The 72,089-nt window shown below is 44.3% G+C and overlaps 2 protein-coding genes across 2 annotated transcripts in view; both read right to left on the bottom strand.

The window, feature by feature from the left end:
* Positions 1–2,003, bottom strand: part of SPRTN (SprT-like N-terminal domain) — a 20,445-nt gene extending 18,442 nt beyond the window's left edge. The window contains exon 1 of the mRNA XM_040351014.1: positions 1,654–2,003. Within this exon, the coding sequence (XP_040206948.1) occupies positions 1,654–1,907 (254 nt within the window). The 5' untranslated portion in view covers positions 1,908–2,003. The remainder of the gene's footprint in view (positions 1–1,653) is intronic.
* A 9,569-nt stretch (positions 2,004–11,572) lies between these two features.
* FH (fumarate hydratase) lies at positions 11,573–70,979 on the bottom strand. The gene is made up of 10 exons (XM_040351013.1): positions 70,820–70,979; positions 45,660–45,794; positions 36,333–36,443; positions 34,142–34,318; positions 29,709–29,891; positions 23,306–23,471; positions 18,172–18,375; positions 16,762–16,889; positions 13,715–13,868; positions 11,573–11,802 (listed from the first exon to the last, which is right to left on the bottom strand). Exons 1-10 carry the CDS (start codon positions 70,925–70,927, stop codon positions 11,660–11,662), a joined length of 1,509 nt encoding a protein of 502 aa, XP_040206947.1. The 5' UTR covers positions 70,928–70,979; the 3' UTR covers positions 11,573–11,659.
* Between the last annotated feature and the right edge of the window lie 1,110 nt (positions 70,980–72,089).

Genomic DNA, 72,089 nt, shown 5'->3' with positions numbered 1-72,089 from the left:
GTGGGGGGCTGGTATCTGGGGGCCACCCTTATTAAAGGGGGGCTCCCAGATTCCTATAAGCCCACTGTCCGCAGACCCAAACAACCAACGGCCAGGGTTGTCAGGAAGAGGTTCTTGTCCTTATCAACACGGGGACAAGGTGCTTTGGGGTGGGGGGCGCAGGGCCACAGGAACTGCATCCTGATTAGCCAAGAGGAGAATCAGGAAGACCATAACGAATATTAATTCACCATTGTCACACAATTGGCAGGGCTTGGGGCGCAGTGCTCTGCACCTCGAGCCCGCCCTTTTTTTTAAGCCAATTAGAGCCTCTTGCTTTTATCGCGTGCTTTAAAAAAAAAAAACACATTAAAATCCATGTGTCTGGCACCCTGCACATGGATTAGGGGTCAGGTGCATTGATTGGGAGGGGGGCGCCCCTTATGAACGAGCCCCCTTTTCTGTCGAGAAGTGCCTCCCATCAAATAGTGCCCACGCACAGGACGGAGCCGCACTCCAGCAGAGTTGCCGATCAGCTGGAGTGACATGACCAGGGCGCAAGCGCACATCGTAGGAGGAATCTTTTGATGGGAGATACCATTTCACAGGCACAATTTAAACCTATACAAACAGTGGGGGGGAGAGACCATAATTCTCACATTGTGCCTCGCTTTTGCGTTAGGCTTTACAGTGTTTCCCCCCTGTTTGTATAGGTTTAAATTGTGGCTATGAAATGGTATCTCCCATCGAGATACCTCCTACAGTGTGCGCATGCGCCACGGTTAGGTCAGCCCAGCTCTTCCTTGTGGTAGCTGGCGCCATCTGGTGGTGAGCCGTTGGTATTACAAGTTATTACCACCAGATGTGTAAGCTGGCGCCATCTGGTGGTAGCCATTGGTATTACAAGTTAAACAGCAATTCCAATGTAATTTTTCACTATTTTCACCGCCATCTTCTTCCCTCTAAATAAAACCCCCAAACATTATATATATTTTTTATCCTAACACCCTAGAAAATAAAATGGCGATCGTTGCAATACTTTCTGTCACACCGTATTTGCTCAGCGTTTTTTTGGGAAAAAATTACACTTTTTATAATGAAAAAAACACAACAGTAAAGTTATCCCCATTTTTTTAAATATTATGAAAGATAATGTTACGCCGAGTAAATTCATACCCAACATGTCACGCTTCAAAATTGCGTCCGCTCGTGGAATGCCGACAAACTTTTACCCTTTAAAATCTTCATAGGCGACGTCTAAAAAATTCTACAGGTTGCATGTTTTGAGTTACAGAGGAGGTCTAGGGCTAGAATTATTGCTCTCGCTTTACCAATCGCGGCGATACCTCACGTGTGTGGTTTGAACACCGTTTACATATGCGGGCGCTGCTCACGTATGTGTTCACTTCTGCGCGCGAGCTTGGCGGGACGGGTGCGTTTTCTGGCTCCTAATTTTTTTAGCTGGCTCCTAGATTCCAAGCAAATTTGTCAAACCCTGACGTATGCCGGGCACTATTCGATGGGGGGGCTCTTCTTGACAGAACACCCCCACTGGTAGGAAGTGTGGAGGTAATCAGTGATGACAATGATGATGGAACATTTCAGGTGATCAGATCATGGCTGTACTCACACATTCACCTATTGATGACCCCCCCACCCAGTGCCCCCACTCACAACGTCATCCTGGGGCTCCACCTGACCTCCACCCCGACCAGCTTCCCCCAGAAGAATGTCTGATTGAACTGGAGAAACAAGCCATGGATGTCCGGACTGGGGTCCAGCAGCTCCCAGGACGGGTCCACTACGGAGAGATCTTTGGGCTGTTCTACAGCAGCGACAGTTTCCTGAGAGGGGCGCCATGTCTGTTCCTTCGCCTCCCGATCGTACTGCTCCTGTAAGCGGACAGCCAGCAGCAGGTCATCGTCCATAGCTAAGCGCCCACTTCCCCCATTCACTAACGGGTACCGGAAGTGAGATCGGCAAAGGACCAGGAACTGGGCGGAGCTCACAGGAAGTAAACAGAAGCATCAGCTGTCTCCCTTACTCGTCCTCGCCGCTTAGTGGGCATACTGCGCATGTGTAGTGCGACTGCGCAATCCCGATTATCAGCCTGGTATGCTGACACGCTCTGTTACCCCAGAAGAAAAGATCTGTTCCAGCTCAACATCAATCATTGCATATATGAAATAAGATTATAATACCTTAACCACTTGACCCTTGGAAGATTTACTCCATTCATTACCAGGCCAATTTTTGCAATACAGCATCACGTTACTTTAACTGACAATTGCGCAGTCATGAAACGCTGTACCCGAATAAAATTGACGTCCTTTTTCCCCCACAAATAGATCTTTCGTTTAGTGATATTTGATCAGCTCTGCAGTTTTCGAAAAAAAAAATATATATATTTTCTAGTTTCTGCTATAAAACACGTCCAATAAAAAAATTGAATTTCTTCATAAATTTAGACCAATATGTATTCTGCTACATATTTTTGGTAGTTACTTTTTTTTTTTATCAAGTATTCTTTTTTTTTTATCATTTTGTACATTTAAAAACCACCATCAAACAACCATTTCCCACCCGCTGCCGCATAAAATATTCCTGTTGTTTATTTTCTATAAGCACTGAGCAGTATATAATTTCACTCATATTCCCCTCAGACAACCTTTACTCCAAGTCACATATTTTCTCAGTGTACAATTTTCATAGATAGCAAATCATTTTCCCATTTACTCATACCCCCTCCAGAAATAATTTTCCCATTTATTCATACCCCCTTCATAAATCAGTTTCCCATGTACTCATACCCCCCCCCCCCCAGAAATCATTTTCCCATTTACTCATACCCCCTCCAGAAATAATTTTCCCATTTATTCATACCCCCTTCATAAATCAGTTTCCCATGTACTCATACCCCCCCCCCCCAGAAATCATTTTCCCATTTACTCATACCCCCTCCAGAAATAATTTTCCCGTTTACTCATACACCCTTCAGAAATCATTTCCCATTTACTCATACCCCCTTCAGACATCATTTTCTCATTTACTCATACCCCCTTCAGAAATCATTTCCCATTTACTCATACCCCCTTCAGACATCATTTTCTCATTTACTCATACCCCCTTCAGAAATAATTCTCCCATTTACTCATACCCCCTTCAGAAATAATTTTCTCATTTACTCATACCCCCTTCAGAAATAATTCTCCCATTTACTCATACCCCCTTCAGAAATAATTTTCTCATTTACTCATACCCCCTTCAGAAATAATTCTCCCATTTACTCATACCCCCTTCAGAAATAATTTTCTCATTTACTCATACCCCCTTCAGAAATAATTCTCCCATTTACTCATACCCCCTTCAGAAATAATTCTCCCATTTACTCATACCCCCTTCAGACATAATTCTCCCATTTACTCATACCCCCTTCAGAAATAATTTTCTCATTTACTCACACCCCCTCCAGAAATAATTTTCCCATTTACTCATACCCCCTTCAGACATAATTCTCCCATTTACTCATACCCCCTTCAGAAATAATTCTCCCATTTACTCATACCCCCTTCAGAAATAATTCTCCCATTTACTCATACCCCCTTCAGAAATAATTCTCCCATTTACTCATACCCCCTTCAGAAATAATTCTCCCATTTACTCATACCCCCTTCAGACATAATTCTCCCATTTACTCATACCCCCTTCAGACATAATTCTCCCATTTACTCATACCCCCTTCAGACATAATTCTCCCATTTACTCATACCCCCTTCAGACATCATTTTCTCATTTACTCACACCCCCTCCAGAAATAATTTTCCCATGTACTCATACCCCCTTCAGAAATCATTTTCCCATTTACTCACACCCCCTCCAGAAATAATTTTCCCATTTACTCACACCCCCTCCAGAAATCATTTTCCCATTTACTCATACCCCCTTCAGACATCATTTTCCCATTTACTCACACCCCCTTCAGAAATAATTTTCCCATTTACTCATACCCCCTTCAGACATAATTTTCCCATTTATTCGTACCTCCTTCAGACATCATTTTCCCATTTAAGGCCCATACACACGATTGGATTATCCGACGGGAATTGTGTGATTGAGGCTGTTGTCCGAAAATCCGACTGTTTGTATGCTCCATCGGACAATTGTTGTCGGATTTTCCACCAACAAATGTTGGATAGCATGCTTTAAAATTGTCCGCCAACAAATGTGTGCTGTCGGATTATCCGAGTGTGTGTACACATGTCCTTTGGACAAAACTCCAAAGTACAAACACACATGCTCAGAAGCAATGCTCACCATAACACATTAGCAGAAGTTGCCCAAAGGGTGGCGCCAAGGAGCTGAAAAAACACGTTGTTTTGTGTTTGTTGGCAGACAATTTTTTGTCGTTTGTATGCAAGACAAATTTCTGGCCAACGCTCTTCGGACAAAAGTCCTACGCTTTGTCCGTGGAAGATCTGTACTCCATGGGCTGGATTCACATAGATCGGCGCATTTTTACGGCAGCGTAGCATATCGTGGGGCCGGCGTAAGCGCGCCTAATTCAAATGAGGATGAGGGGGGCGTGTTTTTTGTAAATGATTGGTGACCCGACGTGATTGACGTTTTTCACGAACGGCGCATGCGCCGTCCGTGTACATATCCCAGTGTGCATTGCTCCAAAGTACGCCGCAAGGATGTATTGGTTTCGACGTGAACGTAAATTACGTCCAGCCCCATTTACGGACGACTTACGCAAACGATGTAAAATTTTCAAATTTCGACGCGGGAACGACGGCCATACTTAACATTGGCTACGCCACCTAGGGGGCAGCTTTATCTTTACGCCGGCGTACCTCTTACGGAAACGGCGTATCTTTACTGCGACGGGCAAGCATACGTTCGTGAATCGGCGTATCAAGTCATTTACATATTCTACGCCAAAATCAACGGAAGCGCCACCTAGCGGGCAGCAGAAAAATTGCACCCTAAGATACGACGACGCAGGCCGTCGTATCTTAGCTAGGTTTAAGTGTATCTCAGTTTGAGCATATACTTAAACTTACGACAGCTTAGAATTCGAGTTACGTCGGCGTATCTACTGATACGCCGGCGTAACTCTTTGTGAATCCAGCCCCATGTCTTTTTAGGTGGCAAGGCATTGGTTTATTAATTGGTCATGAATGAGCCAATGCTTCTCAGCAATCATGACCATCATAAATCATGTAAAACACATTCCACTCACAAACTGAGTGACATTACTACCAGTAAGGATAACCCAGGGTGGGCAGGCAGTTCCAGAGGATGGGAGAGGCTCGGGAGAAGTCTTGGAGGCGAACATAATAGAAGAAGGTGACAAAGGAAATTAGAGAGCAGGAGGTCTTGGGATGAACAAAGAGAATGGTTTGGTTGGTATTTTGAGACAAGGTGATGAAGCTGGGGGCAAATTTGTAGATTGCTTTGTAAGTTGTTAGTATTTAGAATTTTATTCATGAGTGATGGGAACCCAGTGGAGGGATTGGCAGAGAGGGTCAGCAGACATGAGTCTGGCAGCAGCATTTATGATGGACTGAAGTAGGAATAGCTTATGTAAAAGGTAAGCCAATGAGGAGGGAGATGCAGTAGCCAAGTGAGCTACCAGGTAGTGAATCAGGAGCTTTGTGTTGTTATTATTTAGGAAGGGACGTATTTTGGAGATGTTGCGGAGGTTGAGGCAGCAAGATTTGGACGTGTAGACAGAAAAAAATCTCTCCTGCGCTTGTGCGGAGGGCCTTAATAGAGATGGTAGTATTTTCGTGGTGGTGTTAGTGTATAGTTGATCATGTAGACCCCACTGCCTTGGCTGACTGGGAGTTGTGCAAAGTACTGTACAGGAAAGAGAAAGGGAAGGCGTGGCCTGATGCATGAATCATTTTAAAACTTTTTTTTGGAACAAAATGGTATATACAGAAAATACTACGTATTCATAGGTGGATGAATTACAATAATGATAACACTTAATTGAACAGTAATAAATTAAAATAATGCCCATACAAGGAATAAAAGGTGAATGATCTTCTAACGCATTTCAAGGATGTTCTTCTTCCTCAGAGCCTTAAGAAACCAGGTCTGGTCTGCATTTTAAAATATAGAGGACTGGATGAGTGGTATATAACTGGGTGAGTAGTATGACCTCATGGGAGGATCCTCCTTCATTGTAGGCATATTCCCGTGGGAGGGGAAAGGGATCAAGTCATCTGTTGGTCTTGGAACCCTACTTAATGGTTAGTGCTTGTGTTGCAGCCTCTCTCCCATGTAATGATCCGTGGCTGGATGTCCAAGTGAGGACAGTCTATATCCTGACGATGAACCTTCAGTGGAGCTGGGCAGGTTACCCTGCAATATTGCAGCCGTGCGGCACTCTGCGGCGTTACCGCTCGCAATGTGGGTGCTCAGAGGGGTGGGGCTGCTCACTGCGACCATATGGCGTGCAGACTCGTGGAAGTTCTTTGGACAGCAATTGGATGTGGGGCCAAAAGGAGAACTCATAGTCCAGGATTACCCCCCAGCACCCTGGCATGCAGGGGTGGGTTGGTAGTTGCGCCATTGATATTGACGGATGGATTGCGGATGGATTTGGATGGATTGCGATACATTGTCAGCACTCTCTCAGAAAGAGGGAAAGTCATGCGGTCACATGACCATTGGATTAAAAAAAAAAAAAAATAAAAGGATATAATTTTTTTGTTAGGGATTTTAATCAGGCCTTCGGCATGACTTAATTTCCCATATACTTTAAACATTAAATAAGTGCTTCTCATGCAGTGGCAGGAATAACACCTTTTATACAATACTGCTACATGCGGAGAGGAGAAGCACGCCTGAATTCTGTAAAATATTTTTATGGATGAAATTTAAACCAAATATTCTTCTGCAGCAGAACAGAATAAAATAAATACAATTCAATAAAGTAGAACTAAATGCAAAATTCTTCAAATTGGATGGAGTACAGAAGGGTTATAACCCCTGTCAAAGTATTAGTATTATTTTTTGCGATCTGTTTCCCATTGGGGAGATTTTCCTTCACTTCCTGTCCCATAGCCACAAAAGGAAGCAAAAGGAAATCCCTCCAAAGTAAAGGAATCCCTGCCACATGTCCCCGTTGGAAGATGTCCCATCTATTCCTGTTCTGGTGACTACATACATTTGGGTATTTTCGTTTACTTTCACTCTGTAATAATGGTAAACCGGACAAATAGGGAGGGTGAATCTCCCAAACGGGGACATAGACCGCAATAAAAACCTGACAAGCGTACCGATCCTTTTCTGCTCTATCCAAAATGTTAAAAAAAAATTGTAATCCGTAATAGTGAAATGTGCTTCTATCACTTCATTCTTCTGAGAGTGACATCTGCGCAGGTCAGTGAGGTTTTCTACATACCAAATAAATGTTGAAGTTTAGGAAAAAAAAAAAAAAATGTCACTTTCACCAGCATGCCATAATCATGTTACTATTAACAAAGTATAAACTACTCCTAATGCTTGCCTGACGAAGGGGCCCTGTGCGGCTCCGAAACGTTGCTGTATGTTTATCATGTGACCATGAAAATAAAGCTTTGGACCTTTGAGGGATCGTTGGTGTGCAGATCTCATTTCGATCGTACACGATTTCCAACCTATGGTCATTACAGCACACAGCAATACCAAACAGCCATTTTCTTGAATGTGTGCATGGGGAATATTACATTTGGACTAAATTATCAGCAATCACAAGAACTTTCAGCCAAGTTTCTCATAGTAAACATAACACTGATTGCATTGAAGCCCTCTGGAGCTTGCTAGATATACATATCACTGCAGCAGGAGGAGAACTGGAATTCTCAGGCTACTCTCCAAGCATGATGTATTTTGTCCTTAGATGACCTGGCTCCTCTCTACAATATACCAGCAGAACTCGCATCTTTGTGCTATAATCCCTAATACAGAATCTGCACTTTCACGTCTGCTGCATTCATACATGTGGAACTCTAATGCCGCGTACACACGGTCGTTTTTCGGCATTAAAAAAAAAAAAGTTTTTAAAAACGTCATTTAAAATGATGGTGTGTGTGGGCTTCACATCGTTTTTTCGGCTTCTGAAATTTCGTTTTTCGGGTTATAAAAAATGATCGTGTGTGGGGGCTAAAACAACGTTTTAAACCCACGCATGCCCAGAAGCGAGTTATGAGACGGGAGCGCTCGTTCTGGTAAAACTACCATTCATAATGGAGTAAGCACATTCATCACGCTGTAACAGACAGAAAAGCGCAAATCGTCTTTTGCTAACACGGAATCAGCTAAAGCAGGCCAAAGGCGAATGGAACTTCCCCTTCATAGTGCCGTTGTACGTCACCGCGCTTTGTTCATCATTTTTCAAAAACGATGGTGTGTGGGCAACATCGTTTTTAAAGATGAAGTTGGAAAAACATCGTTTTTTGGACATGCTGAAAAACAAAGTTTTTTTTTTTTTATGCCGAAAAACGACCGTGTGTTACAATAACAATGTTTTGCAGGTGCCATTGCATAAAAAATAAATGCATATTTTTGCTTTCTGCTGAACTGGTGCATTTATTATTTTATTGCAAGCTGCTAGTGGATTTCAGGGCTACTTGAAACTTGTTGAAAGTTGGCCCCAAACTTGTTGTTTGGGGCCCAACAGTGTTCCTTATATCAAACTTCTACGTACACTACATTTTGAATGTTAGGCATCTACTCAAGATGTTCCAGGTAGTGAAAAGTTATTCTCACTGTAAGCCCTCATTTACATTGACTGCGGCTTTGAAATCGTGCAACTTCATCTGAAATCAAACAATTTCGCATGCTTTCAACAAGTTTCAAGTAGTGCTGAAATCCACTAGCAGCTTGCAATAAAATAATAAATGCACAAGTTCAGCAGAAAGCAAAAATGTGCATTTTTTTTTTTTATGCAATGGCACCTGCAAAACAGTGTACCTTCAATCAGTGGATGTCTTAACTTTTTATACAGTATAGGTTGCCCTGGAAATTTTTTGGAGCTTTTGATATACTTGATAATAATGAAATAAATGTGTTGTTACTAAAGCTTTAGCCGTTTAACCTAGCAGTAAGGAAAAACAGAGGAACTGAGCGAGGAGAGAAATGGAAAAAGGAGGAAAGGGAATTTTTTGGTTAGTTACCTGAAAATAAAATAAAATTTGATTAAAATAAATAAAATTGTAGAGAAATAACTATCAAAGTTGGTGGTGAAAGTCTGAAACTCTTCTTGGCTTCAGAGGCCCTATATGGGATGGGGAACCTTGGCACCCCAGATGTTTTGGAACTACATTTCCAATGATATCTCATGCACGTTTAAGTGTAGTTGAGCATCATGGGAAATGTAGTTCCAAAACATCTGGAGTGTCAAGGTTCGCCATCACTGCCCTATATCATCCAAGGCTGAAATCAGCACTGGTAGGAGCAACAGGCTGATAGTGTACAATGCTCTGATGCTAGAGCAGTGTTTCTCAACTCCATTCCTCGAGGCGCCCCAACAGGTCATGTTTTCAGGATTTCCCTGAGATGAAATGGCTGTGGTAATTACTAAGGCAGTGAAACTGATCAAATCACCTGTGCAAAAAAATGGAAAGCCTGAAAACATGACCTGTTGGGGCGCCTCGAGGACTGGAGTTGAGAAACCCTGTGCTAGAGTATCAGCCGGTTGTTCCTACCAGTGCTGATTTCGGCCTTGGATGATATAGGGCAGTGATGGCAAACCTTGGCACTCCAGATGTTTTGGAACTACATTTCCCATGATGCTCGACTACACTGCAGCGTGCATGAGATATCATGGGAAATGTAGTTCCAAAACATCTGGAGTGCCAAGGTTCGCTATCACTGCCCTATATCATCCAAGGCTGGAATCAGCACTGATAGGAGCAACAGGCTGATATTCTAGCATCAGAGCGTTGTACACTGTTAGTAAAAGCCAAAATAGGCTCCCTTAACTTGGGAGCAATAGCTGTAGACTGCAATTTTTCAGGGTTAAGTTTAATGTATGAGAACAAAAGTGATCCCGAATTAGACAGTCCCTGCGGCCGCTGGCTCAGAGGTTGCTAAGGTTTGGGTAAGTCAGATAAATAATCTGCTAGAGGAGGATGTGTGAGTATGCTTGCGACCTCTGCAATCAGTCACCAAATAACTGGGTAATTTCAGTCAAAGTTATTCTTGCATGAGTCCTTCTTGGCTCCGTCTGGTGTAGCTGGGTGCTCTGCCCTAGATGTAGCCAATAAGGACTCAGAGGATAGAACAGGCAAACAGAAGAGGACAATGCGACTTCAGGATGCAGAAATCAGCACTATTAGTAGGCATGCTGCAAGCAGCCTCTAAATTGCAATTGGAAAGGGATTTGGGGGCACCCAGTATAGCAAGATTGTCTCACCCCCCCTTGTCTAGAATCAGACATGTTGCAGTCACAATGCAGTTAGGCAATGTAAAGGCTCAGGGTAAGAAGCAAGACCTCAAGTACTAACAAAACCTTGTAACAAAAAAAAAAAAAAAAAGGGATCAATAACGGAAGAGTCAGATGTCTGGAGGTGACCCAAGTCATTGCAGAAAGACTATAAAGAAAACTTGAAAATTAATGCGATTCTTTGCAACTGAAAGGGGGATATGCTTCCTCGAAAACTGTATAGTGGGAAAGGGCAGAACGCTTGCGACCATCCTCTGTGGGACAGAGAGCTGATGTCATCCACAGAGAGTGAACTTCTTTTTCGGGTGAAGGATATCCCATGCATACCATTAGCTTGTTACAGTTGTACTGTCTATCAGTTGTCTTTGTAATGTACACTCCATGTTATTCTTTTTAACCATGTGTTCGTAATAAATACATTTTCTACTTTAATACTATTGTCACATATATTGAGTACCGGTAAAGTCCAATCCCAAGGGGAACCCCATGTTTTACCCTTTTACAGAAAAGCCAGGGTAAACAGGAAATAATGGCACCCAGTGACCAAAAAAAAATAAAAAATATGGAGGGAGCTCCCAGTTCTCTGCCCGATTGGTCTGCTCACTGAGTTTTCAAGAATTATGGCAAGGACAGAGGTAATGACAGTGGCTCTGCACCTGGAAAGTACTCTGCAGCTAACTGAACCAGATCCGAGTCTTCCAGGCTAGCCCCCCAACATCTAGGGCAGTAGTGTCCTGATGCGGTTCAGTTCAAAAGGCAGAATGAGTATTAACATGCAGGATAGCTTCAAATCAGAGAGGAAACCTTCAGCAGAGTTGTAGAGAAGAGTCTTGGTTAAATAAAAAAAAAGTGAAAAAAAAAAAAATATATAGCTAGAAATGCGTTTCGTCAGAGATTAGGCTTTTACAACATCAGAGCTGAAGAAAAGCTGTCCATATTTCCAGGAGACTAGAAAAAAAACAGAGGCATGCCGGTAGCAGAAGGGGTAGGCTGGCCTATAGTTTTTTTGTTTTTTTTTAATTCGCAAGTTACCAATCCTCCCATAGATGGCAGTATAATCTGAAGGTTTAAGACATTCAACAAAGCTGCAATCGTAAATCACTGTTTTTAGAAAGTTTCTGCCCTAGTTCATATGAAAGACAACTCTATATGTTCCATTTTAACCATCACTTTAAACACATTTTTATTTTAATGACAGTGACAAAAATATTTGGAGCTCTGAAATGTACAGTTCATGAATTATTTTGGACCAAGCATGTCTTCAGGCTTGACCCACTGATCAAACTGTTCTGCAGTCAGGATTCCAAGTTTTATCGCAGTTTCCTTTAATGTGGAACCGTCCTTGTGTGCCGTTTTAGCAATTTTAGCAGCTTTATCATATCCTACAATAATAATAATACAAATAAATAAAGTGCAATATTAGTATGAGAATATACCTGAACTATAAAAAACACAAGATGGCAAAAATACTATTATACTGTGAAACCGATAAGATTTATACAAAGATTAAAAAGATGCAGAATAGTGAAAGCAAAGCTGTGATTTATCCATGCAGGGTAAGTTTACAAGTTCACTTTAACACTCGCTTCCCAGCAACACACGCTCAACTTTTCTGCCCGCTCCTGCCTCTCCATTCAGCTACCAGTGTTAGGTTCAAGAACATGACTGGAGGTGTGAAGACACCAAAAAAGGGTTATTAGACATCTGTAATAAAAAGAAGTAAAGCCAAAGCTTGTTGTTTGGTCATACTTCGTGTGTGTCACAGGCCTGCACTTACCTTTTCCCTTCTGTGACCCAGAATCAGCTGACTGCTGATGGGATTCACCCAGATTCCTGATCAGCAGCCGACTCAGCCTCTCAGTGCGCCACCGATAAGGTGAGCCTGCCTCCTCCATAGCCCGGCGCTCCAGTGAGCAATGTAGGGGGAAGAGCAGAGCGGACCCGAGGACTTAGCTCAGCATCGGCTGGGGACAGCTGCAGCATCGGGTCAAAGCTGCAGCTACCATGTTTCCCCTAAAATAAGACCTACCCTGAAAATAAGACCTAATGTGATATTCAGGGAAACTGCTAGAATCCTCTCTATTACAATATTATGTGTGTTTCTGCAATCTAATCTGTAGTCAAATGACTTTGGTACAGCGCCGAGCAGCGCTCAGCTAATCTCCTCCTCTTCTCTTGCCTGTCAGCGAGGGATCTTAGCAAGATCCTCCTTACTTTTATCTCGGGATCTGGGTAAGCCTATAAGTTAGAGATGGGAGTTTACGCTGACTTTAGGGGACTGCAGCCTGCCCTTTAAAAAATGCTTATAGATTTCTCAGTGACAGTAGACGGGTAAATGGGATTATTGTAGGAAGGCAACAACAATTATATGTAATACAAGTTTTGCCCGGAGTTCAGCTTTAAGGGATTTAAAGCAGAGTTCCAACCACAATTAGCATTTTTTTAAATGTATGTCCTTTCATCATGCGTTTTTATAATATAAATCCGGTCACTTACTATTTTACAATCCGCCGCCGATCCGCATAGCTATTCAAAAAAGATAGTTTTATAAAACTTTGTCCACACCGTTGTCATTTTGCTTGTGGGCATTGTGAAGCCTACAAGCACTTACTTCCTGGAAGTCTTGGATGGGGAGTGATAATTGGACAGCGCACTGCTTCCTGGGAAATGATGACACACATTTCCCAGGAGCATTAGAGGGAGATGATGTCAGAATCCTAGGTGATTTCAAAGGCAGATTTCGTGGGACCGCATAGCAACAGGCATTTCCATATGAGTAAAAACATTTTTTTTTTTTACCTTTTTAGGTCTACTGAGCACAATAATGAAAAAAAAATTTGGGGATGGAAACTCCACTTTAAGCACAGAATTGATTTTTTGTTTTCATTAGCATAAACTTGCATAATTAGGGAAGTCAATAATCCAACGGAAGGACTTTTAAAGGCTCATTTACACAAGCAGCGGCCCTCTGAAGAGGATATTTTAACTCCTAAAAGCCCATGGCGGTGGCACGGTCCCTTTGGATTGAATGGGTTGTGACAAGGAGATATCAAATTTTGCCCTGCTACGCTGAAAAGAATCTTAGTCAAATCATGTGTATACCTTTGGATGGCTGCTTTTGCAGTTTGGGGTGAAATATAAACTCGGCTCAACTGCCAGTTTTTAAAGCCCCCCCCCCCCATGTACAAGAGTAAACTAGGCCTTCTAAATCGACAGCATTAGGCCAGAATATTTCACTAGAGGTTGAGTTAGATGGGATATATTCCAAACCTACTTTCTATGTATATGTCTTACCTATATGGGGATTGAGAGCAGTGACAAGCATCAATGATTCACTCATCAGTTTGTTGATTCTCTCTGTATTTGCTTCAATCCCAACAACACAATTATCAGTGAAGGAAACAGATGCATCACCTAGAAGCCGGACTGAATTTAGAACATTTTTTATCTGAAAAGAAAAAAATATATACAAAAAAAATATATAAGTAAAAGGAGTTGAAATTCTGAATCTCCCCCCCCCCCCCCCCATTTCTCTTATTATTCTACAGTTCCATTATAACATTAAGTCGTACAAACAAGTAACTAAATGAACAGTAAGGCCCATTTCACATGTCCGTTCCGCCTGTCCGTTCATTACAAGTCCGTTAATGGACTTGTAATGAATCCCTATGGGAACGTGTCCGTTAGCGGATGGAGCATCCGCTAGCGTCCGCATCCGTCGGGATCCGGTTTTCGGACGGAAGAAAACCCTATTTTTCTTCCGTCCGGCGGAACGGAACTGATGCGGAACGGAACTGATGCAGACGGACAGACGGTCCGTCTGCATCCGGTTCCCCATAGGGAAGAGCGGAGCTGAGACAGGGCGGTCCCTGCACTGTGTGTGGGGACTGCCCTATCCGTCGACAGCTCAGCGGGGATGCCCGCTGAGCCGACGGAGCGGACAAAAGAAACTGACAGGACGTGTGAAAGAGCCCTAAAAAAAAAAAAAAAAAAACACAACACACAATAGGGCTGGATTCACACCTAAGCAGTTTTAGTGCTTTTTGCATTTTGCAGATTTGCACTACAGAACGTGTTCCATAGGAAACCATGGTAAATGGACTGTAGTGCAAATCTGCAAAATGCACTAAAACTGCATAGGTGTGAATCCAGCCTAAAAGTCAACTTGTCTCATCGAATTCATCATATAAATGGAGTTCCTTGCCAAGACATGTTCCAGGTCCCAATATACTTCACAATGGGAGAGTCCAAAGTAGAAGTGATTGTATATTTAGAATGAGTTATGGAAGTATCTGACCAGGAGGGCTATTTATGGAACATCTACAACCCCATGATAAATCAGAGATTGGGGAGTAATTAGGTGTTTAAAGAACTACGTAACTAAAAGCGGAGGTCCACACAAAAATAGAACCTCTGCTTTTCGGAACCCTCCTCCCTCGGGTGTCACATTTGGCACCTTTCAGGGGGGAGGGGGTGCAGATACCTGTCTAATAATACAGGTATTTGCACCCACTTCCGGGCATAGACCCCCGCAGAATTTGGCGGGGGTCTATGCCCGGGTCGGCTCGGCTTGGCTCTATTCAGCGCCTGCGCACCGGCGCCGAATAGAGCCGAGCCGACCGAGCTTCTTTCGGGAAGTCGTGACGCGCTGTATGCGCCGTCGTTTAGCATGTCAATCAATTGGCATGTCAATAGGAACGCCCACTCCCGCGGGATTCCCTGCCGCAGTGAATTCTAACGATAAACGCTATCTACGGCAAAAAAAAAAAAAAAAAAAAAGGTCAGTGTAATTTTATTTGCAGAACTGGGCTGGATGTAGTGTTAGAAATTTTTTATAGGGTGAACCCCCCCTTTAAGGACCGCTCATGTATATATACATCATTTTTTTAAAGATGGACATCTCGGTAACGGCAGCAGCCACTGCCACAACCGAGATATCCATCTTTTCAGTGAGCGGTCCTTTAAACGATAACAGTGGTCTCCGCGGCGCATTCGCCACAAGATCACTGTTACCGGGAGCGGGAGAGGGCCCCCCTCCCGCGCCCTCCGCCGCTTACTGGAGCCGTCGGCAGCAGCGGAGGCGATCGGGGCCTGTCTCCTGCTCGGCTGGTATAGGAATGAGGGAAAGATGGCCCCCACAGCAAAGCAGGGCTGAAGGGCCGTCAAAACGTCACTTCCGCCCATGCATTTTCTTGTTGTCTTTTATTCAAATGACAATTTTTTTTTTTTTTTTGCATTTTAGTCTAAATATGAGATCTGAGGTCTTTTTGACCCCAGATCTCATATTTAAGAGGACATGTCATGCTTTTTTGTATTACAAGGGATGTTTATATTCCTTGTAATAGGAATAAAAGTGACCCATTTTTTTTCGTGTAAAGATTAATAAAATAAGAATACAAACATTTTTTTTTTTTTTTTTTAAAGCGACCCGTCCCTACGAGCTCGCGCGCAGAAGCAAACGCATACGTGAGTAGCGCCCGCATATGAAAACGGTGTTCAAACCACACAAGTGAGGTATCACCGCGATCGTTAGAGCGAGAGCAATAATTCTAGCCCTAGACCTCCTCTGTAACTCAAAAGATGCAACCTATAGAATTTTTTAAACGTCGCCTATGGAGATTTTTAAGGGTAAAAGTTTGACGCCATTCCACGAGCAGGCGCAATTTTGAAGCGTGACTTGTTGGGTATCAATTTACTCGGCGTAACATTATCTTTCACAATATAAAAAAAATTGGGTAAACTTTACTGTGGTCTTATTTTTTAATTAAAAAAAGTGCATTTTTTCCAAAAAAAGTGCATTTTTTCCAAAAAAAGTGCGATTGCAAGACTGCTGCACAAATACGGTGTGACAAAAAGTATTGCAATGACCGCCATTTTATTCTCTAGGGTGTTAGAAAAATATTATATATACTGTTTGGGGGTTTTACGTAATTTTCTAGCAAAAAAACAAAAAACGGTTTTAATCTTAAGTCTGAAAAACAGGCAAGGTCCTTAAGTGGTTAAAGCTGGGTTCACACCTATGCAAATTGGATAAAAGTTTCTCCGCATTCCAATTAGCATCGGTTCACATATCCCTGTTGTGGCTGCTGAGTGGTTGCACAGGAACGCTGTGCATTTTTGGCTTAGTTTCAGGATCAAATTCAGCCCTGAAAACGGAGAACAGGGATGCACCGGACCCCTGCTGTGAGCCGCAAAGGCGGTATATGCAGACACCTGGATAGGTCTATTTTGTGTGGTATTCACCAGTTTATATGTTTTTTGGACTACAGGTTCACTTTAGTTTATGTTTGAGTGCAGCCTAAAAATTGCAAGCTAAGGATTATAAGATTTGTATTACTTACAATCAGAGGCTTGAACACGTTCAGTTCAAAATGTCCATTACTGGCCCCTATTGATATAGCAACATGATTGCCCATTACCTGGGCTGCTACCATAGTAACAGCTTCACACTGAGTGGGATTTACTTTGCCTGTGTAGAAATAGTAGAAAAAAAAGTTTTAGTAAAAAGCTTTAAAAAAATAAGTGCAAAAATTATAAATAGTTCTTGGTAGTAATCATAGGACTTCAAAAAGTACAATGCAATCAGATGATAAAAATAGATACAGACAGAGAATGCTCTCCATTAAAGAATCTACATATGTCAATTCAGAACTGTGAGATTAATCACAACATAAATACATTTAAGAACAAAGATGTTGTGTTAATAATTAGGGTGTCAGGGTTGCACAGAGACCGGTGCACGGGTATCGGTACTCGTGAAAATACACCAATACCCAAAAACCTTCTGGCTCGGTTCTTTCTGCTGTCAGAAGGATTTCCCCGCCAACAGCTGAAATGTAAAGAAAAGAATGCCGGCAATTATTGGTTGTTAAGGAGCAGGGCCGCCGCGTCTTTAACAACCATTGACATTTCAGCTGTCCGTGGTTTCGCCTTTCCACCGCCTCCTGCCAGCTGTCACCCTCCTCGGAGACTCAAGTTTACCAAGAAGCGCTGGAAGCCACTAGCACTCCCAGACCTCTGGCCACTGACACACCAGCGGCTACCACCCAAGAGTACAGCAGATAAATGTATTATTTATGCTGGAATTGTTTTGAACCTCGTCAGTGTATTTTTTACCTTTTATACATTAAATTGCGGTCATACTGCACTTAGACGGCGCTACCCTCTCTGTCCTTTGTGTTCTCAGTGTGCCTTCTACCCCCCCCCCCCCCACTACTCTTCCTAGGCGATGGGAATCAGTAATTGGTATCAGCGAGTACTTTATAAAAAAAAAAAAAAAAAAAAACGGTACTCGTGCTCAGTGTTAAAAAAAAAAAAAAATGGCATTGATGCATCCCTAGAAACTGCCATTGCAGGCATATCTTTAAAAAAAAGTGCATGCTCCAAGAATGTCCTCATTATCCTTTTATAACTTGGTGAGCCACGGATCTGGAGCAAAAGGTGCTCATCAGATATAAGACACATGACCTGCACACACCTATGTCAGTCATCCTTGTCCTTGGGCTTCTGGCTTGAGTATAACAGGACCAGACGTCAGCAATGGCATGTCCAAGTGGAAATCAGCTGCTCTTCCTCTGCTATTTACTAAGCAATGGCATTTGATTTTGGAATACAGTACAATAAACTGTTCCTTAAAAAGGTGTTGCAAAAGTTTATGATGGGGAGTGAACATTTCTGCAGATGTTTACGCTATAAAAGAATTTTAAAACACCACTAGTCCAACACTTTAGGGAAGAAGCAAGATCTTTTACCTGGCATAATGCTGCTTCCAGGTTCATTTTCTGGCAAGATTAATTCTCCCAGACCCGATCTTGGTCCAGACCCAAGAAAACGAATATCGTTGGCTATTTTCATTAGGCTACAGGCAACAGTGTTTAGGGATCCACTCAATTCAACTAACGCGTCATGTGCAGCAAGAGCTTCAAACTTGTTAGGAGCGGTGATAAATGGTAATCCTATTAAAAAGGAAGTTAAATACATAATTACATGTTAAAAAATAAAACACATTTACAGAGAAAGTACACACAGAAACAAGGCCACAAAACCGACAGCATTTTGAACTGAAAAATTGTTCTATATCCACTTATCGACCCACCACAGTACACATACTGTGACAGGGGGCTTCTACAGGCAAAATAATGTACCTGTACATTGCTGCCTGTGTCTGGATATTGGGCATACGCCACACACACACACACACACCTACTCTCCTGTGATTTGACACAGCGGGCGTTTGTCAACAGATCCCGGCCAGGACCCACTATTCAGCTGTGTCGAATCACAACCCAGAGCCCTGCGTTGACAATCAACACAGGGCTCTATGCAGAGGGAAGGATCGTTTAGTTTCTTCTCCCCGAATTTCTTTTCATTACACATTGTTAGGCACATGCTTAACCCCTTGATTGCCCCTAAATATTAACCTCTTCCCAGCCAGTGTGTCATTAGTACAGTGACAGTGTATATTATTATCACTGATCATTGTACTAGTGTCACTGGAGATGTCAGTTAGCAATTTACCACAAATTTTCAGATAGCCGCTGCACTATAACAGTTCCATTAAGTCGCTGATCGCCGCTAATTAATAGTATATAAAAAGAATAAATAAAAATTCATAGAGATAGAGATATATATATATATATATATATAGATATATATATATATATATATATATATATATATATATATATATATATATATATATATATATATATATATATATATATATCTCACACACCCCCCATAGTTTGTAGACGCTATAACTTTCACACAAACCAATAAACACTTATTGAGATTGAGATATTACCAAAAGACACATAGCAGAATATATTTTGGCCTAAATTTATGAAGTAATTCGATTTTTTTTTTATTAAAGTGGAGGTTCACCCAAAAAAATCAATTTAACAATAGATTGAGGCTAATTACGGGAAGCAGAATCGGGTGTTTTGTTTAAAATCAATGCAGTACTTACCGTTTTAGAGATAGATCTTCTCCGTGGCTTCCGGGTATGGGCTGCGGGACTGGGCGTTCCTATTTGATTGATAGCCTTCCGACCGTCACATACAGCGCATCACCAGTTTCCGAAAGTAGCCGAACGTCGGTGCGCATGCGCCGTATAGAGTCGCACCGACGTTCGGCAACTCGTGACGCGCTGTATGCGACCGTCGGAAGGCTGTCAATCAAATAGGCGGAGAAGATCTATCTGTCTCTTAAACGGTAAGTACTGCATTGATTTTAAACAAAACACCCGATTCTGCTTCCCGTAATTAGGCCCAATCTACTGTTAAAAAAAAAAAAAAAATTGAAATAGGTTTTATAGCAGAAAGTAAAAATGTTTTTTTTTTTTTCCACCCCAAAATTATCAGTATTGTTTCGTGCATACAAAAAAACAAAAAAAAAAGCAGTGGTGATCAAATACCAATAAAAGCAAGCTCTATTTGTGTGAATTTTTTTGGGGGGGTACAGCGTTGCATGACTGAGCAATTGCCAGTTAAAGAAACTCCGTGCTAAATTGCAAAGAAAATCCTGGTCATGAGGGGAGGACCCAGTACTCTTAGGCACCAACACAAAATATTTGATTTCTGATTTGTTCCAAGCATTCATTGCTTGGATATCAAATATGTTCAACTAAGTAACTCATTAAATAACCTGGTAGCTCCCTGTAGTGTCCAAAGTACATTCATAAGGCAATCATCAAAAGTTCACCACCGTTTAGTGCCCTTGGACAAAACCAACCAAACCCACAGCTCAAATTTAATTCTTGTACTGATGCATAAAGCTATCCTGATATATCTACATCTGCGCTTCAATGATAGAGACTTAAATTTGACTTTTTAGAACACAACTGATTCCATTTGTTCCTTATAGTTAAATAGTGCAGCGCTAAAAATAAAAACAAAAAATCGAACAGCATTAAAAACAATTATTATGAACAATAATTGCAAAAAAACACATGCAAAACACATACTATAAAGCAAATAATCCTTAATTAAAATTGCATAAAGAACAGTCCTTATGGGGAAAAAAAGTCCTTATGTGAAGACAATAACCCAGAAAGGATGGCAAGAATGGCTTAATTTCTTCACATAAGGACTTTTTTTCAATAAGGACTGTTCTCCGATTTGTCAGGGGTCACTGAATCCTGGGCTGTTCCTGAAACCCGCACCGCTCTCCCAGCCTTTTTGAGGCTGCCCAGCTGAGCGCCCACTCGGCCTCTTCGCAGCCAACCATTCAGTTCACGGCATGGCTGGGGGGCAGAGACTAGAGATCAGCTGACTGGTAAGGAATGTGAAGTGGGAGGGGCTTGAAGAGACCCTTTCTCCTGATTTTGGCATAGGTGTCACTGCTACAAGACACTGTGAAGCCGGAGACACCGTGAGTAAAAGTCCCCACTACAGTTCTCAGATCAGCAGATGACCTTGATCAAGAGCACCTAAGTTGGCTGATCCAAACTCCCCCCAGCATTGATACTCATCCCATCCCCCCCCCCCTTACCAAGGAGTAAGAGAAGGAATAAAAATAGAGAATATATGGAAGGTAGAGGAAAAGAGTGAGGAACAAAGAAAAAAGGGAGAGAAAGAATAAGGGAAAGAACAAGAAAAACGGTTAGAGAGAGGGATGGGGATAAAAAATAAAAATTAAGATAGCGAGAGATAAAACAGAAAGAAAGAAGAACAAAAGAGACATCCTTAATGGTACCATAAAGGGTTTTAATACTGTACGAGCGGAAGGGAATCAGGGAGTGCTAAATGTCTGAGTTAGGGGCTCAAACTACTTGTCTTGCCTTGGGTGCCGACAACCCACGCTACGGAAAATAATTTTTTTGTTAGGGGGTCCCCACAACTTGGGAAATTTCATCAAGGGGTCACAACACTAGAAAGGTTGAGAACCACTGTGTTAGATTTTTAGTTGTTAATTTTAGCCCTGCACTAACTATAAGAATACATCTTGAGGATTTGATATATTGACCTTAAGTGCATAGCTGCTTACAAGTGAGATATCGTATTGCGCTGGTTGATTTCAATCTATTTGATTACATAACCAGAAGATATTTCTACATAAATGTCATATGTTGTGGATGAACAGATGGCTTTCTTATAATCTAAAAAAAATATCCAACATATGGAGATGGCCCCGTTGATATTGATATACAGGGAGTGCAGAATTATTAGGCAAGTTGTATTTTTGAGGATTAATTTTATTATTGAACAACAACCATGTTCTCAATGAACCCAAAAAACTCATTAATATCAAAGCTGAATATTTTTGGAAGTAGTTTTTAGTTTGTTTTTAGTTTTAGCTATTTTAGGGGGATATCTGTGTGTGCAGGTGACTATTACTGTGCATAATTATTAGGCAACTTAACAAAAAAAATATATATACCCATTTCAATTATTTATTTTTACCAGTGAAACCAATATAACATCTCAACATTCACAAATATACATTTCTGACATTCAAAAACAAAACAAACACAAATCAGTGACCAATATAGCCACCTTTCTTTGCAAGGACACTCAAAAGCCTGCCATCCATGGATTCTGTCAGTGTTTTGATCTGTTCACCATCAACATTGCGTGCAGCAGCAACCACAGCCTCCCAGACACTGTTCAGAGAGGTGTACTGTTTTGCCTCCTTGTAAATCTCACATTTGATGATGGACCACAGGTTCTCAATGGGGTTCAGATCAGGTGAACAAGGAGGCCATGTCATTAGTTTTTCTTCTTTTATACCCTTTCTTGCCAGCCACGCTGTGGAGTACTTGGACGCGTGTTATGGAGCATTGTCCTGCATGAAAATCATGTTTTTCTTGAAGGATGCAGACTTCTTCCTGTACCACTGCTTGAAGAAGGTGTCTTCCAGAAACTGGCAGTAGGACTGGGAGTTGAACTTGACTCCATCCTCAACCCGAAAAGGCCCCACAAGCTCATCTTTGATGATACCAGCCCAAACCAGTACTCCACCTCCACCTTGCTGGCGTCTGAGTCGGACTGGAGCTCTCTGCCCTTTACCAATCCAGCCACTGGCCCATCCATCTGACCCATCAAGACTCACTCTCATTTCAGCAGTCCATAAAACCTTAGAAAAATCAGTCTTGAGATATTTCTTGGCCCAGTCTTGACGTTTCAGCTTGTGTGTCTTGTTCAGTGGTGGTCGTCTTTCAGCCTTTCTTACCTTGGCCATGTCTCTGAGTATTGCACACCTTGTGCTTTTGGGCACTCCAGTGATGTTGCAGCTCTGAAATATGGCCAAACTGGTGGCAAGTGGCATCTTGGCAGCTGCACGCTTGACTTTTCTCAGTTCATGGGCAGTTATTTTGCGCCTTGGTTTTTCCACACGCTTCTTGCGACCCTGTTGACTATTTTGAATGAAACGCTTGATTGTTCGATGATCACGCTTCAGAAGCTTTGCAATTTTAAGAGTGCTGCATCCCTCTGCAAGATATCTCACTATTTTTGACTTTTCTGAGCCTGTCAAGTCCTTCTTTTGACCCATTTTGCCAAAGGAAAGGAAGTTGCCTAATAATTATGCACACCTGATATAGGGTGTTGATGTCATTAGACCACACCCCTTCTCATTACAGAGATGCACATCACCTAATATGCTTAATTGGTAGTAGGCTTTCGAGCCTATACAGCTTGGAGTAAGACAACATGCATAAAGAGGATGATGTGGTCAAAATACTCATTTGCCTAATAATTCTGCACTCCCTGTAGGACATAACTGTGCAGCCAACCGTGACACAAAAGGATGTAAATAAATCTATAGCTCAGGAAAGGACGCAGTTCAAATTGCAAGTATACACAAGACTTAGGAAGGCAAAACACAATAGAATAAGTCACTTTTTAGATAAATGCTCCTTCCTGGAAAACATCTATGACACCTTACCTGTAAGCTCAGACACTTTGGCAGCAACCTTCTCTGCAAATCCAATTCTGGTGTTTAAGCCAGTTCCAACTGCTGTGCCACCAGCAGCTAATTCGTAAACCCTTGTTAAAGCACTCTCAATTCTAATAATGCCATACTTAACCTGCTGTACATAAGCACTAAACTCCTGGAAAACAAAAAGTTGAAACATATTCGGTTTAGAAGTACATATAGTATACAGTGTGGAAAGTAATTGGTTTCTAGAGCTTTTAGGCATGGAACATTCTCTAATCACAGCAATCACAGATACTTAAAACAAAGTGGAGCAGGGTAGAATGGCTTTAAGTACTAAAGGGCCTTTGTGCTGCCATTCCAATCATCAAATTAGCTTCAACCTTTTCTGTTAGGTCAGGATAGAACAAAGCGAGACAGTGATTGTTGGTAAGTAGGGAAACAGACTTCAGTATAACGCCTTATATACAAGGGGGCAGATCCACCTACATCTGCGGCGGCCGCAGCGTATGCAAGATACGCTGCGTATGTAAGATACGCAGCGTATGTTTTATACCGTCAATTTCCATTGGACGGTATAAAAGGTGACTCTCCTTTAGACCAGCTACAGTTAGGTAGATGTCACACTGATCGGGTCAGTATTTGGCGCATTATAAATCCATTAAATCAATCAATCATGGAGGCCCCCCCGAGACATCCATCCTGTCCACATTTTCTCACTATATTTATGCCTCGTTAAGATGGGCACTTGCACAAATGCTGCAGGGCTTGACAAATTTGCTTGGAATCTAGGAGCCAGCTAAAAAAGTTAGGAGCCAGGAACGCTCCCCGTCCCGCCGAGCTCGCGTGCAGAAGCGAACGCATATGTGAGTAGTGCCCACATATGATAACGGTGTTCAAACCACACATGTGAGGTATCACCGCGATCGTTAGAGCGAGAGCAATAATTCTAGTTCTCTAGACCTCCTCTAACTCAAAACATGCAACCTGTAGAATTTTTTAAACGTCGCCTATGGAGATTTTACAGGGTAAAAGTTTGTCGCCATTCCACGAGCGGACGCAATTTTGAAGCGTGACATGCTGGGTATCAATTTACTCGGTGTAACATTATCTTTCACAATATAAAAAAAAATTGGGCTAACTTTACTGTTGTCTTATTTTTTCATTAAAAAAAGTGTATTTTTACCCAAGAAAGTGCGCTTGTAAGACCGCTGTGCAAATAAAGTGTGACAGAAAGTATTGCAATGACTGCCATTTTATTCTCTATGGTGTTAGAATAAAAAATATATATATATATAATGTTTGGGGGTTCTAAGTAAAAAAGGGAAGGCGGTGGGTGGGCAGTGAAAAAAACAGGCATAGGAAGCACCATTAGCATTGCTGGTTGTCTTGTCATACCAACGGCCACCACAAGAGGGTGCCAGAGAAGCATAGGACCGGCAATCGTGCCGGGAGGGGGGGGGGTTTGCAGGTGCACACGGAGAGACGGGATACCCCAGCTGGTCGCAATTGCGACCTGGATCCCGGGTTTGTCGAACCCTGAATACTTTGCCAAATGATGTTTGCTTTGGTACCTGCATCCACCCCCACAGCGTGCAGGCAACTTATAGAAGTAGATGCAGACAAAGCAGCTGCATGCACATCAAAATCTGACAGCCATGCAGGAGCTGGTGCATGGCCCTGCACACACTCTGTCTGCATTTGGGTCTGTGCATCGTCTCCGGTATGTAGGGTTTTTTTTTTCCCTCAGAAACTCGGTGCAGGAACTCAACCCGCCCCCCCAAAGCCCCATTACACACACACCCTCCAAACCTTATCACATAGTAAAATTTGACCACACTATTAACCCATTAACAGTTAGAGGATCTTAAGGGGCATTACATACAGATTGCAGTGTTGGGAGTACACACAGAGTGCAGGGTTCAGGGGTGAGCCAGGGCCATCTTTAAGGCAAAGCAAAAGGGGAAGTTGCCCTGGGCCATCATGAGATGGACTTGTGTTTACAAGTGATAGTGGTGGGCAGGGAGCAGAGTGCTTGAGCCAGAGGTGGTGGAACCAAGTTCCAGCTGAAAAAAAGCCCTGCCTGTATGACTGTCATATGTTGACGTGTGGCTGTGACCATGCAGTCGCTTTGTCTGAATCTACTTCCATGTGCACAGCTGGGGGCTGTTGCACACGCTAAAAAGGAATTCATTGGACGCTTCCTAAGTGGAGACAGCATAGTTTCTGAGCTTTCCCTACTCCTCAGGAACCTTTCCCTGTTGATATGCCAGATGAAGAACCTGTCCCTACACTAGCCACTCGCACAAAGCACGCCAAATCTGGGAGCCAGAGGGCCAGATTCTCAGAAGAGTTACGACGGTGTATCTCAGGAAACACCGTTGTATCTCTGTTTCTGAGCCCGGTTATCTATGCGAGCGATTCCTAGGATCATTTTCGCATAGATACGTCCAAGATCTGACAGGTGTAAGTCACTTACACCGTCGGATCTTAGATGTAATGCAACGCCGGCCGCTAGGTGGCGTTTACATTCAGGTCTCATTTGACTATGCAAATGAGCCCGATACGCCGATTCCCGAACGAATTTGCGTCGCTTACGTCGTTTGCGTAAGGTTACCCCTGTTATATGAGGGGTAACCTTACGCAAGTCCGCCGTATGCCACGTTAAGTATGGCGTCGGGTGCCCGTCTTTTTCCGTCGGTTACGTCGTTTTCCTAAGTCGTTCTTGAATACGACTTTACGTCAATGACGCACACGTCGGCGTCATTGACGTTTTCCGTCGTGAGCTGGAGCATGCGCACTGGGCTATTTTTCAGCCTGGCGCATGCGCAGTTCAATCGGCGCGGGGGCGCGCTTAATTTAAATTTAAATTACGCGGCCATACGCTGGGCTATTTACACTACGCCGCCGCAAATTACGGAGCAAGTGTTTGGGGAATACGGCACTTGCTCCTGTAAGTTGCGGTGGCGTAGTGTAAATGGCTTACACTACGCCAACGCAGATTCTTAGAGAATCTGGCCCAGAGTCTTTAATAGACACTGTCCTGCCTCACTTCCTAGCCTCCTTCGCATACAACCAGCCTGGCAAGTGGAGAAACAAGAGTGGAGATCCAGGAGTTTTTTCCTATACGCATTATACCCCTGGAGGGGTGATTGGATCTGGTGAGTGGGGACCCATGTGTGGGAGCACCGCTAATACTTCAAGAGCACCTGTATTCACCTCAAGATCACTTGCTGTGTTTCACTATTAATTTGCATTGTGAGACTTTTTCACTGGCTTTTGGATATCGACGAAAGGAATCCCAAAAGTGTCATTTATGGGACTTTATATACACTTGTGATTGGACTTTCACTTATTATTTTTTACTTTGTTCACACATTTTCAGTTTTTTATAGCTATTTTTTGATAGATCTTTGCTTTATATACTTACTTGATACATGTGCACATATATATGACCATAACTTATATATTGTTTTTAACCACTTGAGGCGCTAGTCAGCAGTTTTGGCTGTTGTATTTATTTTATTTTATTTTCATTCTATTTACTCACCATATCCTCCTAACAAGGTATGACTAGAGATCTCACTCTTTATGAATAATACTGAATATACATTCAGGCACCCCAGTATTATAGTTATACAGGTGCACATTTGGTCCCTGGTATCAATTCACACGGATGGTGAGGGATATCACTTAATTAAGCTTAGGACACATCACGGTTAACCCTTTGCAGGTCCCTGTAGCTATTGTGTCCCAGTTAGGCAGCGCCACTACCCCCACTTACCCTTTTTTTCCCCTTCTATCACAGGTTCCCCTTTGGGGAATTTAATAGGGGGGGGCAGCAGCCTTTTTCATACAAACATCTTAAGCGCAGAACACATACATTTTTTATATATAAATAAAAAAATAAGACAACAGTAAAGTTATCCCAATTTTTTTTATATTGTGAAAGATAATGTTACGCCGAGTAAATTGATACCCAACATGTCACGCTTCAAAATTGCATCCGCTCGTGGAATGGCGACAAACTTTTACCCTTTAAGATCTCCATAGGCGACATTTAAAAAAATTCTACAGGTTGCATGTTTTAAATTACAGAGGAGGTCTAGAGGGCTAGAATTATTGCTCTTGCTCTACCGATCGCAGCGATACCTCACATGTGTGGTTTGAATATCGTTTACATATGCGGGAGCTACTCGCGTATGTGTTCGCTTCTGCGCGTGAGCTCGGCGGGACGGGGCGTGTTTTCTCCCTCCTAACTTTTTTAGCTGGCTCCTAGATTCTAAGCGAATTTGTCACACCCTGACTTACCTCATCTTTCGATTTTGCTTTTAAATGTCCTCATTTCTTCTGAGAAACCCTCACTTCCTGTTCTTCTGTCTGTAACTCCACACAGTAATGCAAGGCTTTCTCCCTGGTGTGGAATGTCGTGCTTGCCCCCTCCCTTGGACTACGGGAGAGTCAGAAAGCCCACTTAACACACAGCTCCTTTCTCTATCTGCAATGTAGAGCGCGTCCTGACTCTCTTGCTCGCCCCCTCCCCCCTCAAGGGAGGGGGTGAGCACGACACTCCACACCAGGGAGAAAGCCTTGCATTACTGTGTGTAGTTACAGACAGAAGAACAGGAAGTGAGGATTTCTCAGAAGAAATAAGGACATTTAAAAGCTAAATGGAAGGATGAGGTAAGTGAAGGAGGACTGCACTAAGGTAAAGGAAGCTATTTAGGAAAAAAAAAAAGGTTTATTTACAATTTGTCCCACTGTTTCTTGCCATATGGCGCTGCTGCCAAAAAAAAAAAAACAGTGTTAAAAAAGCGATGTTGGCCCCATTTTTAACCACTCTCCCATCCTGGGTGGATGTCAAATGACGTCCTGGGTTTCCCAGCCATTTGGGGGTGGGGGGGGGGCTGGCGCGTGACCCGATGCGTGTGCCCGGCGGCCGCGCTGTCCGCAATCACGGCAGGACTGTGGATCTGTGTAAACACACAGATCCACGGTCCCGTCAGGTGAGACTGATGTGTGTTCCCAGTACAGAGGAACACACATCAGTCTCCTCCTCTTGTGAGTCCCCTCCCCCTACAGTTAGAATCACACACTGGGGAACATATTAACCCCTTCAGTGCCCCCTAGTGCATATTAACCCCTTCCCTGCCAGTCACATGTATACAGTAATCAATGCATTTTTATAGCACCGATTACTGTATAAATGGAAATGGTCCGAAAAATGTGTCAAAAGTGTCCAATATGTCACAATGCAATAAAACTATCCCCTCTTTTGTAGAAGCTTTAAAACTTTTGCGCAAACCAATCAATATACCCTTATTGTGACTTTTTACAAAAAAAAAAAAAAAAAAAGTAGAATACGTATCGGCCTAAACTGAGGAAAAAATTATTTTATTTTATAGATTTTTTGGGGGTATTTATTATAGCAAAAAGTAAAAAAATATTGATTTTTTTTCTCAAAATTGTCGCTCTATTTTTGTTTATAGCGCAAAAAATAAAAACCGCAGAGGTGATCAAATACCACCAAAAGAAAGCTCTATTTGTGAAAAAAAAAAAAAAAGAAGAAGAGGTCATCAAGTTTTGTTTGGGAGCCACGTCGCACGACCGATCAATTTTCAGTTTAAGCGACGCAGTGCCGAATCGCAAAAAAGGAGCCAGGTTCTGAACTTTCATAATGGTCTTAACCAGTTAAATAGCGCTTCTGGGCATTTTCTGCATTTTTTTGGATTTTTTTTTTTTTACTGAAAAACACAAACACACACACTACCTATAATGTAAAAACACCTAAAAACACCAAACGTTTTGGGCCATTATTAGTTTTTACAGCTCAACAGCCTCTGCTCCTGGACGCACAGGCTGTCGTTTTTTTTCTACTGTCCCTAAACGCTTATGCCTCCCAACGCCACTGAAATTTGATGTGTGCATGGACACATAGGCTAACGTGGAGGGGCATTCAGAGGCAGTTAACGTCAAACGCCCCCAACAGCAGCTGTAAAAACGTCCTGTGTGCATGAGCCCTGACTGTTGATTCCAGTGACTACTGTTGCTGGTACAGATAGCAGCACAATGGCCAAGTGGTTAGCAATTCCGAATAGCAGCACTAGGGTCATTCGTGAGCATAGCCACTCAAAGACCGGAATTTTGTTATTGGCAAGATTAGCAGGTTAATATATATATATATATATATATATATATATATATATATATATATATATATATATATATATATATATATATATATATATATATATATATATATATATATATATATATATATATATATAAAAGACAAAAAAATAAAAAATAAAACAAATGCAGCCAATAATACATCTAAGGATTAATAAGATGCAATTTTTTACAAGCTTGGTTTTGGGTTTAGAAACATTTAAAGTATTTGTTATTACTGTACCTGTCCCAGAGTAAGTGGCACTGCATCTTGTGTATGGGTACGGCCAATTTTAATAATTTTCGCAAATTCCTTTGATTTAGCTTCCAAAGCATCGTGGAGCTTTTTCAACCCCGGTATAAGAATGTCATGGACTTCTTTTGCAGCAGCAATATGCATTGCTGTAGGAAAGGTGTCATTTGAACTCTAGCAAGGAAAGTAAAATAGCAGTGGTGGCAATTATTTACATTACTCCGAAAATGATTTTCAATACAACATAAAAGACAAAAACTATACAGCATTAAGAGCATATTCTGATAAGCACCATGTCGGAATGATATGCTGTACAAGGTATTTGTAGTCCGAATTTTATTTTATCAGATCATGTGTCACTGCTGTGCAATATCAAACAGCACAATCTGTATAACATCACTAAGCCGATTCTTGCTTGCTTCTGTACTGTAGATCAGTACAGTTATTCAAAAATGTATAAACCATTGCCTGTCTATAACTGTCATCTCCACAATGGGAGCACACTCATTGTAATGGACAGACAAGTGGCCGGTGGGCCTGGAGGCAGCCCAATCCTTCTGAATTGCACAGAGGGCACATTGGACAACCAGCCCATAGCACTATGGCAGCAAACGTGTCCAGTGTGTGGCAGGGGCCATCTCTTTGTTACTGGTGCAATAAAGAGTCTTCCTGCGCACAATTTTTTTTGAGTTATTACCTTTCCTTCCATTTCAACAGTCTTATTACACTGAGGAAATAAATAAAGAACTATGATTAGATTTTAGGTCACATCGGGGAGCTTAGATTTATTTTTATTCACAGAAGAATGTGTTTTTTTTTTCTTCCTATAAGCAATGGGCCAGATTCAGGAATAATTCCGGCAGCGTAACGTATCCCCTTTACGTTACGCCGCCGCAAGTTTTCGGCGTTTTGATTCACAAAGCACTTGCCTGTAAACTTGCGGCGGCGTAGCGTAAAGCTGTCCGGCGCAAGCCCGCCTAATTCAAATGGGGCGTGTACCATTTAAATTAGGCGCTTTCCCGCGCCAAACGTTCTGCGCATGCTCCGTTAGGAAATTTCCCGCCCTGCTTTGCGCGAAATTATGGCGCCCCAACGTGTTTTTTGAACGGCGACGTGCGTAACGTACTTTCGTATTCCCGGACGTCTTACCCAAAAAAAAAAAAAAATTGAAATTCGACGCGGGAACGACGGCCATACTTTAACATGGATGGTCTAATGTTACACCATCTAAATAGGACTCGTAACTTTACAACGGGAAAAGCCGACTAGCGACGACGTAAGAGAATGCGATGAACGCGCGTACCGTCGTGGATCGCCGTAATCAGCTAATTTGCATACCCGACGCTGGAAAACGACGCAAACTCCACCCAGCGGCCGCTGGAGAATTACACCTAGGATCCGAAGGCGTACGATGCCGTACGCCTGTCGGATCTTTGCCAAAAGCCGTTGTATCTTGGTTTGAGGATTCCAAATCAAGATACGACGCCGCAAATTTGAAAGTACGCCGGAGTATCAGCAGATACTCCGGCGTACTTTCAAATTTGCGGCGTCGTATCAGCAGATACTCCGGCGTACTTTTTCTGTGAATCTGGCCCAATATTGTGATGTAGTAATGCCAACGTTTGCCCTATTGGTTCACATGAGGTATGACATTTATAAACCAAGGGTAGCTCCTATGAAAAAAAGTTTATGGGGATTGACAGGGCAGACTTGAAAAGAGCAAAGATGATGCAAGGTAAAAGTTTAGAGTTACACAAGAAGTCCGACACTAGACTTTTTGCTCTCACTCTGGTGTTCGTGGCAAAACCATGTGCTGTGAGATCACCATCAACATATGCATGTGGGACCTAGATGTGCGTTTGCATTTACGCATGAGCACAGGAGCCTCTTTAAAAAAAAATGTAAATCCGCTTTACTGCCATCACAAGGGAAGAACAACCCTTGTGATAGCATGGGCTGTGGCAGGTCCCTTTTGAGAAGAGATGTGGCGTCTATTAGACACCATGGCCCGGATTCACGTAGAGCCGCGTAAAATTGTGCGGAGCGTAACGTATCCGATTTACGTTACGCCTCCGCAACTTACACGGGCAAGTGCTGTGTTCTCAAAGCGCTTGCTCCGTAAGTTGCGGCGGCGTAGCGTAAATCGGCCGGCGTAAGCCCGCATAATTCAAATTTGGATCAGGGGGGCGTGTTTTATGTAAAACTACTGTGACCCAACGTGATTGACGTTTTTGTGGAACGGCGCATGCGCCGTCCGTGGAATTTCCCAGTGTGCATTGCTCCAAAGTACGCCGCAAGGACGTCATTGGTTTCGACGTGAACGTAAATGGCGTCCTGCCCCATTCACGGACGACTTACGCAAACGACGTAACTTTTTCAAATTTCGACGCAGGAACGACGGCCATACTTAACATTGGCTGCGCCTCATATGGCAGGGGCAACTTTACGCTGGGAAAAGCCTAACGTAAACGTCGTAACTTTACTTCGTCGGCCGCGTGTACGTTCGGGAATTTGCGTATCTAGCTAATTTGCATACTCGACGCGGAATTCGACGGAAGCGCCACCTAGCGGTCAAAAAAAAAATGCAGTTAAGATCAGACGGCGTAAGAGACTTACGCCTGTCGGATCTAATGGATATCTATGCGTAACTGATTCTAGGAATCAGACGCATAGATACGACGGGTCAGATTAGGACTTGCGACGGCGTACATGGCGCTGCGCCGTCGTAAGTCCTTTGAGAATCTGGGCCCATATCTTTCCTCCAAAGCATCCGATCAAACTGAGAAGAGTTTGATCAGATTCTGTACAAGCAGTAATGACAAATTGATCATAGAAAACTCATTGCTTCCAGTTTCTTACAGCATAGATGTACCTACCTCTATTCTCCTCCCCTCTGCCTTATCCGGGGTTTCCCAAGCAATTGTCAATCTCAGGCTCCCCAATTGCTTGGGCGAGTCCAGAAAAGGCGACGGGAGAGCCCCTTCCACACCCTGTAGGAGTGATCGGGTGGCTGTACAACCGCTTAAATCACTTCTACAGAAAAGCCCATCACTGGCTAAAAATTTGGTACCAAGATGATGGCTGCAGCTGCATATAAAAAAAAAAAAAAAAAAAAAGCAGCACTTTTCTTCCTCATGTCAGAGCTACAACCGTGAAGACTGGTGATCGTGTGTGTCCAATGTATGTCCATTTTTTATCCGCACACTGATGGATGAAAAAGCGGACATACGGTCCGCAGGTGTGAAAGGGGCCAAAAAAAGCAGAAGTAGGGAGATCCTTGCACTGCATGTCCCCCCCCCCCCCCCCCGCTACATGGGGCGGTCGGTAACCCGCGGGGAGCGATCCGGGACGACGGTGCGGCTATTCGTTCATAGCCGCCCCATCGCGATCGCTCCCTGGAGCTGAAGAACGGGGAGAGCCGTAAGTAAACACGGCTTCCCAGTGCTTCACTGTGGCGGCTGCATCGATCGAGTGATCCCTTTTATAGGGAGACTCGATCGATGACGTCAGTCCTACAGCCACACCCCCTACAGTTGTAAACACACACTAGGTGAACCCCAACTCCTACAGCGCCCCCTGTGGTTAACTCCCAAACTGCAACTGTCATTTTCACAATAAACAATGCAATTTAAATGCATTTTTTGCTGTGAAAATGCCAATGGTCCCAAAAATGTGTCAAAATTGTCCGAAGTGTCCGCCATAATGTCGCAGTCACGAAAAAGAAAAATCGCTGATCGCCGCCATTAGTAGTAAAAAAAAAAGTAATTAATAAAAATGCAATAAAACTATAAATTTTGCGCAAACCAATCGATAAACGCTTATTGCGATTTTTTTTACCAAAAATAGGTAGAAGAATACTTATCGGCCTAAACTGAGGAAAAAAAAAGTTATATATGTTTTTGGGGGATATTTATTATAGCAAAAAGTAAAAAAATATTGCATTTTTTTCAAAATTGTCGCTTTATTTTTGCTTATAGCGCAAAAAATAAAAACCGCAGAGGTGATCAAATTCCACCAAAGCTCTATTTGTGGGGGAAAAAAAAAGGATGCCAATTTTGTTTGAGAGTCACGTCGCGCGACCGCGCAATTGTCTGTTAAAGCGACGCAGTGCCGAATCGCAAAATCTGGCCTGGGCATTTAGCTGCCTAAAGGTACGGGGCTTAAGTGGTTAATACAGAACAAGCAACCAACATATAACCGGGTACTACAGCATATTATATGTAAATGTCTCCCTTTTTCCCCCCGTGCATTTCTTTTCATCATTGCAGGCCACAGGATTTGTCAGACCAGTGGCTTATATAAAGGGTATGACAGGCAAAAAGCATAACTAAAATGTAGTGACTTGTGAAAGTGTTTGCATATAGCACCTATGAGATTGCAGAGTATATTGGAAACAGTAACAATACTTTGTGTATCGGACATACCTGGCTTTTGTTAACGTGATCGTTGGGGTGTACTGGATCTTTGCTTCCCAGTTTTCCACCCATCATCTCAATGGCACGGTTACTGATGACTTCATTGACATTCATGTTGGTTTGTGTTCCAGAGCCAGTCTGCCACACAGCTAATGGAAAGTGATCGTCTAATTTACCACTAGAAACCTTTATTGAAAGAGAAAACAAAGCAATCTTGAATAAGTACAGGTAAATATCTTACCTAAATTCTCAATAAAATAGGAACTTACAATACGGTATGTTACATTGACAATGTAAAAAGTTTTTAAAGGTTGAAGGGTTAATTGATGAAAACTTTACGCTATGGACGTAAAAGAATTCAATGGACCCGCATCTAAAGCTACAAAAAAAAAAAAAGCGCAAATCACGTGTCGAAAAATGCAGCAAGCACCGTAAAAAGCACTGCAAAAACACTCAAAAGCAACATGCATATGTGTGAATCGAGCCTAAGTCCGGCTGCAACCATTTTAACTGTGGGCAGCTGAAGCTGCTGCCTGTTCACTTCCTGGATTTACACAGACACAAGGAGACACACCTCCAGCTCTCACTGACTCAGAGAACCATAGCTGCAGGATCATGTGACCGGGGGGGGGGGAGAGTAAAGGTTTTTATTCCACTTAAAAATATAGAATTTAAGTTTTTTTTATATTATAAATATCTGTTTAGTAATTATGAACAATACCTGTCAATCCTGCCAGAAATCCAGTGCTATCCTGTGCCCTTTGCAGTGTTATTGCAAATAATATCTACCTTACTTCTGAGGACTACAGAACATTTCTCCCTATGTCATGAAGAAGAAATGAGGATATGTTCTGTAGTCCTGTCCTAGGACAACAACGCTGCTCCTCCATAGATATAGGGCCAGATCCACGTAGCGCGGCGCTTCTTTACGTCTGTAACTTACAGCGTATTTCCCGTATACACAAAGAATTTGCACTGTAAGTTACGGCGGCGTAGTGTAACTGTGTCGGCGTAAGGGCGCGCAATTCAAATGGATGAGATGGGGGCGTTTTATGTTAATACGTCTTGACCCGACGTAAATGATGTTTTTTTTAACGGCGCATGCGCCGTCAGTGGGGGTATCCCAGTACGCATGCTCCAAATTAACCCGCAACAAGCCAATGCTTGTGAACGTCATTCTACGCAAAGCCCTATTCGCGAACGTTTTACGCAAACGACGTACACAACGGAAAATTTGGCGCTGGCCCGACGTTCATACTTAACATTGGCTACGCCTCATAAAGCAGGGGTAACGTTACGCCGAAAAAAAGCCTTACGGAAACTACGTAAAAAAAAAATGCGCCGGCCGGACTTACGTTTGTGGATTCGCGTATCTAGCTAATTTGCATACTCAACGCGAAAATCGACGGAAGCGCCACCTAGCGGCCAGCATAAATATGCACCTTAGATCCGACGGCGTACTAAGACGTACGCCAGTCGGATCTAGCCCAGCTTCAGGCGTATCTTGTTTTGTGGATACAAAACAAAGATACGCCGGAGCAACCTAGCAGTTACGCGGCGTATCAATAGATACGCCAGCGTAACTGCTTTGTGGATCTGGCCCATAGTCTGCTGTTACCACACTTCACCCAAAAATGTAGGACCTGTTTATACAAATACATGCTTCATTCACTACTTCAACATCAGTAGTGTTCAAGTTAAAGTGATTGTAAAGGCTTTTTCTCTCGCTTTTTTAAACAAATCATACTTGCCTCCCCTGTGCGGTTGGTTTTGCACAGAGCAGCCTGGATTCTCCTCTTCTCTGGTCCCTTACTCCTTTCGAGTGCCCCCTCAGCCAAAACCCGAGCCGATTCAGAGCTCCGTGTATCCCTGACCTGGCCCCCGCCCCCTCTCCCCCGATTGGCTGACTGACTTGATGGAAAGCTGCAGGAGCCAATGGCGCCACTGCTGTGTCTTAGCCAATCAGGAGGAGTGTCCTGGACATTACTGGAGAGAGAGAGAGATGCTGCTAAACACAGAAGTTTATTTTTATCTATTTTATTTAATAAAAAGTAAAAAATTAATATTTCTAAATATATAAATCCGTGATGACAGTCACTTTGGTTTGATAAATAGTATGTTAAAAATGGTAAGAGTCCTACACTGTGCAGACAAGTGAAAACGGCAACTTTTTTTGTCAGACGGACAGTTTATGGTTTACCTCATCAGCAGCTTTGGAAATGTAATCTGCGATTTTAGGATCAAGACCGTAATCCTTATTTACTTCAGCTGCGGCCTTTTTCAAGATTCCAAATGCTCTTATGACAGGTATCTTAAAAAAAAAAAAAAAGGGGAAGAAGAAAAAAAAAACAAATTATCATTTACACAGCACCCCAGCTAAAATTCAGCTACTACTTTGTAACACAATTATTATTATTTTTTTTTGCATTCTTAATTTATACAAATTTTTCAGTACAAGAACAAAAGGATAAACCGAACAAGAAAGAGATACAAAATTGGACAGATGGACCAATCTGTGCGCAACAAGTAATATTCAGCATATTATGAACTGCCAATGGAATCTGAGAGGCAACAAGTAATAGTAGGGCAATAAGATTATTGGAAGGAGAGATATGAGGCAAAAACGTAGGTCAGACTATGGTGCATAAAAGTATGGTATAAAAGCAGTAGGTGTGGGCGATGTGGCTCCAAGGTCCCCCATAAGATACCAAACATAATAATAATAAAAAATAAATAAAAAAAACACTGTAGATACATACAATAAAAAAAAAAAAAAAAAAAAAAAAACTTAGGTCAGACTATGGTGCATAAAAGTATGGTATAAAACAGGGTTTGACAAATTTGCTTGGAATCTAGGAGCCAGCTAAAAAAGTTAGGAGCCAGAAAACGCGCCCCGTCCCGACGAGCTTGCGCGCAGAAGCAAACACATACGTGAGCAGCGCCCGCATATGTAAACGGTGTTCAAACCACACATGTGAGGTATCGCCGCGATTGGTAGAGCGAGAGCAATAATTCTAGCCCTAGACCTTCTCTGTAACTCAAAACATGCAACCTGTAGATTTTTTTTAAACGTCGCCTATGAAGATTTTAAAGGGTAAAAGTTTGTCGGCATTCCATGAGCGGGCGCAATTTTGAAGCGTGACATGTTGGGTATGAATTTACTCGGCGCAACATTATCTTTCATAATATAAAAAAAAAATGGGGATAACTTTACTGTTGTCTTATTTTTTAATTAAAAAAAGTGTAATTTTTTTCCCAAAAAAGTGCGCTTGTAAGACCGCTGCGCAAATACGGCGTGACAGAAAGCATTGAAACGATCGCCATTTTATTCTCTAGGGTGTTAGGATAAAAAAATATATATAATGTTTGGGGGTTCTAATTAGAGGGAAGAAGATGGCAGTGAAAAGAGTGAAAAATGACATTAGAATTGCTGTTTAACTTGTAATGCTTAACTTGTAATACCAACGGCCACCACCAGATGGCCACCTTTCAAGCCAAGTCGCCAGGATGCTATTTCTAGTCGCCATGGCGACCGGGATTTGTCGAGCGCTGGTATAAAAGCATTAGGTGTGGGCGATGTGGGTCCAAGGTCCCCCATAAGATACCAAACATAATAATAATAAAAAAATAAATAAAAAAAACACTGTAGATACATACAATTAAAAAAAAAACACACACACACACACACACTTTTATTTAGAAGGGGGTTTTTCTAATATACAAATTTCCATTTAATATTTTTAACGTGACAACACAAAAAACGTTCACTCTTCACGCAAATCATTTATATTTAGAAGAAATTATCTAGATCAGTGAAATCATTATTTAAAAAAAACGTTAATATAAACTTTTCACAAATCTGGCCAATTGATTTGTTTAAACATGCAGGGACAGAGGTTACATTAGATGTAAAAGTACTGGCAGATTAAAGCCAAACTCTGGGATTAGCAAATATTGTCTAAATATATTTGTCATGTGCATCTCATCTCTCCTTGAGCCCAGGTTCACACTGACAGTGGGAAGGAAATCACAGCGGCCTCTGAAATCGAGACTGATCGAGTCGGGACTAACATGCAGGAACTCGCAAAATTTCATTCCCGCATGTCAGTCCCGACTTTGGGGGCGATTTCAAAGACAGCTGTGTGGGTTTCTGCACAGATGTCTACGGAAATCGCACCCGGAAGTCGCCAAAAGTAGTTCAAAAACGACTTTTGGGAATTGGTGCAGCGTCGCAATGTCTGTCACACCGATTCAGACAATGCCATTGCCGGCAATAGCCGCCGATTTGGCATGTGATTTGACATGTCAAGTTGCTGCAATGTGATCCAGGGCTGAGGCTGTATTCACACGCAAAATTAGTTCGTGTTGATCCGCATCCAATTCGCATGATAAGCAAGTTTGACTGGCTCTCAATGGAGCCGGGTCACACATGTCCAGGGTGGCCGCGGACCTGGATTGAAAAAGGGTCTGATGCACGTTTGAGTCTGATTCAGGTGCAAATTCAGGCAAAAATTTGAATCTGAATCGCACCTCTCCAGATACGCCGTCATAACTCCGAATGTGGGCCGTCGCATAGAATCAGATACGCCTCAATGTTGCCGAATAGGGATGTGCGTAAGTTACGTTCACATCGAAAGCATTGACTATTTGCGGCATAATTTGGAGCATGCGCACTGGGATACTTTCACGGACGGCGCATTCGCCGTTCGTTAGAAGCGTCAAATACGTGGGGTCACGAGTAATTAGCATACAACACAACACGCCCCCTACCAGCCTATTTTGAATAAGGCGGGCTTACCCCGGCCCATATACGCTACGCTGCCGTAACTTCGGGAACAAATTCTTTCTGAATACGGGACTTGCCTGTCAAAGTTACAGCGGCGTAGCGTATATGAGATACGCTACGCCCACCTAAAGATAGGCATTTCTCTCTGAATCTAGCCCCAAGTTTTTATTACAGATTTATATTAGCGATGCACTGAAATTTCGGCCAAAAATTGTATTATCGCCATTTCGGCCATGGTGGTGATAATTGCATCCAAAACACACCGCATTTTTGCCATGAATTCACAGCGATTTTACCATGAATTTGCTGCAATTTTACACGATTTTACCATGTTGTGCTTATGAGGTTTTTCATAGGTCATGTGACTCAAAAAACGCATCAAAATCATAACATGGGTGTGTTAATGGTGCGTTCTTGCTGTATTTTCAATGCATTTGAACTGGGAGGTGTGTTTTTTTTTAACTGACCAAAAATGCAGCAAGCAGGATTTTTAACACCACAATGGAATCGCAACGGACCAGTGTGAAGGCATACATAGAATGTAAAAGGGATACATTTTTCTTGAGCTCATCTTGCGCTAAAAGGTGCCAATAATTCATATTTATTTAAATTGAGGATATTAATTAAAAAGTCGAATATAAATACAATATATATATTTTTATTTATTTTGGTCAAACTCATTTTCGGCACCAACATTTCCCATTCTGTGCACCTCTAATTTATATCCTTAGGAGCTATTAAGGATTTTGGTGCCTGGAGTTCAGTTTTAAGTGCCATTCTTCCTAAAAAAAAAAAAAATAATAATTCCTCTTAAGCCAACCTACTGGTGACTAGACTGATCGAAAGACTAATGCCGCGTACACACCATCACTTTATGTGATGAAAAAAAACGACATTTTCTGTGAAGTAAAAAACGACGTTTTTGAAACTTCAATTTTCAAAGACGATTTTGCCTACACACCATCGTTTTTCTCACAATGTTCTAGCAAAGCGAGGTTACGTTCCACCACGTTTTTCCATTGAAGCTCGCTTCATAAGTAGCTTCTGGGCATGCGCGGGTGTAAAAACATTGTTTTAAACGTCGTTTTTTGCTACACACGGTCAATTTCTGTGAAGTAAAAAACGACGTTTTGAAAAACGACACATAAAATTGAAGCATGCTTCAATTTTTTTTTTGTCGTTTTTCAGAAGACATAAAACAACGTTTTCCCCCACACACGGTCATTTAAAGTGACGTTTTTAAAAACGTTGTTTTTTTTCATCACATAAAGTGATGGTGTGTACGTGGCATTATATTTATACTTGTATTCGAAAGGAGTATATTTGAAAATGAATCGCATGGAACACACAAATAGATGTATTTAGAACACTATACATAGAAAAACAACTTGAAGCTGAAAACCAATACATCACTTGGAGAGCACAGGATGGCCTTTGGTGACACTCAAAAGCTGGCAGCTTATTTTTTGACAGTAAAAAACTAAGGGGCAGATCCACAGAGCAAGTACGCCGGCGTACTTTCAAATTTCCCGCGTCGTATCTTTAGTTTGAATCCTCAAACCAAGATACGATGGCATCTGGGTTCGATCCGACAGGCGTACGGCTTTGTACGCCTTCGGATGCAATACTTCGGCGTCCGCTGGGTGGAGTTTGCGTCGTTTTCCGTGTCGGGTATGCAAATGAGCTTTTTCCGACGATCCACGAACGTACGCGTGGTCGTCGCATTCTCTTACGTCGTCTCTAGTCGGCTTTTTCCGGCGTATAGTTAAAGCTGCTATTTTGTGGAGTATAGATAGACTTGCCATGTTAAAGTATGGCCGTCGTTCCCGCGTCGAAATTTGAATTTTTTTTTTTTTTGCGCAAGTCGTCCGTGAATAGGGATGGACGTAAGTCACGTCCAAGTTAAAAAAATGACGTCGTTGCGTCGTCATTTCGCGCAAAGTACGACGGGAAATTTAGAAACGGAGAATGCACAGTTCAATCTGTGCGGGGACGCGCTTCATTTAAAGGAATCACGCCCCCTACCCGCCGATTTGAATTCCGTCGCCAGAAATACACTACGCCGCCGTAACTTACGGCGCAAATTCTTCCTGGATTCGACTTTAAGCCAGGTAAGATACGGCGGCGTATCGTATCTCTGATACGCTGCGCCTGTCCATTTGTATGTGGATCTGGCCCTAAGGCTGTTATATGAAGAGACTACAAGGGCTCATGTCAAAGTAAAAAAAAATCTAGAGCACTGCATCAGAGAGAATGAGATGTGAATTAGCTCATAGCTATAAATACACAATATTTTGTTCCGCAGACGTCAATGCCAATAACTTCCGCACAGGACTAGACATTTCCGACAAGGTCCATTAGGGTGAAATCTACACCACAGCATGACCGATTCTGGTACCTATATTTGATGAGCTCAGTATGCAACTTATTAATAAATTCAATATTAAAAACATAAAATGGTGAAAAATAAAACTATCAAGAAGCCCCCCCCCCCCCTTAAAAAAGGCTGCAATTCATGTTATATATTACTATCTGCTAATCAAATTATTGAAGACAGAAATGGCAGGTGGTGATTATTAAACAAGAACTCTAGAAAACCAATATTTAAGGCTTTGTTCACACTTGTGCGACTTGTCATGCAGCTTTGGACACAAAGTTGCATGACAATTTGCAGCCCATTGATTTTAATCAAACTCGTTCAAATCGACGCAACTTAGGCCCCTTTCACATTGGGGCATTTTTCAGGCGCTTTGGCCTTAAAAAAATAGCCTGTAAAGCGCCTGAAAGAAGCCTCATCTGCAATCCCAATGTGAAAGCCTTTTCAGGTGCCTTTTTTAACGCTAAGACCCCTTTCACACTGGGGTGTTTTTCCATGCGCTTTAGTGTGAAAGCACTCGGGCTTTCATATTGGGACTGCAGATGCAGCTTCTTTCAGGCACTTTTTTAACGCCTGAAAAACACCCCAGTGTGAAAGGGGTCTTAAAGTCGCAGCGACTTTGAAAAAGGTTCCTGCACTACTTTGATGCGACTAGAGTGCAAAAGTCGCATCAAAGTCCCACTCAAAATCACGTGTAAAGTGTAAACGGAGCCTTACATCATAAATTCCACATGTATAATCAAGCACACTGTAGAATCAGAGCACACCTTGGGGCAGATCCACAAAGCGAGTACGCCGGCGTATCTACTGATACGCCGGCGTACTTTCAATTTTCCCACATCGTATTTTTGTTTTGGATCCTCAAAACAAGATACGACGGCATCTGGGTTAGATCCGACAGGCGTACGTCGTCGTACGCCTTTGGATCCAAGATGCAATTCTTCGGCGTCCGCTGGGTGGCCTTCACGTCGTTTTCCGCGTCGAGTATGCAAATTAGCTATTTCCGACGATCCACGAACATACGAGCGGCAGTCGCATTCTTTTACGTCGTCTCTAGTCGGCTTTTTTCGGCGTATAGTTAAAGCTGCTATTTGGTGGCGTACGCAATGTTAAGTATGGCCGTCGTTCCCGCATATAATAAAAAAAAATAATAATTTAGTTTGCGTAAGTCGTCCGTGAATCGGGATGGACGTAATTTACGTCCACGTCAAAACAATGACGTCCTTGCGACGTCATTTAGCACAATGCACGGCGGGAAATTTAGGGACGGCGCATGCGCAGTTTGTTCGGCGCCGCCGTGACTTATGGCACAAATTCGTTGAGGATTCAAACCAAAAAAAGTAAGTTAGGGCGGCGTAGCGTATCTCAGATACTCTGCACCGGGGCAGATCTTTGTGGATCTGCCCTCTTGGATTTAAAGGAGTTGTAAAGGTAAAAGTTTTTTTACCTTAATGCATCCTATGCATTAAGGTAAAAAAACATCCGACAGCACCGCCCCCCCCCCCCCCCCGAGCCCCCGTTTTACTTACCTCACCGTTCGAAAGTCCCGGGCGCGTGCTTGTCATCCTGCTCGCGCCGGGGGGCGGGGCCGAGTGATACAGTCGGCGGCTATGGCCGCTGCTGTATCACGGGAGCGCGCTCGCAAAAGCTTTCCACCATGCGAGGGAGCTCGCATGAACGTGGAAAGCTTTTGCGAGGAGAAGCAGAGACAGCCGCCGAGGGACCCCAGAAGACACGGATCCGGGTCACTCTGTGCAAAACGATCTGCACAGTGGAGGTAAGTATAACATGTATGTTATTTAAAAAAAAAAATAATTGTACCTTTAGTGTTCCTTTAAGAAAAGTCAGTTGGTTTAGATGTGATACAACAACAACAGAATGCAAACTTCTATGCATGTATTAGATGTACAGCTTGGCTGGAATTGCTATTCCAAAAGCAGAACAGTAGGAAGATATTATATGCAAGGCCCCTGTACTTCTGTTTGTGGATAAAAAAAATAATAATAAAAAATCATGCTTTGGGTTGTTTCAATGACCTGCCTTTATTAACTGGTAGTGCTCGAAATGGTCAAGCCATCTGATATAGCTGGCTGCATTAAAAGACTGCTTAAAAGGGAATAACAAACTTTTGGCAGGTATTCTAGCCACTTTGCTCATCATGCCTTTTCTGGAACTTTTTTTTTTTTTTTTTATTAGTATTTTGTGCTAGAAAATTATTTAGAACCCCCAAAAATTATATATTTTTTACACTGTATTTGCGCATCGGTCTTTCAATTGGATAGTTACCCGACTGTGAAAGATAATGTTACGCCAAGTAAATGGATACCCAACATGCTATACTTTAAAATAGCGCAGGCTCGTGGAATGGCGACAAACTACGGTACTTTAAAAAAAAAAAAAAGCTCCATAGACAACAATTTAAAACGTTTTACAGGATACCGGTTTAGAGTTACAGAGGGGTTCTAGTGCTAGAATTATTGCCTTCACTCTAATGATCGCTGCAATACCCCACATATGTGATTTGAACACCGTTTACATATGCGGGCACAACTTGCGTATGCGTCTGCGCGCAAGCACGGAGGGATGGGGCACTTGGAAAAAGTAAAAAACATTCTTATTTATTTTACTGTCTTTTTTTTAAAATCACCTTTATTCCTATTACAAGGAATGCAAACATCCCTTGTAATATAAATAAGCATGACAGGGCCTCTTTATTGATAGATCTGGGATTAAAAAGACCCCAGATCTCTCATTTACCATTAAAAGCAAAATATATTATATATATATATATATATATATATATATATATATATATATATATATATATATATATATATATATATATATATATATATATATATATATATATATATATATATATATATATATATATATATATATATATATATATATATATATATATATATATATATATATATATATATATATATATATATATATATATATATTACACACATACACACACATTTTTGACACTGACATAAAAAAATGTTCTTTATGGCCGAGAAGTGACGTCAGAGGTGGCTCCGGTCCTCCAAGGGCATGGAGTAGAGTGGGGCCATTTTTCCCTAACTCAAATTACTGCCTAGCCATAGGCCACATCGAATGGCTTCCGGGTTTATCGACGGCTGCGGTACAACCGGGAAGCAGCAGGGGGTGCAGCTCTCCTGCCGCCTCTAAAAGTGATCCCGCAGCACATCCACCACTGGGATCACTTTTATGAGATGCTGAATCGCCCACAAAAAAAAAAAAAAAATGATACCAGGGTTACGACACCGTAATCTTCACAGCAAAACTAAGCGCAGGAGTGCCCGCCGGCCCGGGACGAGGGTGGGACCAGCCCTACTCCTCGAGTTAATCAGCAGGGATTGGCCGCTACGACACAGGGTGGTCCAAGCAACCAATCGCCCACTAGCCATCAGGTAAAGTTGGAATGCTCTCGCTCTCCTCCCAGACCTGCTGCATCTCCTGACCCCTGCCCTGCTGTATAAGGTAGGACTAGGTGCTGTTTAAAGGTGGATACCGTTGTCTAAAGGGAGGGCTCTACTCTCTATAGCAGGGGTGTCAAACTGGCAGCCCTCCAGCTTTTGTGGAACTACAAGTCCCATCATGCCTCTGCCTGAGGGAGTCATGCTTTTAACTGTCATCCTTGCAATGCCTCATGGCACAACAACTGGAGGGCCGCCAGTTTGACACCTGTGCTCTATAGTGATGTAAATTGGGTGGGCTGTAATAGATACTGAAATATCAAGGGGGCACTGTAAATGTAAAAGAGTGCTGTCATGTAAAGGGCTAGCTTGATATGTAAAGGGGGGGGGGGTCTGGTGCATTGTAAAGCAGGGCTGCGATGTATAGGTGGGAGCTGTAATGTGATAGGGTCGTAATTAAAAAGGGGGGCTGCAAAATAATTGGATGGCAGTGATGTAAGATGGGGTGCTGTAATGTAAAGGGAGCTGTAATTTATAGAGGTGTTCCAGCATGGGGAAACAAAAAAAAAGTCAGCAGGTACAAGTACAAATACTGTACTTCTACTAAGGGAAACCGGCAATGAAGCCTTTTGGCTTCACAGACGGTTCCCTACTGCGCGAATCGCGCTGCGCTTTCTAACTGGCCGGGCGGCAGGGGAAGGAGGAGGGGGGCTAAACTTCCGAGGGACGGAGCCACAGCGCTGTCTGCGGAAGTGGGACCTGTCAAAAACAGGCCCCCGTTCCCCCCCCTCTGTGAATTTGAATTCATTATCCTTGGTATATAGGCATTTCAACTGTAAATGAAATTTTTATAAACAAATATATATGTGTAGTTGTAGCACTCAAAATGGGATAACTTAGGATCTAGGCACTTACCGGCATGCGTTCAGTCACGCCTCCAATTTTGAAATTCATTGTTGATCGAACAGTTTGGGCTCCATAATACTTGTCGTTCGGGACTTTGAGCTCGCCAAATGTGTCAGATTCAATTCGATAGGATTCGGAACTAGCCTGAAATGACAAACAGTATTTGCTACATCACAAAAAGATTAGAAAAACCTTTAAAATAAAGCCCATGTGTACAGATATAAAAGCTTAACCCAAACGGATATAAAACATAAAAATAAAATAATGAATGTAACAAATTAATGCGGAGCTACAAGCATAGAGAGTAGGGTTGAGCGAACCCGAACTGTAAAGTTCGGGTTCGGTACGGACTTTGGGTTTTTCCCGAAAAAAAAAAAAAAAATGCGCGTAGGTCCCCGCAAATTCAATAACCAGACCCTTTAGGTCTGGTATGGATATTAAGGGGAACCCCGCCGTCAATTTAAAACAAAAATGACGTGCGGTTCCCCCTAAATATCCATAACCAGACCCGTTATCCGAGCACGTTGACCTGGCCGGCCGCAGAAAGGAGGGGGGGACAGATTGCGCCCCCCCCCCCCTCCTGAACCGCACCAGGCCACATGCCCTCAACATGGGGAGGATGTCCCCATGTTGATGGGGACAAGGGTCTCATCCCCACAACCCTTGCCCGGTGGTTGTGGGGGTATGCGGGCGGGAGGCTTATCAGAATCTGGAAGACGCCTTTAACAAAGGGGACCCCCAGAACATGACCGCCACCCCCCCTGTGTGAAATGGTAATGGGGTACACTGTACCCCTACCATTTCACGAAGGAAGTGTAAAGTCTTGTAAAAAAAAAAAACACACACACACACACACACACACACACACACCGTAGAATAAAGTCCTTTATTAATAAAAAAAGAAAAAAACTCCAGCGGTGATAATCCACTCGTTCCCGGCTTCCTGCTTCAACGTTGTTCTGATCCTGCGACGGCTGTGGGTGATCTCCAGCGATGAGACGATCCTGCGACGGCCGGGTGATCTCCGTGACGGGTGGCCCTGCCTCCTCTATATAAGTAATGTCACAGCTTCAGCCGCTCATTCGCTGGGCTGTGTCCAGCAATGGGAGGAGGTCAGCGATGCTGCGCTCCGGATGGATCGTCTCATCGCTGGAGCGGAGATCACCCGGCCGTCGCAGGATCTTCTCATCGCTGGAGATCACCCGCAGCCGTCGCAGAATCAGGACAACGTTGAAGCAGGAAGCCGGGAACGAGTGGATTATCACCGCTGGAGTTTTTTTCTTTTTTATTAATAAAGGACTTTATTCTACGGTGTGTGTTTTTTTTTTACAAGACTTTATACTTCCTTTGTGAAATGGTAGGGGTACAGTGTACCCCATTACCATTTCACACAGGGGGGGTCAGGATCTGGGGGTCCTCCCCATGTTGAGGGCATGTGGCCTGGTGCGGTTCAGGAGAGGGGGGGCCACACTCTGTCCCCCCCTCTTTTCTGCGGCCGGCCAGGTCAACGTGCTCGGATAACCGGTCTGGTTATGGATATTTAGGGGGAACCGCACGTCATTTTTGTTTTAAATTGACGGCGGGGTTCCCCTGAACATCCATACCAGACCTAAAGGGTCTGGTTATTGAATTTGCGGGGACCTCCACGCATTTTTTTTTTCTAAAAGTCCTTGTCCCATTGACTACAATGGGGTTCGGAGTTCGGGTTCCCGAACTTTTTTTTTTAAGTTCGGGTTCGGACCAGAACCCGAACATCCAGGTGTCCGCTCAACTCTAATAGAGTTAAAGGCTTATGCCCTGTACACACGATCGGTCCATCTGATGAAAACGGTCTGATGGACCGTTTTCATCGGTTAACCGATAAAGCTGACTGATAGTCAGTCGCGCCTACACACCATCAGTTAAAAAAACGATCATGTGAGAACGCGGTGACGTAAAACACAATGAGGTGCTGAAAAAAACTAAGTTCAATGCTTCCAAGCATGCGTCGACTTGATTCTGAGCATGCGTGGGTTTTTAACCGATGGACGTGCCTACAAATGATAGTTTTTTTTTTTATCGGTTAGGTATCCATTGGTTAAAATTTAAAACAAGATTGAATTTTTTTAACCGATGGATAAATAACCGATGGGGCCTACACACGATCGGTTTGGTCCGATGAAAACGGTCCATCAGACTGTTCTCATCGGTTTGACCGATCAGCAAAAAAACAGAGTTAGTCTTACCGGAAACTCTGTTTCCAGGAGTCTTCCAGGACAGCCCTTGAGAGATGGAGCTCCTCCCTGGACAGGAAACACATCACCCCCAGCTCTTTAAAAGGCGGTCCCTCAGGCATCTGTTCAGTTTTAATCCAAGAACCGAAGGACGGAGCTGAAATACAGTTAATAACATATATACCATTTACATTATTCATGCATATATATATATATATATATATATATATACCTACCTCAAAGCATAGGGTGGGAACGTGCTGTCCTGGAAGACTCCTGGAAACAGAGTTTCCGGTAAGACTAACTCTGTTTTTCCCAAGGCGTCTTCCAGGACAGCCCTTGAGAGGATGAGCAAGCACTCACCAGTTTAGGGAGGGACTACTGCTTGGAGGACTTTTCTCCCAAAGGCCTGATCTTGATTACTCAAGACATCCAAACGATAGTGTCGAATGAATGTTGACATGCTTGACCACGTGGCGGCCTTACATATCTGCTCAGGGGTAGCGCCTTTTTCTGCCCAGGACGTGGCTAACGCCCTTGTAGAATGTGCCTTCAAGCCTTGCGGAGGGTCCAGGTGCAGAGTTTTGTACCCTTCCAAGATGGCCATTTTGATCCACCTGGATATTGTCCCTTTTGAAGCTTGTTTTCCTTTTCGATTTCCGGAAAAAAGAACAAACAGGGCCTCTGATGTTCTAAACTCCTTAGTTGCATCTAGATAGGCAAGAAGGCATCTTCGGACGTCCAGCCGATGCAGCTGTTCTTCTTTGCTGTTTGCAGGTTTATTGCAAAAAGAGGGTAAAATAATGTCCTGACTCTTGTGAAAAGAAGAAGCGACCTTTGGAACAAAAGATTGGTCCGTTCTCAGAATGACCCGATCCTCCAATACCTGCATGTAAGGTTCTCTGATTGATAGAGCCTGGAGTTCGCTGACTCTGCGAGCTGTAGTCATTGCAATTAAGAAGACTGTCTTTAAAGTAATTAACCTTAGAGAAGCCTCTGATATCGGCTCAAAGGGCTCTCTAATAACTGATTTCAACATAATGGAAAGATCCCATGTCGGTACTTTTCGGCATGGGGCCGGTCGTTGTTTAGCAACCGCCTTACAAAATCTGTTAATAAGTGGATCTTGCTGCAGTGAGCGTTGAACGTAAACTGATAAGGCCGCAATTTGAACTTTAATAGTACTTAAAGCCAATTTCTTGTCGATGCCTTCTTGTAAGAATTCTAAAATTGTTGGAGAATCGTATTCTCTCTTCCTATTCTCTTTCAGCCAGAGATTAAATTTTTTCCAGTGTTTCTGATAAATTGCTCTGGTATTTGGCTTGCGACTCTGCAACAGAGTTTTGATCACCCTGTCTGATAGACCCTTAGACTTCAGGATGTCTATTTCAGATACCAAGCCGCCAGATTCAAAAAGGTTGGGTTGGGGTGCCAGGGTGGCCGATCTACTAAGGATAGTAGAAGTGAAAACCACGCCCTTTTCGGCCAAAAGGGGGCTATTAAAATGAGGGAAGTCTTCTCCATCTTGAATTTGGAGAGGACTCTCGGCAAAAGATGAAGTGGAGGGAAAGCATAGGTCAGGTTGAATGTCCAACTGTTCTGTAAGGCATCGACTGCTAGTGGCTGATCTCTTGGATTCAGAGAGAAGAAATTTGGTAGTTTGGCATTTTTCCTGTTTGCGAAAAGGTCGATTTCCGGAAGACCCCACTTGGTAACTATGTCTGCAAACACTGTCGGATCTAGAGACCACTCCTCTTGAGAGATCGACTGTCTGCTCAAAAAATCTGCTAGACCGTTCTGCGTACCTTTGAGATGAACGGCCGATAGAGACTCCAGATTCCCTTCTGCCCAAACAAACATTTCCTTGGCTATATTCATCAGGCTGGGGTTCCTGGTTCCCCCCTGCTTGTTCAGATACGCCACAGACGTGACGTTGTCCGACCTGATCTGCACATGCTGATGTTTTAGTTGGTCTTGAAATGCTGCCATGCCTTTTGCTACAGCTTTTAACTCTCTGTAATTTGATGAGCGCTTCTTTTCTAGGTGACTCCAAAGGCCTTGCGCCCATTGATCCCCTAGATGGGCTCCCCAGCCTTGATTGCTGGCGTCCGTCGTCAGTATGAGCACCACCGAGGGGTTCCACAACAGACCTCCTTTCAGATTGTTTTGTTTTCTCCACCACCAAAGTGCTTGTTTTGTTTTTTCTGAAAGAAACACTTTGTCCTCCAAGTCCTTTCCTAAAAGATTCTGTAAAAGGAATGACTGGAGCGGTCTTTGGTGAAACCTGGCCCATTTCACTGCTGGTATGGAGGCTGTCATGAGGCCTAGAACCGACATTATCTCCCTTATTGTTACAGGGAGATTTGTCTGTATTTGCGCTACTCGTTGAGTTATGTGATCGATTTTTTCTTGAGGAAGAAAGGTCTTCTGTTCTGTTGAATTTATTATATAGCCCAAAAACAGGATCTCCTGAGAGGGAATGAGGTTTGATTTCTCCTGGTTGATGATCCAACCTAACTGAGTCAACCACTGCTGGGCGACCACTAGGTCTGCCAGCAGTTTTTGCCTCGTCGGTGCTAAGAACAGTAAGTCGTCTAAGTATGGGACGACTGTTATGCCCTGGAGTCTTAGGGGGGCCAGTGTCTCCGCAAGAATCTTGGTAAAGATCCTCGGGGACGAGGAGAGGCCAAAGGGAAGAGCTTGACTCTGAAAATGATAAATTTTTTCTCTCATTTGAATTGCTATGCGGAGGAACTTTTGGGAGCTTTTCCTGATAGGAATATGAAGGTAGGCATCCTTCAAATCTATTTTTGCCATGAAACAATCTTTTTGAAGCAGATTTTTCACAGAATAGATCGATTCCATCCGGAACTTTTTGTATCGAATGGCCGTGTTCAAAGGTCTCAGGTTGAAGATCAGGCGGTACTTGCCTGACGGCTTCCGCACTAAAAAGACGTGCGAGTAAAAACCCTGACCCTCCTCTTGTTTGGGAACTGGTATGATGACCTTCTGATCTACAAGCTCTCCTATGAGATGCTGTAATGCCTGTGCTTTTGTCTGATTTTTTGCCAGTTGTGTAATCAAGAACCTTTTTGGTGGTGCTTGATCGAACTCCAGAGCATAACCCCTTTCTATGACTCCCCTGACAAAATTGTTGGAGGTCAGTTTTTTCCATTGTGGAAAGAAGTCCCCCAATCTTCCTCCCACTTGGATCCTGATATCACTGGGTTTTGGGATTTTTGTCAGGAGGGTTAAAGAGCACATTGGCTTTCTTTTTCCCCCCTTGCGTCGCCCAGGGTCTATTTGACTTCCCTTTTTCCTGATTTTTCTTTTGCCCTTTAAAGGGACGAAAAAACTTCTTGAAACCTGACTTTTTCTTGTCAGGAAAAGTCTTCTTTTTATCCGCAGTGCGTTCTAACGCTTCATCTAGCGGAGTGCCAAACAAAAAATTTCCTGAAAAAGGAACGCTGCAAAGGCGTAACTTAGAGGCAGTGTCTCCCGGCCAGGTTTTGAGCCAAAGAGTTCTCCTCGCAGCCACTGATAGAGAAGTTGCCCTGGCTGAAAGTTTTACCGATTCTGCCGAGGCATCGGCAATAAAGCCCACGGCTTTAAACAGCATGGGAAAGGATTTTAACAACTCTTCTCTAGACGTACCTGCTGTCAGGTGTTCCTGCAATTGTTTGAGCCAAAACTCTAAATTACGTGCTACACACGTGGTTGCTAATGCTGGCTTAAGGTTAGCCATGGCCGTGTCCCAGGATCTTTTGAGGATAACATCCCCTCTTTTATCCATAGGATCCGCTAAATGTCCCATGTCCTCGAACACGAGGTCTGAGTGTTTAGATACCTTTGCTAGTGGGGCATCAAGTTTTGGAGATTGATTCCAGACCGCAGCAGGGTCCTCATCAAAGGGGAATCTCCTTTTTAAACCCCCTGAAAAGAAGGGCCTCTTGTCAGGTTCCTCCCATTCTTTCAGGACCAAGTCTGAAACTATTTTGTGCACTGGAAAAACCTTCTGTTTTTTCCTGCTTAACCCCTGATACATTTTATCATGGCGTGAAAGCGAAGCTTTTTCCTCCTTCAACTCTAATGTCTCATGAATAGCCCCAATTAGTTCATCTACCTCCTCCTGGGAGAGTTTGAATCTAGTAGGGGTGTGGGAGTCATCCTGAACATCTTCTTGCCCAGAATCTCCCTGGGAAGAATCTGCATCAGAATTATCAAGGGAAATCTCCTCATTCTCTACAGGATCACCTGTTCCTGATGCTACCAGAATTGGAGAGGTGGGCACCTCCTGCTGTCTAGCAGCTGAACCTGCAATCTGTGTGTCAGCAATTAGTTTTCTGAATGATTGAAAGGTGGCTTGCATTTCATCTTTAAATGAACCCAGAAATTTATTGAGTGGGGAATCTTCTTCGCTATTCACCACAGTAGCAATACAGGGACCGCATAAACTTTTGGTATATGGGGGGCGTGGCCTGGACATGGCTGAGTGAGGATGTGAGATAGCAGAGCTCCCGGCCTGAAACCCTCTTTTACCGGCCAAAACGCCTTAAAAACTCGGCATGCAATCACAGAAGAAAAGCGGACCTAAACCCACTACTCGCGTGACCCGTTCTGGAGCAGCTACGGGGGATCTACATACTTTTTTCCAGCCCAGACCGCAGAAATCAACCGGGGCGGGAGCGGCAACACCACGAGGCGCACAGGCTGATTCGCCGGAGAACTTGGAACCGGAGCTCTGGACCTTTCAGCCTGAAGACCCGGAGCAACCCACCGTGTCGCCGACGCCCACGGAAGCCTCCGAACACTACATGGCATCCCCGGCCTACTCTCCGGGAGGCCAGCCGCCGGAACAGGACATACGGACCCTACTACAGGCCTTGCCTACGCGGTCGGACATAGAGGCCCTGATCCTGCGCCTAGAGGAGACACACAGACGTGACTTCCAAGAGGTCCGAGCGGAGGTCTCCACCCTAACAGACAGAGTGTCGACGGGAGAGACATCGCTGGCGGAGCTGGAGCGGAGGGTGTCGGGCCTAGAACAGGCTAGAGACCAGCACCGGGATACGGCGATCGCACTGCAGCTCCACCTGGAGGACGTGGAGGACAGGAGCCGCCGCAATAACGTGAGGATCCGCGGAATACCGGAGGAGGTGGGAGCGGAGGCACTAGATGGAAGACTACAGGGCCTGTTCCGGGAGATCTTGGGAGAACCGGCGGAAGAGGTGGAGATAGACCGGGCGCACAGGGCACTAGGCCCGAGGAACCCGGACCAGGATAGGCCCCGTGACGTGGTATGTAGACTGCTGCGGTACGCACAGAAGGAACGCATCCTTCGTCTGGCCTGGGAACACGGCGCAATTGAGGTGGAAGGAGCCCAAGTCAAAATATTACCGGACCTGTCCAGGGCGACACTACGACGCAGGGCAATGTTAAAGCCCGTGCTGGAGTTGGCCAAGGAGCACGGACACACTTACAGATGGGGGTATCCCCTTTCAGTGACCTTCCGTAAAGAGGGCCGAGCCTACACCCTGCAGACGCCGACGGACCTACCCGGTCTATTCCAGTTCCTGGGAACGGAACGAGTACCGGTACCTGACTGGCTCCAAATTCTACCTAGACAGATCGGAAGATCGGGCCCCTCCAATGCTGGAGCTCCGTACCCACCACGCCAGCAACGACAGGGTAGGGGGAGACGGAGAGCCCCTTCTGGAGGAGGACTACAAGGTTAAACCGTGAGTAGGCCCTGGGCCGCAGCTGATCACCTGAAATGTGCTCAACCCCCCCTGACGTTATGACATTATGCCAAAGTTTGGAGAAGATCCTCCACAGTTGAGTTGGCGACCCTGTCCCTGCTCCTTGTGGGCCCCCCCTGCTCAGGATCTCGCCACGAGTACCAGGAGTAAGTCGAGGGGAGATTACAGGAGCAGACCCATCCCCCTGTTATGGCCCGGCAACACCTTCCCGTCCCCAGGAATATGGGAAGGGAGATGGAAATTGGGTTAAACCACACTGTCCAGACCACCCCAGCGGAACAGGGCCACTGATACGAGAATCGGGACAAGGAACCTTCCAAATCCTTAGCATACACTCTCAGGGAGCCTGTTCTGGCTTGTACACTCTGCCGGAAGCTTGCCCATTCTGGAGGAATCGCCGTGCCGCGATGTGCGGATCTTGACTGGGATGGCCCGAGAGGGGTGGGGGTGGGGGATGGATACCTATGTTGCCCCTAATTAGCCAGGAATGCAGGACGTTGTGTCAGGAGCTGGGGATGGTTGGCACCACGGTACACCCCACACCGCCGGGGGGCTCCCCGGTGGCCCTGGGTGAGGTCTGAACTCCCGCCGAGCCCCGGAGGCTGAGAGTCCCCTAGGCGACACCTGGGGGAACCTGTTTGGTGACTTGCTGGGGGACAACACTGAGACGAAGCAACCTAAAGCAGGAAACAGAGACGGAATGTTTAGCTCTGATGGTTGGTCGGGAGGTGGGGGGCTCGAGGGGAGAGGGGGATGGGATATACACACCAAGGTAAATAGGGGGTGGATGGGCGGTGAGACGGCTCTATGATTAATGTGGCCCTGGATGCTGAACTAAATACGGAGGAAGGCTGATGCCTCCAGATATAAAGGAGATAATGCTACTGTTACATGGTTAAATGCATAATAAGTTTATTACAAGATAAAAGTAGTTATGTCTAGATAGACCATTCTCGCAATGTTTCTGCTGACTGACATGTTGAATACGATTGTTTTGCCTTGCATTGTTACCGACTGTTGGCGGGGGGGAGGGAGACGGGGTCCGGGGGCTTGCTCCACTGTGCCTGTCTACCTACCTACCCACTTAGGCCCACACTCGAACTCCAGCCAACGGCTGGCGAGTGTTATAGCCGTTTAGGCTACTTTAGATTCTCTTTTTCCTGCCGCACACTCTTGTGCTGGCCTCCTAACTCAAACCTCTATCTTACACTATTCTTTTTCCTTGCAGACTCTTTTTCTGCCTACCCCCCCTATTCTTGGACTCAGCTTACCTGTTAAGCACCCGTTCCCCCCCCCCTCCCCACCCCTACCCTCTTATCACTCCCATAACCCGAGTCGCGAGGATGGACACGCTAACAGTAGTGTCGCTGAATGCCAAGGGGCTAAATATCCCGGAAAAAAGGAGGATGCTCCTACACGACATGCGCCGGATGCGGGCGGATGTGGTCCTACTCCAGGAGACACATTTTAGAGATAACAACCTCCCGGTGTTGAAGAACAGATTTTACCCCACGGTATACCACTCCCAGTACACGGAGGCTAAGTCCAGAGGGGTGTCCGTCCTCATCTCGGCCAGGATCCCGTGGACCCTTGGGGAGGTGAGAAGAGACCAGGACGGCCGCTCGCTGTTCCTGAAGGGACGCATCGGACAGACGCAGGTAACCATTGCAAATCTCTATGCCCCTAATGACCGACAGGACAGATTTCTTGCGAGACAGCTGACACAACTGAAGCACTTTACGAAGGGCCAACTGATAGTAGGAGGAGACTTAAACATTCCCCTAATACCCCAGGAGGACACCTCCACTGGACGATCCACTATCTCGGGGGACCTTCGGAAACGGGTTCACGCGACGCTCCATGGACACCAACTGGTGGATGTTTGGCGCCTATTACACCCGGGCGAGAGGGACTACACCTTCTACTCGACACCACACCAGTCCTATTCGAGAATTGACATGTTCCTGATACCTCACCGGCACCTAGCGGCGGTTAAAAAAGCCCTGATAGGTTCGGTGACCTGGTCAGACCACGCACCAATACTGTTGATGTATGACCTAACAGACAACCTGACTGACCGAAGACAGCCGTGGAGACTTAACGAGAGTCTGCTGCAGGACAAGGACACTATCACAGAGGTAGTGAGAGAGCTGGGCCACTATTTCAACACAAACTCCACCACGGACAGCGACCCAGGGGTGGTGTGGGAGGCCCACAAGGCAGTAGTACGGGGAATACTAATCAAACACGGGTCAAGGCTGAAAAAGCAGAGAACGGAACAACTAGATGCACTGCTTTTGCGGCTGCAATCCCTTGAGACCCAACACAAACAACAACAGACAGCGCAGGTAACATCTGACTTAAACACCACCCGAGGACAGATTACAGACCTGTTGCGTCATAAGGCTAAGGCGGCGATGCAGGTCTGTAGACGGACAGTATATGAGTCAGGAAACAAATGCGGGAAAATGTTAGCCAGAGCGATACACACGCAGACAGCAGCGTCGTACATCCCGCACATTACAACGAACACAGGTGGCAAAGTGTCAGTCCCTAAACAAATTTCCAACGAATTTAAAGAGTTCTACCGAGACTTGTATAATCTCCCCTCTAACTCCCCAGACCGGGGTACGGACCGGTCCCTGACTTATGTTTCCGACTCCCAAATGCCGACGCTTACTCCGGAAGTGGTTGACCTACTAGACGAGCCAATCACCATGCTAGAGCTTCAGACAGCCCTGAAGACCGTCAAGCCGGGAAAGGCCCCAGGCCCGGACGGATTCACGACTCCTTATTATAGGACCCTGCTCCCTTCCCTGGGAGACCGACTGCTACACCTGTTTAACACACTGAGTGCAGGAGGGAATTTCCACTTCTCCACCCTGCAAGCGCAGATAGCAGTGATACATAAGGAGGGGAAGGACCCGGGACAATGCGGCAGCTACCGCCCTATATCGCTATTAAATTCGGACATAAAACTATTCACCAAAATTATCGCCACGCGAATTCAGAAACACCTCCCAGACCTGATACACCCAGACCAAGTGGGCTTTGTGCCGACCAGAGAGGCCAGAGATAACACGACCAAAGTCTTAAACTTACTGCACGCCACCAACACCACGAAAACGCCTGCAGTTTTTGTAGGGACAGACGCCGAGAAGGCGTTTGACCGCGTGAACTGGCGATTTATGTTTGCGACTCTCAGGCACATAGGACTGGGACGGCAAATGATGAGCTGGATAACAGCGGCGTACACGGGTCCGTCGGCCAGAGTGAGGGCGAATGGTATGACGTCGGACCCTTTTCCGATCTCAAACGGAACCAGGCAGGGATGCCCGCTCTCGCCCTTGCTCTTTGCCTTGACGCTCGAGCCGTTTTTGAGACGGATCAGATTGAACCCAGACATTACGGGGATAGCCATAGGAGGCCGCCAACATAAAGTATCGGCCTATGCGGACGACATGATGTTCACCCTGACAAACCCAGAGACTTCACTACCGGCCCTCATGAGAGAATTCGACACGTACGGCGAGATATCACACCTGAAAATAAACATGTCTAAGTCCGAAGCGATGGGGGTGAGGATCCCCCGGACACGACTGCAGAACCTCAAACAAAATTTCCATTTAAAATGGACGGATACGGCCCTGACATATCTCGGGACCCGTATTCCACCGAAAGTATCGGATATATTTAAACTCAACTTTCCCCCGCTGCTTCAAACGGTTCAGAAGCAGCTAGATCAGTGGTCTGCGGGACTGCACTCGTGGTTCGGGAGATGCAGTATTCTCAAAATGACAGTGCTACCGAAATTCACATACCTACTACAGGCGCTCCCCATACGCATACCGGCGGCTTACTTTGAGAAAGTCCAATCGATGTTCGGGACATTTATGTGGGCGGGCAAACATCCTAGGCTCAGCAGATCGATACTTTACCTACCCAAAAATAACGGTGGCCTCGCGGCGCCTAGCGTGCGGATGTACTACTACGCGGCGCAGCTGAACCGACTAGTGGACTGGTGCCGTCACACACAGACCAAACTGTGGCCACATTTGGAACAGGCGCAGTGCGACGTACTGTTACGGTCCGCCCCTTGGTGCCAAACTATAAAATCAAGAGACGTAGACAATCACCCGTTGATTAGCAACACCATTACGGTCTGTGCGAGGCTATTTACGCGGTATCACCTAGCATCGGCTACCTCGCCCCTACGCCCGATCTTGGGTAACCCATCTTTCACGCCGGGCCTTACAGATGGCAAATTTCGCGCTCTCCGAGACTCGGGTCTTTACCAGGCCTCACACTTTAGCGACGCTGGCCGTTGGAGGACGACGGCAGAACTCATGGATCCGTCGGGCTCTTACCGGCTGGATTTTCTGAGAGCAGGGCAGCTGAGCCATTTTCTGCGCACGCTGGCCCCGCCCCATGGGACTGGACACGCCCTTACGGCCTTGGAGGAGGTGTGCGGTGAGTCGGAACCGCTCCCACATGCCCTGTCACTAATGCACGAAATTTTGATCACACCGCCGGCAGAACACCGGATTCCGAGCCTAGGTAAGTGGGAGAGGGATCTAGACTGCCAATTTACGCCCACTCAGGTCAGTCACATACTTAGATTTACACACAAATCATCGATCTGTACAAAGATACAGGAAACGAATTTTAAGATACTGACGAGATGGTACCGAACACCGGACCTGCTACATAGACTGTTCCCATCATTACCAGACCTCTGCTGGAGATGTCAGACAGGTGAGGGCACAATGCTCCATGTCTTCTGGTCTTGTCCACGACTGCAGACGTACTGGGGGGAAATTCGGCGGATAACGCAGATGTTTTCGGACCGCACAGTCCCAAATGACCCAGCATACTTTCTCCTCCACGTAAACGAAACTCCGACGCGAATATACAAGAAGTCAGTTGTCAGACACCTCCTAGACGCGGCAAAAGCATGTATACCGCTATGCTGGCGGTCTCCAAACCCACCGACAGTGGCCATGTGGCTGCGGAAAGTGGACGACATTAATACAATGGAGGATCTGACACTGACGAAACAAGACAGGACCGAACGATACACCCAGACATGGAGGCTGTGGAACGCTTTTAGATACTCGGAGGAAGGACAAGCTCTTAGAGTGGAGTCCGAGCTGGTGACGGAAAGCGAACGCTGCTCACTTGACCGGGAGACTAACGGACAGGCGGAACTCCTGGATGGGACCACTGAGACCCGATGACCCCCGGAACGGGTGAACTCCGTACTCGCGACTCTCCCCCCCCCTCTTTTTTTATTTTTATTCTTCCCCCCCCCTTACTCCCCCCACCCCATCCTTATCCTACTTCTCTTTTATCCTACTACCCCCCTCCCACACAACCTCTCTCAATCCCTCTTTAGTCGCCAATATGGCGGCACTTACTCTCTATTTAACGCTCTTTTCTCTACTGACTAACGCTTAGAAAACGGAAAAAGGGGGAACTGAGCCCACTGTTCCTTACATACGGTCGACTCCTTACCAGACTTGACCCCTTGAAAGAGGGCGAGTGAGGCACATACTCCAGAGGCCACAGGGGTGATACGGGGGTTTGGAATTTATATGGCGTGGCCTACACCTCTTTTGGTACCAGATAATGCCCCCGATATACCGTCCTCCTATGTACGTATATATGTAACCCTTGTCCTTTATATTGAAGATGCAATTACTGTAATGTATGTGTTGTGGTTCATGTGGACCAGTTTCCTGCTACGTATAAATAAAAAATTTAAAAAAAAAAAAAAAAACTTTTGGTATATCCAGAAGCAAGCCTTGCATTACATGTGGCACATTTCTTTTTATCCTTAGAAGGGTTTTTAACTTCCTTTGATTCTCTCTGATAGAAAAAATGAGAGAGAGAGAGAGAGCTACTTTAGTGTTACTTATATGCAAGATCCCCCTCCTCCCCTGTTCTAAGGTGCCCACTGAGCTAAAATATAGGACAAACAGACCCATCTAGCTCCCTTTTGAATACAGGTGAAAACACAGGAGAAAAGGTTCTGGCACAGCCAGCCTACCTGTGAAGAGCCGGCGCCGGACTCCCCTTGTGCAGCGTCCATGCTGCTTCCGTGTATAGGCAGAGTATAGCCCACGCTTGCTGCCTTATATCGCGCCGACTCGGCCTTCCTTCGAATCACGCGCCAAGAAACCGGAACCTGAGTTTCCGGCGCACAGTGATGACGCGCATCAGGCCCGGAGGTTACGCCCAGCGACTTCCGGGTCACGGCGTCCACCGTAAGGAGAGCTTCTCCCGCCTGTCAGACGCCGCCGCCATGCCCGCCATCACTGCCCACTCCCTCGCCGGGCACCGGAGGAACGAAGGAACGGGAAACTCCATGCACAAGCGGAGGGAACCCGTGGCCAAAGAAATGGAGAGATTTTTAAGGTAGGGGAACAATCAGCCCAGCTGCCTTCCCCAGCCCTTTAGAGATGGATACTCTCCCTGATCCATCCCCCTGTAAAAAAGACGGTTCCTCGTGGTGACATGTCTCCTCCGTCTGAGGAAACACATAAAACTGAACAGATGCCTGAGGGACCGCCTTTTAAAGAGCTGGGGGTGATGTGTTTCCTGTCCAGGGAGGAGCTCCATCTCTCAAGGGCTGTCCTGGAAGACGCCTTGGGAAATCAGAAAGACACAGTTGACGCGTTTCACACTGTCATACAGTGCTTAATCATAGCTTGTTTCAGGTACACTGCACAACCGTCTAAGCCTAATGAACTGGCCGTAAGGCACTCCTCTAATTGTATGTCTAGGGTGCGCTGAATCGGCTCTTAGAAGGGCATTGCCCGCTGTGGGTTTTCTGTGTAAACTGGTGACAACCAGATCATATGTGCCTGTCAGTTTTACATCCAGGAAATTGATGGAATTAATGCACAGTTCCCCAGTAAATCTTAAATTTAAAGAATTATCGTTGAAAAAGGCAAGCCACGCATTAAGGTCCACCTCACTGTCCGAAGTGATAAACAGGAGGTCAATATAGCGACAGTAGAAGATAGTATCCAGCCTGCGGGGACTATCATGTCCAAAAATGCGGGACCTCTCCCACCAACCCATAAATAGGTTGGCGAGGGAGGGAGAAAACTTGGCTCCCATCGAGGCCCCGCATTTTTGGAGATAATAGCCCCCGTCAAACATGAAAAAGTTGTCAGTCAACAAATATTCCAAAGACATTAAAATAAATTCTTGAAGAACCACAGAAAACTTTCCCGATTCCTGCAGAAATATGGCTACAGCTCTAACACCCAAATGATGGGGAATGCTAGAGTAGAGACTAACCACATCACTGCTGATCCATCTATAGCTCTCATGCCACTGGAATTGGTTTAATTTCCTAAGAAGCTGGTTAGTATCTTTAAGATAACCAGGTAGGTCTACCACCAGCGGTTGTAGCTGCTCGTCTAGCCATTCCCCAAGACGTTCATTGAGGGAACCTATGCTAGCGACAATCGGTCTCCCAACAGGAGGAGTGAGCCCTTTGTGAACTTTGGGCAGGTGATGGAAGACTGGCATGATGGGATGGTCAGGGATGAAAATGGCTTTCTCCTTGTCGGAAAAAATTCCCACTGACATGGCTCTATCTAGAAGGGATGAAAGTACTTTCTTGAACGAGATGGTGGGATCAGTACTAAGGGTTTGGTACGTGTTTGTATCGGATAATTGGCGGAGCGCCTCGTCTCGATACATGGTGGCATTTAAGATAACTACAGTTCCACCCTTATCCGCATTCTTAATAACTATGTCCTTATCTGATTCTAGGTTTCTTAGAGCCTGTCTTTCCATGGCTGTTAAATTACTGTTGTGTCCATATTTCCTATGGCAACCACGGGCAAGGTGAGTCAGATCCCTCTCTGAAAGAGGTCTAGGTCTTTACCCCTTGACTCCACCGGATAGAAATCAGATCTAAGTTTAAAGGGCACAGTGTTACCTGTATCGGTGGGGTCAATGGGGCCTGGACCAGACAAACAGGCTAGTTCAGTAAGATCTTGTAAAGCACAGACCTCTCTAAATAAAACAGGAGAAGTAAAAGACTCACCCACGTCTGTGTCTCCAGAGGAAGTTTCACAGGTATGGTTGGGAAATTCAAAACATTTTTTCTTAAGGGTTAAACTACGAGAAAATCTGTTAATGTCCAAAAGGTACTCACCACCAGTTGCCCCACCAAACCCCCACCCTGACCCGCCCCTAAACATGCCCTCATAAGTGATTTCATGAAATGACACTTAAAATGTTTTATGCGGAATTAAAAAGAACAACAACTTTATCTGTGCCCAAAGAAGCAGCCTCCCATGTGCCCAACGATGCAGCCTCCCCTGTGCAGGGGAGGAGAGGAAGAGAATTGCCGGCTGGATCATCAGAGTGTCGAGGAACATTGCTGCAACAGCTTTCATTTGAATTGCGAGTGTTCCCGCCCCTCGCCGTCATATACAGACCCGCCTCCTGGCCTGGGTACTTTGATACACATCACACATTCTGGCATTGGACGGGTGATCTGCCTATTAAAGTACCCGGGGCCAGGAGGCGGGGCTGTATGTGACAGCGAGTGCGGGGAACACTCTGCAATTCTAATAAAAGCTGTTACAGCGATGTTCCTCTGCGCTCTTATAATCCGGCCACCTGTTCTCTCTTCCCCGGGGCTCCCATTCAACCCCGCCTGCTGGTGGTGCTCACCCTCTTCACTCCGAGGCAGCACACGCTCGCCAGCCCTCATTGTCCACTCATTGGAAAATTTGAGGGCCGATAAATGTATATCTGAACAAAATATTCTTGCCATTAGGCTACAACACATATATACCCTTGCATCCAATAAGCCCATTAAATGGCCGACAAATCACAGAGCAGCTGTGAAGTGTTCTTTCCTCATCTTGTTGGTGAAGACCAGTGGATATTGAGAAACATCTCCCTTGAAAACATAGGCCCGGCTTCAGATACAATAGCGTAACTATATGCGGGCGTAGCGTATCTCATATACGCTACGCCGCCGTAACTTCAAGAGGCGGGTCCCGTATTCAGAAAGAACTTGCGCCCGAAGTTACGGCGGCGTAGCGTATATGGGCCGACGTAAGCCTGCCTAATTCAAATGAACCAGGCAGTGGGCGTGTTGTATTGAAATGAGCCGTGACCCCATGCAAATTAGGGGCCGATCGAACGGCGCATGCGCGCGCATGCTCAGAGACACGTCGCAAAAACTCCCCAAGATACGTCGGCTCAATGCTTAGTCGACGTGAACGTAACTTACGCCCAGCCCCATTCACGTACGACTTACGCAAACAACCTAAAATATGACGCTGTTCCGACGAGGGGTAAAGTTATGCCGGACCAACGCCTTACGTAAACGACGTAGCTAAATCCGACGGGCGCAAGTACGTTTCTGAATCGGCGTATCTACCTCATTTGCATATTCGATGCGTAAATCAACGGAAGCGCCCCTAGCGGCCAGCGTAAATATGCACCCAAGATACAACGGCGTAAGAGACTTACGTCAGTCGTATCTTGGACAAATTCTAACGTAAACGTCTTTCTGAATAGGCGTATAGATGCGACGGCGCACATTTGGACTTACGCCATCGTAAATCCTTTCTGAATCCGGGCCATAATCTTAGAACTGGAGACAAAACTTTGCAAGACGGAAGACAAAGCTGTCCCTTACAAGAAATTCTTCTGGATTAGATGAACTTACTTTTCCTAGTTTATTATCCCGTACAATTCCTGCAAGGATGTGGTGAGAAAGTTCAGATACAAAATGTCTGATGATTCTCGCTTATCCAGGTCACGGTATATCTAGTAGTTATTCACATTTAAACTGGACTTCTTCCAAATAGCGGAAGAGGTTTCCTGGCATATCCAAGCCACTTAAGCCTCGTACACACAAATGGATTTCCGTCGGACAAATCCGTGGAATTTTGTGCGAAGGGCGTTGGCCGTGAACTTGTTCTGCATACAGACGGCAGAACTTTTTCCAGCCAACATACACGAAACGACGTGGTTTTTCAGCTCTTTAGCACCACCTTTTGGGCAACTTCTGCTAATGTTGTGCTATGGTTAGCATTGGTTCGGAGCATGCGTGTTTGTACTTTGGATTTTATTTCCGATGGACTTGTGTACACACGATCGGAAAAGTCGACAAGACACATTTGTTATCAGACAGTTTTAAAGCATGCTATAAAACATTTGTTGTCGGAAAATCTGACTTTTGTCTGATGGAGCATACAAAAACGGTCGGATTTTCCGACAAAACCCTGCCATCACACATTTGTTGTCGGAAAATCCGATCGTGTGTACGAGGCAGTTTTAGAACTGGAGAAGTGGCTTGGATAAGCTACGAAAACACCTTCAACGCTAACCCCTTCCCACCCAGCTTCAGCATCCCACAATTCCAAGAAATATACTGGCAGCTACAGCATATAGAATGCTTCCTAACAGCCCAAGAAGCAGGGATGGAGTGGCCATCGGGACTACCGGGAGATTCCTGGTGGGCCGATGGCTCAGTCGAAGGTCCGCAGCGATCTACCTGTCAATCGCCGACAGCTGGCGCTTGACAGGTAGATCGAGATTTAGCCACTATGCAGAGTAGCGCAGGCAGGAAGCTTGTGTAATAAGTTCTCTCTCATGTCTCATTGTGGCTGCTCCCCGCCCCCCGGCGGCCCCTCCTCTCTTCTCGCCCATCCCCATTTGCTTGTGACATCATCTGGGATGGACAAGAAGAGAGGAGGGGCTGCCGGGGGGCGGGGAGCAGCCACAGTGAGACATGAGAGAGAACTTATTACACAAGCTTCCTGCCTGCGCTACTCTGCATGCTGGCTGGTAAACAAACAATGTGCCCTGATGTGCGCACTGTGCCCTGATGTGGCCCGTGGTGCTGTGTGCCCTGATGTGCACCATGCCCCAATGTGGTGTGCCGTGATGGGCACTGATGTGCTGTGATGGGCCCTGATGTGCTGTGCCCTGTACCATGCCCTGATGTGCACTGTACCCTGTGTTGTGCCCAGGGTCGGTCTGGATGAAGTGCAGGGCCACATTTTTGTCCCAGTCCAGCCCTGCCAAGAAGGGATAATCAAATTCTCATTCCTCATTGTGAAACCCCACAGCTGGATAAAGCATCAAAAGGGCCAACAAGAAAATCACTGCCAGGTGCTGCAAAGAAAAAAGGATTAATAATTAACTCCACATGTGTAATTTATTTAAAACTATTCAGTTGCATCAGAGCGTTATGCAAAACTGTTTGAACTGGTAAACACCACTCTATCACTATTCCTCTCTCATTCCATGTGCATAGCCAATTCTACATATACTAGCTGTGTACAGCTGACCATTGGACCATGGCACATATCAGCCATGTGTCTCATTCAGGATGGAGCGCCATAAAGCACATGGCTCTATACTGCAAATTGGAAAGTAGTATGGGGCTCAACCTTGAGCAATACACAAAAGCCCAAAACAGGTATGAACACGTATTTTATTGTAGTGGGACTGTACTGTCTCTCTCTTTATATTGTAAAGCGCTGGGTAAACTGTTTAACCACTTCAATACCGGGCATTTTCACCCCCTTCCTGCCACGGTCAATTTTCAGCGCTGTCACGCTTTGAATGACAATAGCGCGGTCGTGCAACGTGGCTCCCAAACAAAATTGACGTCCTTTTTTTTTCCCCATAAATAGTGCTTTTGTTTGGTGGTATTTGATCACCTCTGCGGTTTTTATTTTTTGGGCTATAAACAAAAATAGAGCGACAATTTGAAAAAACACAATATTTTTTTAAAATTTGCTATAATAAATATCCCAATTTTTTTAAAAAAAATCCCCAGTTTAGGCCGATATGTATTCTACTTTTTTTTTTTTTTTACCCAAAAAAAATTAAATAAAAAAAAAGAAGTAGAAAAATACATATCGGCCTAAACTGAAAATAAATAAATTATATATATATATATATATATATATATATATATATATATATATATATATATATATATATATATATATATATATATATATATATAAATATTGGGATATTTATTATAGCAAAAAGTGAAAAATATTGTGTTTTTTTTTTTGTACCAAAAATATCGCAATAAGCATATAGTCATTGGTTTGCACAAAAGTTATAGCGCCTATAAAATAGGGGATAGATTTATGACTTTTTTTTTACTAGTAATGGTGGTCATCTGCAATTTTTGTCAGGATTGCGATATTGCGGCGGACAGATCGGACACTTTTGACACTATTTTGGGACCATTCACATTTATACAGCGAACAGTGCTATAAATATGCACCGATTACTGTATAAAATGTAACTGGCAGGGAAGGGGTTAACACTAGGGGGCGATCAAGGGGTTAAATGTGTTCCTTGGGAGTGATTCTTACTGTGGGGGGGGGGGGGCAATCACTGTCCCTATGTACAAGGGACACACCATCGGTCTCCCCTCCCTGACAGGACATGGATCTCTGTGTTTACACACAGAGATCCAAGTCCCCGGCTCTGTAAATGCCGATTTGGCGGACTTCGTGGCTGCCAAGCACGCGCATCGGCACCCACGTGACGCGGCGGGCACGGATTTTTCTCCGATGCGCGCCCGTGGTGGCGCGCAGAGAACTAGTAAACCGGGAGTCCATGGACGTCCTCCCGGCAATTGAGCGCCGCGCTGTAGATGAGAAGAGGAGGAGCCAAGAGCGCTGGCAGCAGACCCCAGAAGAGGAGGATTTGGGCCACTGGGTAAAACTACTGCACAGAGCAGGCAAGTATAACACGTTTGCTATTTAAAAAAAAAAACCTGTAATGTTATTTTCTTGACAAAATATGGTTACAACAATGTTTAAAAAAAAATAAAAATAAAAAGTTAAAGTTAAGAGTTGCATGCCAGAAACAGGCAATTATACGAGAATTTCAGGAATCCTCCAATATACTCGGTGCTTTGTTTCATATGCTGTTCATGTTAGCCTGCTGTTCCTGTTTATCCGGGCAAAGGGCAGATACTACAAATGTTGAATTTCAAATGTTTACTTGTGGGGGCAGATGAAAATCATTTAAAGTTATATTGCATGGACATTACATTACTTTACAAAGAGTGAGAAAACAGCTTATTATTAACCACTTCAGCCCCGGAGGATTTGGCTGCCCAATGACCAGGCCATTTTTTTTGCGATTCAGCACTGTGCCGCTTTAACTGACAAATGCGCGGTTGTGCAACACTGTCCCCACAAATAGAGCTTTCTTTTGGTGGTAATTGATTACCCTTTATATCTTTTGCGCTATAAACAAAAAATAGCTATAATAAATATCCCCCAAAAAATATATTAAAAACACAATTTTTTTCTCAGTTTAGGCTGATTTGTATTATTTTATATATTCTTGAAAAAAAAATCACAATAAACATATATTGATTGGTTTGCGCAAACGTTATAGCGTCTACAAAAGAGGGGGTAGTTTTATGGCATTTTTATTTTATTTTTTTACTAGTTATGGTGGTGATCTGCAATTTTTATTGTGACTGCGACATTATGGCGGACACATCGGACACTTTTGACGCTATTTTGGGACCATTGTCATTCATACAGCCATCAGATTTATTAAAATTCCCACGATTACTGTGTAAATTACACTGGCAGTGAAGGGGCTAACCACTAGGGGGCGAGGAAAGGGTTAAGTGTATCCCAGGGAGTGATTCTAACTGTGTGGGGGCTGGGCTTACTGTGACACGCTGCTCCCAATGACAGGGAGCAGACGATCAGTGTCCTGTCACTAGGCAGAACAGGGAGATGCCTTGTTTACACAGGCACCCCCCCCCCATCTGCCTTTCTGTGACACGATCGCGGGCCGCCGGTGAACATAGAGTTTGCGAGACCCGCAGGCACGGTCACGGAGAGTGCGGCAGGCGCGCCACACGGCTTAATAAGGGGGACGTACCTCTACACCTAGGTGTGCAGAGGTCGGCAAGTGGTTGTAAACCCTCTCATATACCCAGTGAAGTGACTGACCTCTGATGATGCAGAGATTAAACAAATCCTCCTACATGAGTTTTACTTGTTTATCTGCGGTCTTTTCTTCTCTACATCCATTCAAATGTGCAGAATTGTGATAAAATCCTTCTGCATCTGTGAGGAGCAGAGAGGAGGGGGTGGAGAGCTGCAGTTACAGTGTGTGAGAGCCGATTGGAGAAAAGGGGCACACAGACCTCCACACACTGCACAGGAAGGAACATACAGAGCTGTATTCTGAATAGACAAGCCGTGTGCTGCGCTCCCTCACCCGTCACAAATGTTATCTCATGTTTTAGGAAAACTTCTCAGAAGTGCTGAGAACAGAGGAACAAAGCACCAGAGAGAGACGACATGTAGAGCTTTGAAGAGAGACAAGTAAACTCTACAGATAGATGTACTTTGTTGAGATTTCATGACTGATGTTTACAACCACTTTAACAGGTGCAAGTCAGTTGGTTAATTAGGAGTGACCTGCTCCATTTTCTATGCTGTGCCTGTGCCAGACACGACAGAGAGCAGGAAAGCTGGAGCTGCTTGCTCTACCCTCCTCTGCTCACCCAAGAGTGAATAGGAAGGTTGTGCCTGCTGAGATTAACAATTGGGCATATAGGCAAGGAAACCATATGCAGGCCCTGTCTGTAGTATGTTCCCTGCATGGTAAACATAGAGCCAAGCTGTCTGCCAGTTCCCATCCTGTACACCAGGTTCAGTCTGGCGCGGATCAGTGTCAGTTTTCTATATTGAAAACGACTGCAATCTACTTGTTAATTATGTGCAGAGATTTCACTCTAAAATAAAACTGGGGTGTTTGGCGCAGACAGACCTGAAACTGCTAATGTGTTGGACGCCATATCCACTAGTTTCCCACGTCGCTTTGTTAATTATCTCCATAATGTCCTCCTGGAAATGTAAGCTTTCTAATAATATATTACCTAAAGTAGTTGTAAAGCCTTCCATTTACCCAGTGAAGTGACTGGCCTCAGGTGATAACAGAACAAATCCTCCCACATAAGTTGTACCTGTCCATCTGCAGTCTTCTATTTTCTACAGCCATTCAAAAATCCAGAATTTATAAACTTGTCTGAGCGATCACAAAAAAAAAAAAAAAAGGGAGCGAAAAGCTGAAGTACACTCTGCAGAGCACCGAGAGCTGATTGGAAGGAAGGGACACACCTCCTCTTCACACAGCACACAGAGCTGAGGCTGTCAATCTGCTGGAGCTCTCTCCCGTCACCATTTTTCTCTTGGTGTCAGGAAAACTTGTCAGAAGTGACTCATGCTGATAGCAGAGGAAAGAAGCAACAGACAGAAATTACATCTAGTGCTCTTAATTGAGACAAGTACACACTATAGAAGGATATGCTTTATTCATATTTCATGTCTGAGGTTTACAACCACTTTAAGGCTGCTTTCACACTGAGGCGCTATTTTGCTAAAAATAGCGCCTGCAATGCGCCCTGAAAGAGCCGCTCCTTTCTATTCAGTGTGAAAGCCTGAGGGCTTTCACACTGGAGCGTTGCGCTGGCAGGACAATAAAAAAAAAAAAAGTCCTGCCATCCGCATCTTTTAGGCACGGTAGGAGTGGTAAAAATACCGCTCCTATAGTGCCCCTGCCCATTGAAATCAATGGGGTAGCACCTCCAAACCGCCCAAATGCAGCGTTTTTGCGGGCTTATCCCCTTTTTTTGGCCGCTAGCAGGGTTAAAATCTCCTCACTAGCGCCCGAAAAAAAAAAAAAAAAAAACAGAAAACACGGCGGTAAAATTTTTTGGCTAAACACTACTTTTGATAAATACTTACAATCAAAGTGAAAGTTCACCGTCACCAAAACCACACTAAAAAAGAAGACTTTTTTTAAGCCTTATGCCACGTACACACGATCGGAAATTCCGACCAAAAAAACGTGGATTTTTTTCCGACGGAATTTTGGCTCAAACTTGTGTTACATACACACGGTCACACAAAATTCCGACCGTCCAGAATGCAGAGAACACTACAACAAGCCGAGAAAAATTAAGTTCAATGATTCCAAGCATGCATGATTTTTGCGCGTCGGAATTGCATACAGACGATCGGAATTTTCGACAAGAACTTTTCCCGTCGGAAAAATTAAGAACCAACTCTCAATTTTTTGCTGTCGGAAATTCCGACCGAAAAAGTCCGATGGGCCTACACACGGTCAGAATTTCTGACCAAAATCTCACGTCAAACTTTTCGACCGTGTGTATGCGGCATAATTGTAGCTAAAATAAAAAAAAAGGGCACAAGGGACATAACTTACAGTTAGTAGGATGTGCCCCTTGTGCCAATTCCTCCGTTATTTGAAATCCTCCCCCACTCTATACCATCCCCACCCCTCTTAATATTCTTGTGCTGTGGGGGTTATTAAAACTAGGGTGCTATAGTTTCTATCAGCCTAGGTTCACATTGGAGCGATTTGCAATGAGATTTGAGAGATCAAATCGCATGACAAGTCGCAGCCTATTGCCGGCAATGGCACTGTTCCAACCGGTGCGACACTGATTTTGCGGCGCCACACGGATTTGGAAAAGTAGTTCCTGAGTGAAATCAGCAGGTCGCACTGCCAAAGAACGTGACAGGGGGTATAATTATTGCCACACCATGAAGCAAAGCATCACAATCGTAGAAAGTATATAACCTTGTCTTTCTGTCTTTGCAGCTTAACCACATCCCTACCGCGTCATTGTGAAATGACGGCGGCAGGAACCCCTCCTCGATCCAGGTGGACGTCATATGACGTCCTGCGTTCCCGGCGATCTAGGGCGCGCGCCCACAACGACGCTCGTGACCCGGCGATTGCCGCCGGGTGCCCATATTAGTGCCCCAGCTGTGTTTGGTATCCATGCACTTGGAGTCCCAGAGCTGTGCCTTGTATGCTGTAATATGAGTGTCAGAGATCCCGATGGCAATGCTCGTTACAGATCTGTGACCTGGAATGGATAGAATCCAATGTGTCAGCATGTCACCTCCACCTCTGACATTACAGAATCAATAAATGGTGATCAATGCCAGCCTCCTATGACTGTGCTCCTTCCAGGGGTCTGATATGACACATGACAGTGATCTCCTTGTCATCCCAACATGCCTGACAGTCCGCCCAATGTGATCCCAGGACAGGAAGGTCACCTTCCTCTGCACTACACCGATACCCGCCGCCACACATCGATCCTTACCATCCTGCTTTGTTCCCAAGACAACCGGAGCCGGATCGCAGAGCAGCGCGGCCCCCCCTGGCCGGAGATGTGCCGGAGAAGTTGTAGGGAACTGAAAGAACGGTGCATGGTGATCCCAGGACACTGACACTGAGCACAACACGGGGCCCGCCCACTCCAGAGCAGAGCAGCCAATCACCGAAACCAGGGCACGTCTACACGCGAGGAGTACGCTCCTAGGGAAGAGCAATCGATTACCATCAGTGTTGCTATTTTGTATCTATTGGAATCCGCTAGGTTTGCTGATGACGTTTAAATAAAAATGAATTACTAATGCTTGGGAAGTACAAGGGGCACCGCAATGTTTATGAGATCTAATAAAATAGAGGGCCACAGGGCCGCCACCAGGAATTATGGGGCCCCTTACACAGCTTCAGGCATGGGCCCTCCTGGAGCAGAGAAAAAAAGAAGAAATAAAGAAAAATATATATATATAAAAAAAAAAAAAAGGGGGTAGCCATCCGGGGCCCTGGGGACCTCTGGGCCCTTTAATAAAAATAAAAAAATTAATTAGAAATATATAGATTTTTTTTTAAAAAGGGGGGGGGGTTGCCATCTGGGGCCCTGGGGACCTCTGGGCCATTTAATATATATACGGATGGCAACCCCCCTTTTTTTGTAATTTATTTTTATAAAAAAAAAAAAATTGTGTGTATATATATATATATATATATATATATATATATATATATATATATATATATATATATATATATATATATATATATATATATACAATTTTTTTTTTTATAAAAATAAATTACAAAAAAAGGGGGGTTGCCATCCGGGACCTCTGAGCCCTTTAATAATAATAATAATAATAATAATAATAATAAAAAGAAACCTCTGGGCCCTTTAATAAAAAATAAATAAAAAAATATATAAAAAAAATAAAATAAACATTTATAAAAAATAAACAAAAAAGGGGTTTCCATCCAGGGCCCTGGGGACCTTTGGGCCTCTGGGCACTTTAATAAAAAAATATATATATATAAACAAAAATAAAAAACTAAACATTTATAAAAAAAATAAAAAAGGGGGGTTTTGCCACATGGGGCCCTGGGGACCTCTGGGCCCTTTAAAAAAAAAAAAAAAAAAATATATATATATATATATATATATATATATATATATATATATATATATATAAACAAAAATAAAAAAATAAACATTTATAAAAAAAAAAAAAGGGGGGGGGTTTTGCCACATGGGGCCCTGGGGACCTCTGAGC

Source organism: Rana temporaria, chromosome 4 (genome assembly GCF_905171775.1).
Source record: "Rana temporaria chromosome 4, aRanTem1.1, whole genome shotgun sequence".
Classification (NCBI taxonomy): Eukaryota; Metazoa; Chordata; class Amphibia; order Anura; family Ranidae; genus Rana; species Rana temporaria.
This window is presented reverse-complemented; position numbering and strand designations above follow the sequence as displayed.

Coding starts and splice junctions, on each gene's coding strand:
- FH (XM_040351013.1), bottom strand. CDS start 70,927: ATGCACCGTTCTTTCAGTTCCCTACAACTTCTCCGGCACATCTCCGGC. Junction 36,444..45,659: donor GCGTGACTGAACGCATGCCG/GTAAGTGCCTAG, acceptor TTTTTTTTTAAG/ATACCTGTCATAAGAGCATT. Junction 11,803..13,714: donor TGCTCTCAATCCCCATATAG/GTAAGACATATA, acceptor TTATTATTGTAG/GATATGATAAAGCTGCTAAA.